The sequence below is a fragment of the Schistocerca cancellata genome, chromosome 2 (assembly GCF_023864275.1).
Source record: "Schistocerca cancellata isolate TAMUIC-IGC-003103 chromosome 2, iqSchCanc2.1, whole genome shotgun sequence".
NCBI lineage: Eukaryota > Metazoa > Arthropoda > Insecta > Orthoptera > Acrididae > Schistocerca > Schistocerca cancellata.
The window spans coordinates 994,145,603-994,217,691 of record NC_064627.1 but is presented as its reverse complement, the minus strand read 5'-3'; the positions used below and the strand labels follow the sequence as shown (position 1 = coordinate 994,217,691).

The 72,089-nt window shown below is 43.8% G+C and overlaps 1 protein-coding gene across 1 annotated transcript; it reads left to right on the top strand.

Annotated features, from left to right (window-relative positions):
- Positions 1 to 12,521: 12,521 nt before the first annotated feature.
- Positions 12,522 to 66,541, top strand: LOC126160425 (neuropeptide CCHamide-1 receptor-like). The gene is made up of 4 exons (XM_049916906.1): positions 12,522 to 13,100; positions 28,008 to 28,282; positions 66,160 to 66,352; positions 66,476 to 66,541. The coding sequence occupies exons 1-4, from the start codon at positions 12,522 to 12,524 to the stop codon at positions 66,539 to 66,541; spliced, it is 1,113 nt and encodes a 370-aa protein (XP_049772863.1).
- The last annotated feature ends 5,548 nt before the right edge of the window (positions 66,542 to 72,089 follow it).

The window sequence follows — 72,089 nt, the reverse complement described above, 5'->3', positions numbered from 1 at the left end:
AGATATGCCCCAACTCCCCCCCCCCCTCCAGTACACCTCTTGCAGTATGCCGATGACACCGCATTCCTTGCCCTCACAACTACCTTCCAATGGTCCCAATGCCTTCTTCAAAATCACCTTGACCATTTGGCTGCATGGTGTAACCAGTGGCTCCTGAAAATCAATCGTTCTAAGACCCAGGCAATCATCATAGGTCGTATCACTTGCTCCTTCTGGCTCCTGGATTTCTCCCTTACCATCGGCGCCCATCCTGTCCGCCTGTCCCCCATCCTCACCTACCTTGGCCTCACCATTGACCATCACCTCACCTGGATCCTCGTCTCCACTCCATCCAATCCGAAGCCCACAACCATCTCTGACTCCTCAAACTCCTCTCTGGCCGGATATGGGGCTTCCACCCCTCTGCCATCCTCCACACATACAAATACTTAATCCGTCCCATCCTCTGCTATGCCAGTCCTGCCTGGATATCCGCCCCCCCTCCTCCACCAAATTCTATAATTCCCCCCAGATCCTTGAGCGCCATGCACTCTACCTCACCTTCCGTACACGCCTCCCGTCCCCCATGCAGATCCTCTGCTATCTCATACCTTTCCCCTATCTGCTCCTATTCCTTGAACATATCTGCATACTCTACACCTCCTGCTGCCTTGATCCCCCTCACCCCCTAGTTGATCCTCTCCTCTCCCATCCCCACCCTCTGCCACGCCTTCACTGTTGTGTCCCCCCTACCGTCCATCTGTACACCCTTCATCTCCTTTCCCAAGGTGGCTTCCATCAACTCCTCCTTCCGGATCATGCCCTCTCTCCCTCCATTTATCCCTCCTAACAACCCTGATCTTCACTCCCCCTCCTTTCCTCTGTCCTTTTCCTGGGCTCCCTCTCCCCCCTTCCATCCTGTTTTCTTCCCACCTAACCTCTCTCTGCCTCCCTTCTCCTCCCCCCCCCCAAGTCCTGTTGTATTCCCCTCCTCTGCGTCTGCCTCTGCCTCTGCCTCTACCTCTACCTCTACCTCTGCCTCTACCTCTACCTCTACCTCTACCCACTCCCTGTCATGTCTGCCCGGCACCCCCCTCCTCTTATGGGTCCTCGTCCTCCATTGGCTACTTTAACCTCCCCTTCGTTTTTCCTCACCTTCCCTCTTTTCTTTCCCATCATTTGTCCAGATTCCTCCCCCCCCCTCTGCCTTCAGCTGTGGTATGTCATATTTGTGCCAACTTTTTAGTGCAGGGTTCAAGTGAATGTTGAGTGTTGTCCGTCTTTCCAAAGTGTTGCGAACAGAAATCATGCTGTCACTGAGTGTGAATTTTATATCTCTTGCAAACAGAAACCAGACTGTCGCCGTGTTTCTTAATTGTCTGTCTATTATTTTATCTGTCTGCTTCATACGTATTTTATCAGCATCATCAACCCTTTGTTCTACGTTTTAAGTTACACGATTTTCCGCCATGTTACCATTTAAGTCTCCGATTTTATCTCCTGTTTTTATTAGTTATTATCTCCATCTTTTTAAAACGAATTCTGTAGGCTGAAGAGCGGCATACTAAGCTGCTGCCAGCCCGCCCCCTTGGGGGGGAATCAAAACTCAATATAGGGAAAAGAAACCAACCATACGTAGATACCAACCGTGCATAGGCAGGGTGACGATTCCAGCGAGCGACCAAATGGATACAAAAATCTGTTTATTTATGTAACTTTGACTAATTGCTTGTAGATTACATACATGATTACTTACTAATATTATAAATTTACAGTGTAAATTGCCCGGAAGATGACCCCATCGCGGGTTGAAACCGGTTGACGACAAAATAAATAATGTGATTGTACTGTAATTTTGAATAATTGATTATAAGTAAATTAATTGCTGTTGTATCCACACAACTATGTTGTCTAAAAGTCTGAAGTAGTGCTGAAGAGAACTGACACCATGAATCCTGCAGAGCTGTCCCTAAGTCCATAAGAGTGAGAGGGGATGGAGATCTCTTCTGAATAGCACGTTGCAAGGCATCCTAGATATGCTCAGTAATGTTCAGGTCTGAGGAGTTTTGGAGACCAGCGGAAGTGCTTGGACTCAGAAGGGCGTTACTGGAGCCACTCTGTTGTAATTCTGCACATGTGGGTTGTCGAACTGTCCTGCTGGAATTTCCCAAGTTTGTCGGAATGCACAATGGACATGAATGGATGCAATTAGAATTATGTATTAATGCCTTCAGCTGCTGTTGATATATATCAACAGGGAGAGGTGAAAATGTGTGACCCGACCGGGACTCGAACCCGGGGTCTCCTGCTTACATGGCAGACGCTTTATCTATCTGAGCCACCGAGGGCACAGGAGGTAGTGCGACTGCAGGGAATATCTCGCGCACGCCTCCCGTGAGACCCACATTCACACCTTATGTGTCCTCACGCTACATTCGTAATGTCCCTACGCAACCTACTCATTACTCGTGTCTAGTAAGAGTTCGGGTAATATGTGTGCATCCGGACAGAAAAAGAAGGTCATGGCCGGTATTGACAGAATTACATACTTATATGGATATGGTGTCTGTTCTTTCGGACGTCCGAAGATACCATATCCATATAAGTATATGAATGGATGCAGGTGATCAGACAGGATGTTTACGTATGTCACCTGTCAGAGTCGTATCTCAAGGAGCCTCACATCACTCCAACTACACAAGCGCCACATCGTTATAGAGCGTCCAGCAGCTTGGTTCAAACGATTCAAATGGCTCTGAGCACTATGCGACTTAACTGCTGTGGTCATCAGTCCCCTAGAACTTAGAACTACTTAAACCTAACTAACCTAAGGACATCACACTTCGTATAAGTCGTCTGCTGTAATATCATCTTTACTTGGCGTTAGTTGTTATGGTAACGGCGCACCATAACGATTCTTCCGTCATGTTGTTTTCAGTTCATATGGTCTTCTCCTGCGGCGTTATCTTTGCGTTGTCGTGGTGTGTTCTGGCTGCTATCCATAAAAATTGTTACTAGTAATTAGTAAAAGACTTTAAAAATCAGTGTACCCTCCGTTATAAAATTAACATATTAGAAAAAAGAATTATATCAAGTGCCCCTTAGCCTATTTGGCTAGAATTCTGTCGTCATAGTAGACTCTTCGTACGTGTCGTGTGCTGTAGCATGGCATTCAATATCGTAGCATCGGTGTACCACAATCCTCCCTTCATCATACTGCCGTCGATTCACATAAGTCGTTATATTATGGATACTCATCTACAAAGTTGTTTCTGAATTATATATTAATATTTTAGGTCTTATGTAAGGTAATCTTTAAATTTTGTACGACTTCATTATAAAATTAAAACACTATAATAGAATTAGTGCCAATATACATCGTCATACAATATTAATATAGCTGAGAAGGAGAAGCAGTATCGTCATGAACTAATAATATTTGTGAAGATTTCAAAATAATTATTATCACAGTTTACTATTTGCTCATTAAGAATTGCCGTTGGATCCTGTTTATTGTGCAAGAAGATCTGTAAATTTTACAAAATGTCCATCATGGGTCTCCTCTGGGCTACACGCAATACTATGACATTTTCTTCTATATTACGGTGTATGGAGATACTGCTGTCGATCGCAGTACAGTTAGTCGGTGGGGAAGAAGGTTACGTGATGAAAGCGGGCACAACAATATTGAGGATTGTACTCACAGCGGCAGGCCTCGTACTGCACACACTCCAGACAATGTGCAGAGAGTTAACGAATTGGTGACTGATGACAGACGCATCACAGTAAACGAATTGCCACGCTACGTTGGGAGAGGGGAAGGAAGTGTTTGCGGAATACTGACAGTGTTGCTGTTAAAAAAGGTTTGTGCCAGGTGGGTTCCCAGGATGTTGACAGTGCCTCACAAAGAAACAAGAAAAATGGTATGCAGCGAACTTTTGGAACAGCACGAGAATGGTGGAGATGCATTTCTTGGAAGAATTGTGACATGATGAAACATGGCTCCATCATTTTTCACCAGAGACGACGAGGCAATCAATGGAGTGGCACCATGCAAATTCACCCAAGAAAAAAAAAAATTCGAAACCACACCTTCTGCTGGAAAAGTTATGGCTACAGTATTTTTCGGTTCCGAAGACATCTTGCTTGTGGACATCATGCCAAGTGGAACCACCATAAATTCTGATGCATATGTTACGACGCTGAGGAAACTTCAAGCTCGACTGAGTCGTGTTCGACCACATCGGCAAAAGCAGGATGTTTTGCTGTTGCACGACAATGCTCAGCCACATGTAAATCAAAAAACCATGATAGCGATCACAAAACTCGGATGGACAACACTGAAACACGCGCCTTACAGTCCTGACCTGGCTCCATGTGACTATCATCTCTTTGGGAAACTGAAAGACTCTCTTCGTGGAACAAGGTTTGAAGATGACGACTCCCTTGCACACGCTGCCAAACAGTGGCTCCAACGGGTTGGTCCAGAATTTTACCGTGTGGGTATACAGGCGCTGGTTCCAAGATGGCGTAAGGCAGTTGAGGGGGATGGAAATTATGTGGAGAAATGAAAATATTGTTCCTAAAGGATGTACCTACACACTGTAAAACTTTCAAACATGTCGAATAAAAGACGGTTTTATTAAAAAAAATAGTGTGCATTTGTAAGATGGCAAGAATTGTGTCCCTTACATGAAGTCATTAAAGATCACCAAACTCACATTGAGCGAACAGTAGGGATGAACAAAAATAACTGACAAGGCACAATGCATCTGGTAGAGGGTATAGTATGGACGTTTTGTAATAATTAATGTTGGATGATGGTTTTAAAGTAATTCACGCGACATGAAAACTTTGTGGAAACACGTCGATTTACTGGAGGCTAGTTTAACCCACGGAATTATTCAGAGTTGACCGCAGCTGGGTGGTAACGCGCAGCTGGGGAACAGTGAAGGGAAGTGGCAATAGGCAGCTTAGGGAGGCTCAAACTCTGAGAGGTAAAGGGCCATGGCCTCCAGCTGCCTTAAGATGAGTGACAGTGAGGGGGTGGTTGACCCCGTGCTGGTGTACCGGGAAGCACACGGAGAACTTGTATGGCTGTTGATAAATGTCCATCGTCACATTTTCAGTGAAAGCCGCGCAAAGCTATGGTGGAGCGGTCAACAGAGGCAGAAATATGCGTGTTCGTGTCTATAGCAACTTCACACTGAATTCACAGTCCACAGAGTATGAAGTAAATCAGGTGAAGAGCGACAGAATGAAATATGCCAGCCACCGATGGGTACTTAGGACCAAGGAATTTGAAGTACTCTCCTGGGAGACAGAATTTCGGAAAAATTGATGTTTGATGCAGACGCTAACCTTGATGGGTGGCCTGGGAGGAACTAAATAGCAGTAGTTGAGAGGAAGGGAAATTTTGTGGGAATTTTTCACTTCGCAGACCAGGCATTGGTTGGCAGTGGGAAGCGATAAATAATTAAATAAATAATTGGCATAAGTGAATTTGCTGGAGGGGAAACAGAGGCGAAGAGCGGACTGGCAGAAGTCTCTGTAGAGGTCTTCCATTCCCAGCTTGCCCAGAGTGTGGACGTGGCGTTCTTTACTCAGCTTGCCTGAGAGAGAGTGAGCATCTGTGCAGTTTATGACTTAGCTAACGGAACGATTGAGCTTGGAGATTTTGGTTCAGCTATGTACTGAGCATGATAGCTAGGAGTGAATCAACGAGCGCAGCCTTGCAGCAGCACGAGGCTGGCTGAGGTTCGCACAACGATGACGCCCCGCCACGCTGAATTTGGTGATATTGCGCCCGCTCCAGCTTGAGTAAGGCCACTGATTAATTTGTTGGTTCACACCGGCAAAGTTTCAACAAGTGTAGTAACCAAAACCAACTGCAGGAACGCCTTGGGCTGCGGATCGGAGCCGCCAGGCGGGGAAGCCGCCGGCGGTGGAGCATGCACCACTGGGTAAACACAGAACGAGTCGGATGACAGACCAACGACAACTGACAACATCCGACCACGACCGACTATGATCCGACACAACAAGGAAGAGATAAACAACGGAGGCTTGTGGAAACCACAACACCAAACACCAACAGTAAATCCACTCGAAACCAGAGCCAGGCAAATGTAAACAATGAGAAACGACCAGAACGCAATACCGCCAAGATAGAAACGAAATCCAGAGCGAGCACGAGACTGACTGGACCAGGGCAGAGCGGGTCACTATATACGAAACCGGAGGGAGCGGCTATTGGCCACTGTCTGCACGTGGCATAGCAGTGGCGCCCTTGCTGCATGAGAGCCGCTGTGCGGAATAGCCGCCGTGGCGGCGGAGCCCTCTATGGGCTGACGACGTCCATTTGTTCTGGCGCGTGTTCCACTTCCGTGGCGGAAGGTACTAGATCCCTCCCCCCCGAAATTGGTGCATAGGGGCGAAAATTCCCCAGACAATGCCGAGGCGGGCGGAACGAGGGCACGGGTTGTGAGACGTCCAGAGGGACCACTGGGGGAGCGGAGGGCAGACTGTCTGTGGCATCCATCAAGGTGCCACCAGAGGGCAGGGGGTCAGAGGGCGTCTCTATATCCGGCGAGGCAGAAGGGTTGTCTGCAGAGCCGGCGAGGAGATGGAGGTTGAAGGGAAGGGCCCCACCTCGAGGGACGTGTACGCACCAGGAAGAAGGGAAGGCGGTGGGGGAGGAATCAAGGCAGGGGCCTGAGGGCGGAGTTGGTAATGGTTGAGATGCTCGGGCCCTCTGTGTGTCTGTACGGTCGTCACTCGCCGCCCATGAGCCACTGTCACCCACACAGACATGCCCGGGGCGTAGCGCCGGGAGGGGCGAGAGCGGGGCCCAGAAGGAGATGGTGTCAGCAGGTGGAGGAGGGTCCGAGGTTGTCGCCCATGAAGGAGTTCAGCAGGACTATGACCGGCCACCGGCGTAGTGCGGTAGGTGCTGAGAAACAAGGTGAGGGCCGAGGTGGTGGCCGACGGCTCCACTGATTTCATCAGCTGCTGTTTGAAAGTGCGGACCAGGCGTTCCACCGCGCCATTGGATGAAGGATGGAAGGGGTGAGAGCGAATGTGTTTGATACCGTTAGCGGAGCGGAAGGTCTGGAACGAGGACGCCGTGAATTGGGGCCCATTATCTGTGACCAACGTCTGAGGAAGGCCTTCAATGGCCAACACCTACCAAGGCGGTGAGGGTGGCGTCAGTGGTGGTTGACACCATGTGGACCACATATGGGTATTTGGAATAGGCATCAATGATGAGGAGCCAGATGGAGCCTAAGAAGGGGCCTGCAAAATCGAGATGGATCCTGTCCCATGGTTGGCTGGGTGTTGGGCAGGGCGCAAAAGATTGTGGAGGACTAGCCTGATGACGCGCACATACTGTGCAGCCATGGACCAGGTGCTCAATGTCTCCATCGATCCCTGGCCAATAGACATGTCAGCGAGTCAACGCCTTCATGCGAGACATACCCAGTGTCTGCGGTGTAATAAGTGCAAGACGCGATGGCACAAGTCCAGAGGGATGACCACCCGGTGGGCGTCCGAGTCTGTGGACAACAGGAGGACGTCCTCCATCACCGAAATTCTGTGTGAGACGTGACGCCACGGGCTAAAGTCAGTTTTCAAACGTCGGGTAAGGTAGGGAGAACAACCATGGGTCACATAGCGGAGGACTTGCGGCAGAATGGGGTCCCTGCGCGTGGAAGCGGCGAGTTGGGTAGCTGTCAGAGGAAATCCATCGAGAGTCTCTCAGCGGGCAGAGTCGATGTGGAAGCACAGGACTTCCTGCTGGTCGAACGCCGGATCGGGACCTGCTGGGAGACGTGACAAGGCATCTGCATTAGTGTGTTGACTGGTGGGCTTATAGCGGATGGTGTAAGTGTAACTACGCAAGAACAACGCCCAGCGCTGAAGGCACTGAGCCGTCCGTTCTGGGAGGCGCGAATGGGGCCCGAAAAGCGACACTAAGGGCTTGTGATCCGTAAGGAGGGTGAACTGCGCCCCAAACAGGTAAATGTGAAATTTCTGAACTGCAAAAATAATGGCAAGAGCCTCCTTTTCGATCTGAGAGTAATTCTTTTGCGCAGGGGTTAACGTCTTGGGTGCATATGCCTCAGGCAGGTGAAAGCCTGATTGCAGGCAGAAGTCCACGAGTAAGGTACTCCTTTGTGATGCAGGCGATTTAGGGAATGCGCGACGTGGGCGGCTTGGGGTAAGAACTTTAAGTAACAATTGAGTTTCCCCAAAAATACCTGGAGTTCGGATAAGTTTTGTGGACTTGGAAGGGCATCGGTGGCCCAACATTGCGGGTCGAAGGGCGAATTCCATCTTTACTGAGCCAATGCACTAAGTACTCCACTTCCGGTTGAAAAAAACCGCACTTCTCCAGCCGACAAAGTAAACCCGCAGCTTGCAGGGCGTGAAATAAGGTACTGAGGTTGCCCAGATGTTCCTGGCGCGTGCGCCCCGTGACTAAGATATCATCGAGGTAATTGACACAAGCCGGTATTGGTTGCGTAAGTTGCTCGAGATACCGCTGGAAAATCGCAGGGGCAGAGGAAATGCCAAATGGAAGACGCTTGTAGTTATAGAGACTGAAAGGCGTGTTGATGACGACGATGGCCTGCGATTCCTCATCCAACGGCAATTGGTGATAGGCTTCTGCCAAATCAATCTTAGAAAAGTACTCGCCACCTGCCAGTTTAGCGAGAAGGTCTTCCTGTCGAGGAATGGGATAAATTTCGACCAAAGACTGAGAGTTGACCGTAGCCCCAAAATCCCCACAAAGACGAAGCAATCCATTGGGTTTCTTGATGACCACTAAGGGCGTTGCCCAGGCACTCGATTGTACTGGTTCGATAACCCCCGCAGCCTGGAGCCGATCGATTTCCTGCTTGACGGCTGCATGCAAAGCTACAGGAATAGGCCGAGCCTGACAAAAGTGTGGCCATTCGTTCAGCAGTAAAGTTATGTGGGCCTGGAAATCGGAAGCGCAGTCCAGGTCTGCCGAAAACAGGGAGGAAAAGGACGCACACAGATCGTCTAGGTCCTAAAATGGAACTGTAGTTGAAATGAACTGCACTTCGTCTTGAATGGAAAAGCCAAACCGTGTAAACGCATCTAGTCCAAAAATGTCTGAAGCCAACGGGTGGTCGACCACAAATAGGGTAAGGGGCCGGGGAACGTTTTTGTAGATGGCCATAACAGAAAACTGCCCACAGAGAGGGATGGAACCGTCGCCGTAGGTGACCAACCTCCGAGAGGGTGGGGACAATTCTGGAGACCCGAGACGTGCATACGTCGTCAGATTGACCAAAGAAACTGTGGCCCCCGTATCGACCTGGAAACGGACGTCATCGTTAAAGATGCGGAATAACTTTTGAGCTGATGTGTCGGTCCGAGGGGCAACTGCGTGTAAAGCATGGACAGCTTCCTGTTGGCAGGACAGACTGATCGAAGGTGGCCTTCTTTCTCACAGAGTGAACAGGTCTTCCAGCGATGGGGACAGTTAGCTCGAGTGTGGGCCGAGAAGCACTGGGGGCACGACGGGAGGGGACCACGCGGCCGACGTCGAGGGGCGACCGGCGGTTCGGATGCCATAGAGACGTCAGCCAGTGAGGAATCTCGACGGCGGTGCCCTCTGGAGACTGCGCCCCGTCGACGGCAATAAGGAGTTGATCGGCCGCTGCCACCTGGGGCCGCGCCACGAGACGTTCGTTCGCCGCCTGAGCAATTTCGAAGGAATGGGCAATACGCAGAATGTCTTCCAACGAGGGGTTGTCCAACTTTAACGCCGCAGTTCGGACCTCTGGATCGGGCGCCAGTTGAACGACAACATCACGAATTAACGAATCTGCATAAGATGCCTTGCATTGCTGATTGGTGCACGTGAAGTTGCATTTACGGCTGGGGCCTTGCAAATCCGTCACCCAGGAACGGTAGGACTGCCCGGCTGCTTGTGGTATTGATGGAATTCCAAGCGAGAGGCAACCACGAGGTATCGCTGGGAATAATAGTTACTTAGCAACACACAGATCTCGTGAAAGGAGAGAGCCACGGGGTCGGCCAACGGTTCCAACTTGTGGAGCAAGAAAAACGTGTCCGGTGAGGCCCAAGACAAGAATAACGACCGCTGCAGAGAGTCATCCGACACCTGAAAGGCCGTGAAATGTTGCTTCAGACGATGCAGGTACGTTTCCCAATCCTCTTTTGCGTCGTTGAACGGTGGGAACGGCGGCGGACGTGGGAACGTGTCTGAAAGTGGGGCACCTGGGAGAAGAGGTGGGAGGGAATCCCGTTTATTGACCCTGTCCGAGAGCAATTGCAGTGACGTCTGTAAGACCTCCAACTGCTGCTGCTGCTGTTGCTCTAAGAGAGTGAGCAATTTCTCTTCCATACTCTTATGTTCCGTTTACCTCGTCGCCAATGTAGTAACCAAAGCCAACCTCGGGAACGCCTTGGGCTGCGGATCTGAGCCGCCAGGCGGGGGAATCCGCCGGCGGTGGAGCACGCACCACCGGGTAAGCACATGATGAGTTGGACGACAGACCAACGACAACTGACAACGTCCGACCATGACCGACTATGATCCGACACAACAAGGAAGAAATAAACAATGCAGGCTTGTGGAAACCACAACATCAAACACCAACAGTAAATCCACTCGAAACCAGAGCCAGGCAAATGTCAACAACGAGCGACGACCAGAACGCAGTACCGCCGAGATAGAAATGAAATCCAGAGCGAGTACCAGACTGACTGGACCAGGTTTTTTTTTTCTTTATTGTAATTTCATTCCCCTGCCCCATATGGGCAGGGGAGGGCTGTCAGCAGCACAATCCGCCGCTCTTCAGCCGAGTGACATGACAACTAAAACAAGAATAAAATGATACATACATTAGGAGATAAAAAGGGGAACATAAAACAGAGTAAGGGGAGAAAATGGAGGTAAAAATACACTGACACGTAGACGTTCATTGGGGACAGTTAAAAAAGTCACCAGAAAGTTAAAAAACGCAGTGGGCGATTCTTAAAACACAGAGAAGACACTGGATGCGCATGCACAGGTTAAAAGTGGGCCACAGTATTAAAAACACTCCGAAACAACACACTTAAAACCCACTTGGAGCACACACGACGATGAATAAAACTACCGGGTGGGACCTGCCGAGGGAAAGGTCAGAGAGGATGGAAAAGGAGGGGAGAGCATGGGGCAGCTGGGGAAGCGGCGGGATACTGGACCAGGGCAGAGCTGGTCCCTATATAAGATACCGGAGGGAGCGGCTATTGGCCGCTGTCTGCACGTGGCGTAGCGGTGGCGCCCTCACTGCACAGAATAGCCGCCGCGGAGGTGGAGCCCTCTATGGACTGACCACGTCCATTTCTTGTGGCGCGTGTTCGACTTCTGCGGCGGAAGGTACTAGAGACAAGGGTTTCATGGGCCGTGTATTGTAGAATTCTCCTCGCACATCACATTACACCTGGGTCAGTCAATAGGAATTAATTTTGATTTATCGCGGTTTACTCCACGTAAACACAATTTATTCCCACTGCCTGTTAGGAGAGTCATGTAATGTGATGATTGAAGGTCATGAGTTAAAATAAATTTGTGCTAATCGACTGTATCTGTTTTCAATCAAGTGGTTGAAATCCCAAATCACTTTCTTAATTAATTTTATGTTCAACATTTGCATCCGGTGTTGAATAGCGGAATATAACGTCAATATGGACCCCTTTTTAATTAAAAAAAGGATTAATTCTGAATCAGTTAATGTCAACACTGCCACCGCAGTTCACTCAGAAGTCACAGGGCCTTATTACTTTCTTTGCGTTATCCGATATTGCGGCAGTTTTGCACTTTCTGTTGATCTGTTAGGCAGTTAGCTGGGGTGAACACACGCCAAAACCAGATAAATCTCTTTTGAATATATTATGGGAAAGGCAGTGATCAATGCCTTACAAATATTTACTGTTGAAAACAGTCTTGATCACGATTTATTTTTCAAGGTGACCGGTTTCGACCAGTACTGTGGTCATCTTCAGACCATTGAGTAGGAACCTCTTTCTGTTGGAGAATCACTACTCCAACAGAAAGAGGTTCCTACTCAATGGTCTGAAGATGACCACAGTAGTGGTCTAAACCGGTCACCTTGATAAATAAATCGTGATCACGACTGTTTTTAATAGTAAAAACCAGATAAGTTCAAAAAATCGTTCAAATGGCTCTGAGCACTATGGGACTTAACATCTGTGGTCATCAGTCCCCTACAACATAGAACTACTTAAACCTAACTAACCTAAGGACGTCACACACATCCATGGCCGAGGCAGGATTCGAACCTGCGACCGTAGCGGTCACGCGGTTCCAGACCGAAGCGCCTAGTGCCGCACGGCCACACCGGCTGGCTCCAGATAAGTGACGGGTGGGGTGTTACACATTTCTTTTGGAGTGATCCTCGTACTACTCAAAAAGATCTTCGAGCCCCGTATCGTGTTGATGTCTCCTGTAAACGGGCCGTTTCGTGCTGTGCAGGATGGACGGCGTGGTGGAGGAGGAGGGCAACTTCTCGCTGCTGGGCGACGACCTGGAGCAGGTGGAGTACACGCCGTACTCGGAGCGGCCCGAGACGTACGTGGTGCCGGTGCTGTTCGCGCTGATCTTCCTGGCGGGCGTGCTGGGCAACGGCACGCTGGTCGTCATCTTCGCGCGCCACCGCACCATGCGCAACGCGCCCAACACCTACATCATCTCGCTCGCGCTCGGCGACCTGCTCGTCATCGTCACGTGCGTGCCCTTCACGTCGATCGTGTACACGCTCGAGTCGTGGCCGTGGGGCACGCTCGTGTGCAAGCTGAGCGAGTGCGCCAAGGACGTGTCGATCGGCGTGTCGGTGTTCACGCTGACGGCGCTGAGCGCGGAGCGCTACTGCGCCATCGTCAACCCGATGCGCCGGCACGCGGCCGGCCGGCTGGGCGCCCGCCTCGGCTCCCGCCTGCTCGCAGTTCTGTCGGCCGCCGCCATCTGGGCGCTGGCGCTGCTGCTGGCGCTGCCCGCCGCCCTCTACTCGCACGTGCCCGAGGTCAACCTCTCCTCCGTCAACAGGACCATACAGGTGAACCGGCCGGCCGCGGGCGATCCTCCGTCACAGTAGCGACGGGCTGCACGACTCCCGAAACAAGATACAGTAACTCCGGGAGAGTTGGACCACTGGCTGACATGAACTAGAGGCCTATACAGGGTGGTCCATTGATCGTGGCCGGGCCAAATATCTCACGAAATGAGCGTCAAACGAAAAAACTACAAAGAACGAAACGTGTCTGCCTTGAACAGGGAAACCAGATGGCGCTATGGTTGGCTTGCTAGATAGCGCTGCCATAGGTCAAACGGATATCAACTGCGTTGTTTAAATAGGAACCACAATTTTTTATTACATATTCATGTAGTACGTAAAGAAATATGAATGTTTTAGTTGGACCACTTTTTTCGCTTTGTGACAGATGGCGCTGTAATAGTCAAAAACATACGGCCTACAATTTTAGACGAACAGTTGGTAACAGGTGGGTTTATTAAATTAAAATACAGAACGTAGGTACGTTTGAACATTTTATTTCCGTTGTTCAAATGTGATACAATGTACCTTTCTGAACTTACCGCCGGTCGGAGTGGCCGTGCGGTTCTAGGCGCTACAGTCTGGAGCCGCGAGACCGCTACGGTCGCCTGCCTCGGGCATGGATGTGTGTGATGTCCTTAGGTTACTTAGGCTTAAGTAGTTCTAAGTTCTAGGGGACTGATGACCTCAGAAGTTGAGTCCCATAGTACTCAGAGCCATTTGAACCATTTTGAACTTACCATTTCTGAGAGCTCAAGCTGTTACAGCGTGATTACCGGTAAATACCACATTAATGCAATAAATGTTCAAAATGATGTCCTTCAACCTCAATGCATTTGGAAATACGTGTAACGACATTCCTCTCAACAGCGACTAGTTCGCCTTCCGTAATGTTCGCACATGCATTGACAATGCGCTGACGCATGTTGTCAGGCGTTCTCGTTGGATCACGATAGCAAATATCCTTCAACTTTCCCCTCAGAAAGAAATCCGGGGATGTCAGATCCGGTGAACGTGCGGGCCATGGTATGGTGCTTCCACGATCAATCCACCTGTCATGAAGAATGCTATTCAGTACCGCTTCAACAGCACGCGAGCTATGTGCCGGACATCCATCATGTTGTAAGTACATCGCCATTCTGTCATGCAGTGAAACATTTAGTAGTAACATCGGTAGAACATTACATAGGAAATCAGCATACATTGCACCATTTACATTGCCATCGATAAAATGGGGGCCAATTATCCTTCCTCCCACAATGCGGCACCATACACTAACCCGCCAAGGTCGCTGATGTTCCACTTGTCGCAGCCATCGTGGATTTTCCGTTGCCCAATAGTGCATATTATGCCGGCTTACGTTACCGCTGTTGGTGAATGATGCTTCCTGTTTCCTTGAATAATGGAACTACCCGGCGAACGCTCCGGACACTTGGATGATGTCGTCCAGGATACCGAGCGCGATACATAGCACACGCCCGTACGCATTTTGATCACAATAGCCATACATCAACGCGATACCGACCATTTCCGCAATTGCTAAACGGTCCATTTTAACACGGGTAATGTGTCACCAAGCAAATACCGTCCGCACTGGCGGAATGTTACGTGATACCACGTACTTATACGTTTGTGACTATTACAGCGCCATCTATCACAAAGCGAAAAAATTGGTCCAACTAAAACATTCATATTTCTTTATGTACTACACAAATATGTAATAAAAATGGGAGTTCCTATTTAAAAAAACGCAGTTTATATCTGTTTGACCTATGGCAGCGCCATCTAGGGGGCCAACCATAGCTCCATCTGATTTCCCCTCGTCAAGCTAGACGACTTTTGTTCTTTGAGGTTTTTTCGTTTGATGCTGATTTCGTGAGGTATCTGGCCCGGTCACTATCAATGGACCACCTTGTATCACAAATGCGCCGCTAGAGAGCAGCCATCGCTAATTGGTAGGAAGCTCTTTAGTGAAAAAAGTGGTGCGAAAGTGTTGCTGTTATTTTCGTGTTAGTTCTGGAGAAAAATGAAATTCCTTTTCCCCTAAGCCTATAATTTTTATCGCACACGTACATAATTTTAGTTTTTAGACATGTTTTGCACTACATTCATGTAGGTTTTTTTTCACTGAGAGCTTGGCAAACATGTAGCCATAAAACTAACCTAAAATGGCTATCGAATTCGCTATTTGCAGATGGAAGTCGTGGTGCTCCATCTTACGGCAAGAAAGGAAGAATGAATTGATTGCTGGTGTTAATAACGATCATCCTCCTTTACCTCCTCTGCATTACTGCAGATGGCGTGTCACTGAGCACATTTGTTCTGTGCATGCAGTACACGTGAGGCGATTAGTTGTTTCCACTGCACTGTGTGGAATACGAAGGTGATGTTATAGTTCACTAACCTGCTGTCTTCAAGTTGATGTCCCCAGCGCAGAAAACAGCACGCAGGTCGTAGGTTCTGTGTCTTGAGGCTGAAACTGACTTTCAGCGAGGTTCTCTTGTGAAATAATGTATCACTCCTTTGGGATGCCACTCGCGTATTTTAATATAGCCACACGAGAAGACTACATGATCTTAATACAACACCTTCTGATACAGCAAAGTACATGATCAAACACAATGTTTACGAAAATGTGTCTTTACACTATTTGTTACACGTGTCTGTGCCTCATGACTACCAGAGTGAACCTTTTAATACTGAATACTGGCAAACACATCCTGCCACAGACAACATGACTGTACATCTAGACTGCCTAATTTAGAGTGACGAACAGGAACTTAAGTAAAGATTGGAAACACATCCTAAGTCAGACAACACCTCTGTTCTTCTCTACTGCCTAATCCAAAGTGACGAACAGCCCGAAACACTCGCGCGCCATACCAGAAAAGGCGTGACCCGAACGATTCCGAAGTGCTTCCTCTGCAATGTCGTCAGTCTTTTGTTTTTGATTTAAATTGTTTTTAATAATTCTAAAATGACTGATTGATAATCAGCTGTTGAGAGATATTTATATTAAAAAGTGAAGTCATTCCAATGAGTAGTTTAACTAATAATAACTATACTTTAACGTTTTGGGCCCTTGCTCCGAACACAGCAGCCAATCACAGTGCAGTAGCATTATGCAGGCGGTCTTTCTCACGGAAATAGTATCGAATCTATTATCTGTCACAGGTACCTCACACCACATTTCGTCATCTATATACTTGCATCTCCACTGCTCCGCGAACAGCTTCTAGGAGCCTAATATGATGGCTGACAAAGCTGGAAATATTACAATCTCTACCAGACAATAGGGATAGATAGACCAGTGTTATTTTCGGAGAAATGGACCACTTGTTTTAATGTGGGAGAGGTGGAGTGTAATTAAATTTTGTTTCGAAGCAAGTGGAATAATCCCGGAGCAAATGGTCTCAGACTCAGACTATGCCAATTTGTAGGAAGATATGCCCGTGCCAAGAAACGGAAGAGTAGAATCTCACACGGACCAGCAAACCAAAGCTCATCAAAAGGTCCTGTGACGCCGAGCACATCATAAGAGCAGAGTTACCTGTACAAGGCAAACTCCTTCACTGACACCACTTCGGACTACACTTATGCTAAACCTGAAACTTCCACGAGAAAGTTACTCCTAAGCCAACACAGAGAAGACTTTTGCAAGAAATAGCACCTGTTTCTTCTACTGACAAAACAATGAATTTCAAGAGAAAGGCAACAACTCTATCCAAATGACTAAATTTTGCTGGAAATATTCAAACTGTAAAGAAAAAGAGAGATACGAAAATAAAGGGGGAATAACGCACAAAAAGATCACCAACAGAAAATGTTAGTGAAGAGAAACACAGTGTGAAGAAGCTAAAAAGAAAAAAATAATCTAACTTTCTCACCATGTTCATCAGATGCAGAAATTGTAGAGCATTACGAAAATAACTTTGATGAATGGGATCAAAATGAATGTGTTGACTGTTCTCAAACGTATTACGAAACTAATAAAACTGACGATTGGAATCAGTGTGTTTCTCGTTCGCGATGGCCAAATGAATTTTGTTCAACGTTTGGTAACAAGTGCAATTCATGTGATGAGAGAAAGATGGTTCAAATGGATCTGAGCACTATGGGACATAACATCTGAGGTCATCACTCCCCTACAACTTAGAACTACTTAAACCTTACTAACCTAAGGACATCACACATACATGCCCGAGGCAGGATTCGAACCTGCGACCGTAGCGGTCGCGTGGTTCCAGACTGAAGCGCCTAGAACCGCTTGGCCACACAGGCCGGCAGAGAAAGATAGGATACTGCTTCAAGAAAACAGCAACTCATCAGGAAAGCCAACGCTCAATCGAGATTTATATAAAGCTGATAAAATTGTTTTGGGCTAATATATTTAACAGTATAGTTGTGTATTCGTTACAATATATTTCAAATAAAAATATGTAATTTTAATTGTCTCCTTTCTCATACATAGCCGTTTTGTATGGTCAGTCTCTCCCAGTACTGTGCTCCTTCTCACTCATACCCCTATCGACCACTCATGTACATTTTCATTTCATCACATCTCTTGTATTTTAAGTGACAATGCCTCAGTAACATATAGTACTTAAGTTTGTATGACACTACACACGAACATGCTGCCAGATGACGAGAAAACTTGGAAAACACTAATTTTATGTTGAATAAGAAAAGTGGTACAATTCTCACAGACTTGCCCCAGTTAGTACGAAACAGCAGTGCCTCCGTTATTAACAAGTACGATGCAATGTTCCTTCGGACATCCGTGCATGTCTGAAGGAACATTCCATCGACTTCTCAACAACAGAGGCACTACTACTTCGTATTTATTCACCAACAGCAGGCCCTCGGCTCCTAATAAATTTGTCCTTCCTGGATGGGAATGTGTGTTTTGTACATGCTCAAGTCATGACACAAGGACGATGACATACGGAAGTTTGGATTTGGTCATGACTCGTGCACGGATAGCCGAAGCGTTTAAGGCGCCTGCTAGTGTGAAGGGGAAATTATGATTCGAGTCCTTGTCCAACACAAATCTTAATTGTCATCTTTCCGATATACAGCTGACGATGGTTGAGCAAGACACTTGGTCTCAGTTTTGATTTCAAAATCTGGTAGTCTGAACAGATGAAACTGCAAATTCATTTGTTGAATGTATTACACATGTACGAGGGGCACTCAAATGGAAATCAAACACATACTATTATAGGACCAAGCAATGGTTCCACTTAGAAGTAATCACCACATGCGTTAAGACATTTATCTCGCTGGCTGATGAGGTAGTCAGTTTCCCTTTTCTACGATGCGGTCGCCACTGACGGATTCGCAACAGCACCCACTATTGCACTTTTTCATCTGATTGAAAGCAACGTCCATGCATGTCTTTCTTCAGGTCGCCAAAGGTGAGAAAATCAAACAGTGAAAGATCCGCGGTGTACGGAGGATATTCTAGTGTTTCCGAACAAAATCACTGAAGTGTAGGCTTTGTACGATTGGCAGTGCAGAAGCAGGCATCATAGTGCAGTAGGATGATTCCGTTTCACAACATTCTCACAGTCCAAGAAATAGCAAAGCAAACAATGAAAACACCCTACATCTCCCCCGCTAAATGAATCCAAAGCTTTTGTAAAAAGTTCCAGTAAGGTCTTGATGGCTTTCTTCGACTGCTGGGGCCACCTGTTCGTCGATCTCATCGAATGTGGACCGCCCAGGAAAGCTGTCGAACGGATTCATCGTGGTGAACGATAATGCCCGCCTCCATACTGCCTATTGGGCAAAGGCTACGCTTCAGCGATTTGGTTGGGATACACAGCAGCATACAGCTGGCGTCTTCAGCGTGTGATTTTTACATCTTGGGCGACCTGGACAAAGACATCTGTGGACGTCAATTTCACTCAGACGAGGAAGTGCAAAAGTAGACGCAGTTGTGGATTCGTCAGCAGCCGACCGCCCCAGACGAAACAGGAATTGATAGTCTTGCCTAGCAGTGGGATAAATGTCTTAACTATGAGCTGTGATTGCTTTCGAATGGAACCGTTCCATGCTCCCGTTGAAGCAGGTGTTTGGTTTTCACTCTATATCCGTTGTATGATAATGTGTTGTGTCGATCTTACCAAAGTATGAAAATGAACGGTTCACTCTAAACTAGTCACGAATATAAACTACATGAATTATGAGAGAAATTTAAGTAAAGAAGTGTCATTCCATTCTTTTGTTGCTCCACGTTGTACCAACATCAGACATCCTGGACATTACACAGTACCCTAGCCTGGCACCATCCCGTTTCACATCATTCCAAGCTCCTTGCAGGTGGCTGAAGTTAATATTTGGTTGAAGACATGAAGGGTTTTCAAAAGGAAGGACATTCATAAAGCAACTTGGGTCTCTCCGGATGAACACACCCGAAACCAGATTGATCATGTTCTTGTAGATCGGAGATGGCACACTAGTATAGAAAATGTTAGGACTTTCAGGGGAGCAGACTGCGATTCTGATCATTTTCTTGTAGGTGCCAAAGTTCACCAACGGCTATCTACACCAACATCAAGGTGTCACAGTGCAGAACTTGTTAGGTTCGACACTGACAAGCTAAATGATGAAAACTTTAGAAGAAGGTACATGATAGAAATTTCAAATAGGTTTGATGCTCTCAGGACACACGAAGATCAAGACGAGGGTGTAAATAAACAGTGGATCACTGTGAGGAACAATATCAAAGAGGTAGCGAAGGTCACAATAGGTACAATTAAGAAGAACAGGAGGAAACCGTGGTTTGATGAGGAATGCAAGAAATTGGTAAAGGAGAAAAGCACGATTAGATTGGGATGGAATGGGAGACAGAAAACGAGAGGAGTTCTTGAACTTGAGAAAGGAAGTTGGTCGTAGGCTGCGGGCAAAGAAGAGGGATTATTTGAACAATCAAATTACAAAAATGGAAACAAACAGTAAAACAAAAAACATTAGAGAACTTTACCTAGACATAAATGGGTATAGGAAGGGCTTCAGGGCTAGGACAAATGCACTTCGAGGGGATGCTGGGGGAATACTGACAGACCCCAGTGCTATATTAAGTAAATGGAGGGCGCATTTTGAGCATCTATTAAATGTACACCAGGAAGTAGGAAATGAGCAGGCGTACGAAATACATACAGCAGAACCCCAGTTACCTGAGCCAACGTTGAAGAAAGTAAGAGATGCAATCAACAAATTGAAAAACCATAAAGCACCAGGATCAGATTGCATAACTGCAGAATTAGTTAAAAATGGGGGACAGAAATTGGTGGAAGTAGTTCACAAAGTGATAACTAATATATGGAACTCAGAGATGATACCTGAAGGGTGGCAAGAGTCGATTCTGATCCCAATTTTTAAGAAGCGCGACAAAATTGATTGTAGTAATTATAGAGGGATATCGCTATTACCAGTATGTTCCAAAATTTTCTCGAATATTCTCCTAAGCAGGCTTACACCATATGCAGATGAAATTGTGGGGGATTACCAAGCCGGCTTTCGGAGGAACAGATCAACTATAGACCAAATATTCACCCTGCGTCAAATTTTGGAAAAGAAATGGGAATACAATAAACCAGTTCATAATCTTTTCATAGATTCTACAAAAGCATATGATTCAGTATTTCAGTCAAAATTGTACAGAATTCTTTTGGAACTTGGAATACCAAAGTAGTATGTTAGACTTATAGAAGCGAGTTTGGAAAACACAAAAGGTAGAGTACGCGTGGGGAAATTGGAGTCAGAAGAATTTGTAATAAAGAACGGACTTAAGCAGGGAGATGCCCTGTCTCCACTACTTTTTAATTTAGTCCTAGAATATATTGTACGAATGGCAGCAGATAATTCAGAGGGTGTGGAGTTAAATGGAAATATTAAGATATTAGGGTACGCAGATGATCTAAACATCATTAGCGATAGGAAAGAATCTGTAACAGCAAATGGGAATGCGTTAATCAAGGCTAGTGAAGATGTAGGTCTAAGGATAAGTGAAGACAAAACTAAATACCTGGTTACTACTAGAATGCCAACAGCAGTAGATCAGGAAATGTTAAGAGTTGGAGACATGCAGTTTGAAAAAGTGAACACACTAAAGTATCAAGGCGTGGACATCACTTCGAGGCTCTGAGCACTATGGGACTTAACAGCTATGGTCATCAGTCCCCTAGAACTTAGAACTACTTAAACCTAACTAACCTAAGGACAGCACACAACACCCAGCCAGCACGAGGCAGAGAAAATCCCTGACCCCGCCGGGAATCGAACCCGGGAACCCGGGCGTGGGAAGCGAGAACGCTACCGCACGACCACGAGATGCGACATCACTTCGAGAAATGAGATTGAATCCGAACTGAAGAAGAGATTACGGGCAGGAAATACGTGCTACTTCTCACTGAATAGATTACTTTCATCACGGATATTGTCCAGGAATTTAAAGATTAGAATATACAAAACTATTATTCTATTATTCTCTCACTGTGCAAAATGAAAAGCCGTTTCGAGTATTTGAAAACAAAATTTTCAGGAAAATTTTCGGAGCAAAAAGGGATGACATTAGAGAGTGGCGAAAACTGCATAACGAAGAGCTTCACGAACTCTATTCAAGCCCTGACATAATCAGTATTATTAAATCACGTAGGCTGCGATGGGCGGGTCACGTAGCTCGAATGGATGAGGTCAGGGCAGTGCGCAGAGTACTGGTAGGGCACCTAGAGGGAAAACGTCCTGTGGGGAGACCGAGGCCTAGATGGGTGGACAATATGAAGCCTGATTTGAGGAGCCTAGGTATTGAAGGTGAATGGAAGGAAATAGCCAAGACGGGGACAGGTGGCGGAAATACATTGCTGCGGTAATGGACTCTCGAGTCCGGTATGACCAGTGAGTTAGTTAGTTAGTTAATTAGTTAGACATGAAGGGGTTAAATTACGCCTAGTGGACTTCAATAATTGGTGGTTCACAAAGCACCTGTACAAGCATTCTATACCTGTGAACAGCTATTATTTCAAAGCTTGCATTAAATAGCAGATTCAGATACCAATAAAATACAATACTGGCCATTAAAATTGCTACACCACGAAGATGAGGTGCTACAGACGCGAAATTTAACCGCCAGGAAGAAGATGCTGTGATACGCAGATGATTAGCTTTTCAGAGCATTCAAACAAGGTTGGCGCCAGTGGCGACACCTACAACGTGTTGCCATGAGGAAAGTTTCCAAACGATAGCTCATACACAAACAGCAGTTGACCGCCGTTGCCTGGTGAAAAGTTGTTGTGATGCCTCGTGTAAGGAGGAGAAATGCTTAGCGTCACGTTTCCGACTTTGATAAAGGCCGGATTGTAGCCTATCGTGATTGCGGTTTCTCGTATCGCGACATTGCTGCTCGAGTTGGTTGAGATCCAATTACTGTTAGCAGAATATGGAATCGGTGGGTTCAGGAGGGTAATACGGAACGTCGTGCTCGATCCCAACGGCCTCGTACCACTAGCAGTCGGGATGACAGGCATCTTATCTTCATAGCTGTAACGGATCGTGCAGCCACGTTTCCATCCCTGAGTGAACAGATGGGGACGTTTGCAAGACAACAACCATCTGCACGAACAGTTCGACGACGTTTGCAGCAGCATGTACTACCAGCTCGGAGACCGTGGCTTCGGTTAGCGTAGACGCTGCATCACAGACAGGAGCGATGGTGTACTCAACGACGAACCTGGGTGCACGTATGGCAAAACGTCATTTTTTCGGATGAATCCAGGTTCTGTTTACAGCATCATGATGGTCGCATCCGTGTTTGGCGACATCACGGTGAACGCACATTGGAAGTGTGTATTCGTCATCGCCATACTGGCGTATCACCCGGCGTGATGGTATGGGTTGCCACTGGTTACATGTCTCGGTCACATCTTGTTCCAATTGACGGCACTTGGAACAGTGGAAATTACATTTCAGATGTGTTACGACCCGTGGCTCTACCCTTCATTCGATCCCTGCGAAACCCTACATTTCAGCAGGATAATGGACGACCGCATGTTGCAGGTCCCGTACGGGCCTTTCTGGATACAGAAAATGTTCGACTGCTGCCCTGGCCAGCACATTCTACCGATCTCTCACCAACTGAAAACGTTTGGTCAATGGTGGCCGAGCAACTGGGTCGTCACAATAGGCCAGTCACTACTCTTGATGAACTGTGGTATCGTGTTGAAGGTGCACGGGCAGCTGTGCCTGAACACGCCATCCAAGCTCTGTTTGACTCAATGCCCAGGCGTATCAAGGCCGTTATTACGGCCAGAGGTGGTTGTTCTGGGTATTAATTTCTCAGGATCTATGCACCCAAATTGCGTGAAAATGTAATCACATGTCAAATCTAGTATAATATATTTGTCCGATGAATATCCGTTTATCATCTGCATTTCTTCTTGGTGTAGCAATTTTAATGGCCAGTAGTGTATGAACTGATTATCTATTTTACATATTACTTCGTGTAGTTGTTAGAGTAAAGGAGAAGGACAGTGTTCTGCTCACGGGTGATTTTAATGACAGGATTGGAAATCGAACAGAAGGGTATGAAAAGGTTACGGGTAAATTTGGAGAGGATATGGAGGCCAACAGGAACGAGAAACAACTCTTGGATTTCTGCGCCACTATGAGCTTAGTAATCACAAACTCCTTTTTTAAACATAAGAACATTCACCGGTATACTTGGGAAGGCAGGGGAATTGTTATTGACTATATAATAAGAGATCAGAAATTCAGGAAGGCTGTGAGGGACACACGTGTGTTCAGGGGTTTCTTTGATGACACTGCTCACTATGTAATCTGCAGTGAAATTGGTATTGTGAGGCCGAAACTGCAGGAGGTCAGGACCATATGTAGGAGGATAAGAGTGGAGAAACTTCAGGATCAGGAAATTAGGCACAAGTACATAACAGTGATCTCAGAAATGTACCAGTTAGTTGAATGTAGTCAATTACAGTCATTGGAAAAGGAATGGGCAAGGCACAGGGACACAGTACTAGAAGTGGCTAAAGAATGTCTTGGAACTGTAGTGTGTAAAAGTAGGATGAAGCAAACAGCTTGGTGGAATGACACAGTCAAGGCAGCCTGTAAAAGAAAAAAGAAGGCGTATCAAAAATGGCTACATACTAGAACACAGGTAGACAGAGAAAGTTATGTTGAAGAAAGAAATAAAGCCAAACAGATAATTGCAGCATCCAAGAAGAAATCTTGGGAAGACTTTTGAAACAGGTTGAAGACTTTGGCTCAAGCTGCTGGAAAACCATTCTGGAGTGTAATTAGCAGTCTTCGAAATGGAGGTAAGAAGGAAATGACAAGTATTTTGGACAGGTCAGGAAAACTGCTGGTGAATCCTGTTGATGCCTTGGCCAGATGGAGGGAATATTTTGAAGAGTTGCTCAATGTAGGTGAAAATACGATCAGTAATGTTTCAGATTTCGATGTACAATGGGATAGGAATGATGATGAAAATAGGATCACATTGGAGAAAATGGTCAATAGATTGCAGTGCAATAAAGCGGCTGGGCTGGATGAAATTAAGTCGGAACTCATTAAATACAGTGGCATGTCAGATCTTAAATGGCTACACAGGATAATTGAAATGGCGTGGGAGTCGGGACAGGTTCCATCAGACTGGACGAAAGCAGTAATCACACCAATCTTTAAACATGGAAACAGAAAAGATTGTAACAACTACAGAGGTATCTCTTTAATCAGCGTTGTGGGTAAAATCTTCTCAGGTATTGTTGAAAGGAAAGTGCGAGTATTAGTTGAGGACAAATTCGATGAAAGTCAGTGTGGGTATAGGCCTCTTAGCCCGCATCTCGTGGTCGTGCGGTGGCGTTCTCGCTTCCCACGCCCGGGTTCCCGGGTTCGATTCCCGGCGGGGTCAGGGATTTTCTCTGCCTCGTGCTGGCTGGGTGTTGTGTGCTGTCCTTAGGTTAGTTAGGTTTAAGTAGTTCTAAGTTATAGGGGACTGATGACCATCGATGTTAAGTCCCATGGTGCTCAGAGCCATTTGAACCATATAGGCCTCTTAGAGGTTGTCAGGACCAGATCTTTAGCTTACGGCAAATAATGGAGAAGTGTTATGAGTGGAACAGGGAATTGTATCTATGCTTTATAGATCTAGAAAAGGCATATGACCGGGTTCCTAGGAGGAAGTTATTGTCTGTTCTTCTGAGATTATGGAATAGGAGGCAAACTTTTGCAAGCAATTAAACGTCTTTACATAGATAGTCAGACAGCAGTTAGAGTTGATGGTAAACTGAGTTCATGGTTCAGAGCAGTTTCAGAGGTAAGACAAGGCTGCAAACCTGTCTCCACTGTTGTTCATATTATTTATGGATTGTATGTTGAAAACAATAGACTGGCTGGGAGAGATTAAGATACGTGAACACAAAGTAAGTAGTCTCGCATATGCGGATGACTTAGTTGTGATGGCAGATTCGATTGAAAGTTTGCAAAGTAATATTTCAGAGCTAGATCAGAAATGTAAGGACTATGGTATGAAGATTAGCATCTCCAAAACGAAATTAATGTCAATGGGAAAGAGATACAAACGGATTGAGTGCCAAATAGGAGGAACAAAGTTAGAACAGGTGGACGGTTTCAAGTACTTAGGATGCATATTCTCACAGGATGGCAACATAGTGAAAGAACTGGAAGCGAGGTGTAGCAAATCTAATGCAGTGAGCGCTCTGCTACGATCAACTCTCTTCTGCAAGAAGGAAGTCAGTACCAAGACTAAGTTATCTGTGCACCATTCAATCTTTCGACCCACTTTGTTGTATGATAGCGAAAGCTGGTTGGATTCAGGTTACCTTATCAATAAGTTTGAGGTTACGGATATTGTGGGGCGGCGAGTGAGTAAGCAAATTGCTTGTGAAATAAAGTTTGTTATTTAAATGTGGGAAAAACACTGCACTTCCCGGCTTTTGGAATGTTGTATAATGCTGTCTTTCGCCGTTCTCAACACTGGCTCTCTCTTTGCTTTTTTGGCACCCAGAAAGTGATTTAACGAAACGTGGAGCCTGTAATGAGAGTTCCTAGTACCCACTTAACCTGAGAATATTATTATAGCTGCAGCTTATAGCTCTGAAGAAGTAGGAGATTGTTCGGGATTTCTAATCAAAAACAATTTTCCAAAATAGTTGAGTATATTCTGAAATTCACTGATAACATCACAATTATTCCAACAGCCTAACAAACAGAGCAGTTCAGAGTCTAATTCGCTGATGCAACTATAAATGTCCGAATTGAATGTCAAAAGAATGCTCGCCAAAATTTGATGAGAAAATCTCATCAAACGCCACGCTAAAATGATTGGTAGAATGTCTGTCCCGCGACGGCACGTGAAAATACAACAACACGCAAACTGAAGCTAGATAATGAAAATCATTCCAAAAATAATCCTTCATTTGAAATGTTTTCACAGTTACGCGTATACATCGTAACTCAATACGGCACCCGAGGCAGTTTGTAGCAGCGCTACCGTAGCGAAGCGACTCCCGACACAGCTGACGTGCTATTCAGCGTCTGGAGAGAACTGGGGCCTTCCTTACTCGCGCAGTGCTCTTATATATATCGCCTCGGTGCGGACGGCTAAGAGAACGCCGGCTCTAACTTGGCTCTCACGACTGGCCGCTGGGCTAGTAACGCACCACTTCAAGTTACATAATAATTTATAGCTTCTTTTGCTGATGGCTTATGAAGCTGTTAATTTAATCGTGCATTTAGCACGCAGGTAAGTATTTATAATAAAATTATGACGTGGCTAAGTTAAATATCTTGGGCGAGAGAAATAATTAAGTTACGCTGCACGCAGCAGATGAGCTCTGAACTGGTCCTTTTGAGATCCGCTATCGCTATAATTTTATAGGTATTCAAAAGAAACTTTTCACATCTTCATAGTCATAGCGGACCTCCAACCTATTTAAATCTAAACATCCTAGTCTTATTCATTAGCCTACTTAATCTATCTTGCTTCCTTCAGTTTTGAGATGAAAACCAGAAAATCATGAATTTCCACTAAAGTCTTAACCTGTGAAATCCAAAGTACTGTTTTTATTAAATCATTATGAAAGATGAGTCTAAATATAAATTTTGAAGTCCCTAGCTCCTTTCTGTTGCGCCAATTATTTTTTTAGAAAAACGTCCAAATTACAAAAAAATGGCTAAAGTTATCGAACTGATATTTAATACACATTAATTTAGTATTATTCCTTACATGCTGGAAAAGTTTCAGATCATTTGCTTGAATTTTAAGGTATTGCGCAACATTTATGACGTCAGAGCTAGTTACAGCAGACTGGCTGGCACACATTGGAAACTGATGTGAATTTACTACAGCGTGAGTAGGCTGCTTCCCTACAATATGAAAGTAGCTAAGATGATTGCAGGTACTAATAGATGGGAACAATGGCAGGAGGGTGTGCACAATGAGGAAATCAAAGAAAAACAGGGAATGAACTCTATAGATGTAGCAGTCAGGGCAAACAGGCTTAGATGGTGGGTCATGTTACACACATGGGAGAAGCAAGGTTACCCAAGAGACTCATGGGTTTAGCAGTAGAGGGTAGAAGGAGTTGGGTTAGACCAAGGACAAGGTACCTGGATTCGGTTAAGAATGATTTTGAAGTAATCGGCTTAACATCAGAAGAGGCACCAATGTTAGCACTGAATAGGGGATCATGGAGGAATTTTATAAGGGGGTCTATGCTCCAGACTGAACGCTGAAAGGCATAATCAGTCTTAAATGATGATGATGATGATGACAATGATGATTACTTCGTATGGCTCGTTCATTAGATGACAGACTGAATGATTTCAACATTGAGTAATTGACAGACAACATGTGTTTCATGTTTCCAGGTGTGCAACCCATTTCCCGAGTACCTAGGCGAGGGCTACGCGGCCTTCATGGTGCTGTTCAAGTTCCTGACGTACTACGCGGTGCCCCTGGTGATCATCACCGTGTTCTACACCATGATGGCGGCCCAGCTGCAGTCGGCGGCGCGGTGCATGCCGGGAGAGCCACAGGGCCAGAGCGCGCAGGTGCGCGCGCGCAAGAAGGTCGCCAAGATGGTGCTCGCCTTCGTCGCCATCTTCTTCCTCTGCTTCCTGCCCTACCACGTCTTCATGCTCTGGTCTCTCGCCTTCTTCTCCGTCGTATTCGTTCCATTATCTCTCCTGATCTACCGTCTGAAGTTGCTTCTTATGCGCGAGTTTGGTTTCGTTTCCTTACTTCTGTGAGAACTTCAACTGTACTTTAAATAACAGAGCATCATTCTCACAGAAGATTACGGTACTAATGCAATATTTGTATAAATGTACACCATTAAGTGGCAGAATATCGCTACGAAATTATTTATGAGGATATTTAAATACAGGATTGAATGTCCTTAAGTACCTATTTTTAATGTGAGCATCGAGATAGTTCGTCAATTTTGAATGTATATAACACCTGGCTTATTACAAGATGGCCTCAAATGCACGTCTGTTTACTTAATGTGTGAAAATGGAGCTGTAACAATGAAACATCAAGCGACTTCAGTAGGTAGGTCATGTTCTCAGATTTTAAAACGTTAATTTACTATGAAAATATTTCTTACCATATATTAGATTTCTTAATTAGCGTAGGTAGGATTGCAGTTCTGCTTTGGAGATTCACATACGTGATTCATCTAACTTAAAACCTTCTAATGAATCTGTAAGAATGTACATAAATGAGTAATGTGAGACTGTGACAAGTTCAGTTACATGGAGTTCAGAAATGTACAAATTTTTGTTGCAGGCAGACTGCTTTCGAAGAAACTGGTCATGTTATAAACCAGTACTTTTGCTAACTTATCAGCATGATAAACTAGGAGTACTCACACAGACTTTATTTCAGTGCTGTATAGAATGAAGTATACTATAACTGAAATTTAACGATATCCAGCTGACCAATATCTAAAGTAAGAGTATGGTAATCATGGAAACACAGTTCTTGGCATTGGTAATGAGCATGCTAGCTGCACATTTTCAACCATTCACTCCATTTCAGCATCTAATGATGTCTCTATATGGCCTCTGACTGGGATTGCTAGCACAAAATTTTCATGAAGTTACAGAGAAAAGCCAATTCTGTTACTGTTCTTTCATATCGTAATATATCTTTGATCATCAGTCTTCCTCTGCACAAGTAATATACCGCCTCTAAAATCTGTTCTCCATTTTATGATTTTTATTCATCCCTATACAAGAAAATGAACTACAAAATCGTGGCTTCTTTTAGTAAGGATTTTGTATAGACATGTATCCTCGCCAATTACTTTAAGCACATCCTCACCAGTTATTTTAAGCAAATCGTTATTACACGTTTCGACAAACCTTGTCTTTAACATTTTACTTATCTTAGGTTTTAAATGCTTACAGCTTTTCTTTCTTCACGTTTCCCATGATCCATGCTTCAATTTGCATACAGTTTCATGCTTCAGATGTAAACAAACCTCACTCGGGACTGTGTATCGTCGCCATAGGTAGCTAGATATATACACTTCCACCTACTCCCCTCCTCCCTCCATGCCTGCACCAGCCTCGCGAATTGCAATCGTGTCACTCGTTGAATGTGGTGCCTTGCATGCCTTGAGTAGATCCTTGAACATTAGGGTAGTATCAAGGGTCAGTCACAGCTTAGCCCTCTGAAGGAGTCTTCCTATCAGCTGGTGTGCCCTGAGTCATATTATGAATCCCGTGTAAAGATGTCGATTAAGTGACACTGTGCTTAAAGTAACGTTCCGAGTAGTTATGTTGCTGCCTATGTTTTCTAACTGGGTGGGCTGCTGTCTACAAGGAATATTGTGACAGTGTTTGCGCTTCTTTCATGAGGCATATGGACTTGGGTTTCATCTAATGGACGATAATGTCAGACCATACAGGCCTGGTGATAGTGGATAAGTGCGAGGAACTTCGTGACGTCACGTAACTACTATATTCCTGGACTTTACTTCCTACTGAAGTTACTTGCGACGGAAGTAACGATCAGAGAGCGCTCTGACAACTGTAGTCGCGTGATGTTATGAAGTTCCTGGAACTCATACACTACGGTAGGCCTATGTGGTAGCATATTGTCATCCACTATATAAAACCCAAATCTACACGCCCAAGGATCGTTGCTGACTTTTAGGAGGCACTTCTTAAGTCACGTGTACGACTTGATGCACACCAAGGGGATCCTGGACAATTTATTATCGGCTTTATAGCCACGTAATTGCAATAAAAATACTTTTTTGTAGTTTGTGCTCTTTTATAAAGTTATCAGAAATTTACTCCTTTCTCCTGGAGACATACCGTCGCCTTTACGATAGAACGACGGCACCACTGCATATCAGCACACGACTGAGCCCTAGTGTACGCAGTGCCATATACTCGCAAAATATGTGCTGCTAAAATTTTTAGAAAAATATGCCCTATTGCATTATTATTATTATCAGCCTATCAGAGTTAACTCACTGTCACTTGTGATTACTACACTACTGGCCATTAAAATTGCTAAACAAAGAAGAAATGCAGATGATGAACGGGTATTCGTTGGACAAATATATTATACTAGAACTGACATGTGATTACATTTTCACTCAATTTGGGTACATAGATCCTGAGAAATCAGTACCCAGAACAACCATCTCTGGCCGTAATAACGGCCTTGATACGCCTGGGCAATGAGTCAGAGCTTGGATGGCCTGTACAGGTATAGCTGCCCATGCACCTTCAACACGATACCACAGTTTATCAAGCGTAGTGACTGGTGTATTGTGACGAGCCAGTTGCTCGGCCACCATCGACCAGACGTTTTGGTGACAGATCTGGAGAATGTGCTGGCGTGGGCAGCAGTCGAACATTTTCTGTATCCAGAAAGGCCCATACAGGACCTGCAATATGCGGTCGTGCGTTAGCCTGCTGAATTGTAGGGTTTCGCAGGGATCGAATGAAGAGTAGAGACACGGGTCGAACACATCTGAAATGTAACGTCCACTTTTCAAAGTGCTGTCAATGTGAACAAGAGGTGACCGAGACGTGTAACCAATGGCACCCCAAACCATCACGCCAAGTGATACGCCAGTATGGCGATGACGAATACACGATGCCAATTAGCGTTCACCGCGATGTCGCCAAACGGATGCGACCATCATGATGCTGTAAACAGAACCTGGATTCATCCGAAAAAATGGCGTTTTGCCATTCGTGCACCCAGGTTCGTCGTTGAGTTCACCATCTCAGGCGCTCCTGTCTGTAATGCAGCGTTAAGGGTAACCGCAGCCACGGTCTCCGAGCTGACAGCCCATGCTGCTGCAAACGTCGTCGAGCTGTTCGTACAGATGGATGTTGTCTCGCAAACGTCCCCGTTTGCTGACTAAGGGACCGAGACGTGACTGCACCATCCGTCACAGCCATGCGGATAAGATGACTGTCATCTCGACTGCTAATGATATAAGGCCGTTGGGATCCAGCACCGCGTTCCGTATTACCCTTCTGAACCCGCCGATTCCGTATTCTGCTAACAGTCATTGGATTTCGACCAGCCGGCCGTGGTGGCCAAGCGGTTAAAGGCGCTAGTCTGAAACCGCGCGGCCGCTACGGTCGCAGGTTCGAATCCTGCCTCGGGCATGGATGTATGTGATGTCATTAGGTTAGTTAGGTTTAAGTAGTTCTAAGTTCTAGGGGACTGATGAACTTAGCAGTTAAGTCCCATAGTGCTCAGAGCCATTTGAACCATTTTTGATCTCGACCAACGCGAGCAGCAATGTCGCGATACGATAAATCGCAATCGCGATAGGCTACAATCCGACCTTTATCAAAGTCGGAAACGTGATGGTACGCATTTCTCCTCCTTACACGAGGCATCACAACAACGTTTCATCAGGCAACGCCGGTCAACTGCTGTTTGTGTATGAGAAATCGGTTGGAAACTTTCCTCGTGTCAGGAAGTTGTAGGTGTCGCCACCAGCGCCAACCTTGTGTGAATGCTCTGAAAAGCTAATCATTTGCATATCGCAGCATCTTCTTCCTCTCAGTTAAATTTCGCGTCTGTGGCACGTATTCTTCGTGGTGTAGCAATTTTAATAGCCAGTAGTGTAATTTATACCTGGACCAGAGTCCCATATCTGAAACTGATACATCTGTCCACCTCCAAGCTTTCACCATCCCATTTACATCAGCTCCGTAGAAACAGCCTGTTTAAGAAACTGTCATCATTCCTGAGAAGTTTAAATTCAGAAAGGACTGCATTTATCTTCAGTGTCCTATCCCAGTGCATGTCATGAGCGATCTCCGCTGCTTCTTTTGCAAACACTCTCACAGTAACTGGCACAGAGAGGAAAGTGATAGAAACCGAAGATGTACTTCCTGTCCAGAGAACTTCTGGAGCAGTACTGAAACTGGGAAATGTCCCTCACCATCCATTGAACATTAAAGATTTCTTCCGTGTGTGACTTGGGTTTACCATCCTCCTGACATTCACGCTGCTCATTAAACTTGTATGGAATATTTTAACTCTCGGCCATTTCCTCGAGCAAATTGATACATTTGCTCGTCTCCTTCATTCAACGTCCCATTATATCTGCATCTTGGTAACAGTCTATTTAACAAACTGTCTTCGTTTCCTGGGAGGCTGGGTTCGTGAAGGAGCGCGTTTATCTCAAATGTCCTATCCCACTGGATGTCATTAGTGATCTTCGATTGCAGACGCTCTCACTAGTGACTGGTGCAGAAGGGAATATGTAGAGGCCGAAGACGTACCCTTCACCCAGAGAATATCTGGAGAAATGCTGAAACTAGGAAATACTCCCAAGCATCCAGCTAATATTAAACATTTCTTATGTGTGCGACTTGGCCATGCACCTAACACGCCACTGCACTCGTTAAACGTGTCTGGAATTTCATCGCTCGGCCATTTTCATCAAGTAAATGGCTGAGGTGCAGGTAATGGAGCTGAACTTTGTCCTGGTACAAAAAGTATAAGGATTTCTTTAAAAGTTTGAAGGCCTTTATTAAACGTTGTGATGTCTCCACTTATTTCTGATTATTGACTTCTTGTGGAACAGTTTCTAGCTACAAATTGAATTTTAACTTTTTCATGAGCTATGACGCAAGGAGCGTTTCAGATTTATTTATTATATTGTAGCCTACAATGAGTTGACAACAGTTGTGCGGCTGGTCCCGGTGGAGGTTTGAGTCCTCCCTCGGGCATGGGTGTGTGTGTGTTTGTCCGTGGGATAATTTAGGTTAAGTAGTGTGTAAGCTTAGGGACTGATGACCTTAGCAGTTAAGTCCCATAAGATTTCACACACATTTGAACATTTTTGACAACAGTCATGGGACTGCGAAGCTCACATGTATAGGCAGCGGTAGTATCGCGTACACAAGGTATAAAAGAGCATTGCATTGGCAGAGACGTCATTTATACTCAGGTCTCACGTGAAAACGTTTCCGACGTGATTATCGTTGCGCGGCGGGAATTAACAGGCTTTGCACGCGGAATGGTAGTTGAAGCTAGACATTCCATTTCGGAAATCGTTAGAGAATTCAATATCCCGAGATCCATAGTGTGCCGAATGTACAAATTTTCAGGTATTACCTTCACCTCAGTCAACGCAGTGGCCAGCAACCAAGAGCAGCGACGTTTACGTAGAGTTCTCCCTGCCAACAGACAAACAACACTGCTTGAAATAACCGCTGAAATCAGTGCGGGACGTACGACGAAAGTATCAGAACACTGCAGCGAAATTTGGCGTTAATGGTGTAAGTAGGCTGTTTATGTTTCCTTATCGGCAACGTTACGTAGCGCTCTGTATGAAAATCACTGGCTGTGCTGTGTACAGTACGCTTGTCATAATCAGGTGTGCAGATGTAAGAATGTTTCCAAGTAATGAGTGTGTCATATTTGCGGTGCTTGATTCCAGGTTCGTATCCTGGCAGGGTCGCCATATGAAATGTCCCCTTAGAACAATTATACAAGACTGTGCTTAAACTGACACACAATATTTTTAGCGCCACGCAATCTGACTTTCAAAAGCCCCTACAAAATAATGGCCCTGACTAACATTAATCTATACCTTTCACAAATCACTTACCTCACAAAAATCTTCATTACTCTAACTACTGCAATACAGCGAGCGCCACTACTGCCAGCTAAATAAAAGATTCAAACTACGGAAGGCACTAACTACTGATAGGAATAGTTAGCAAATGAAAGATTTTGATAGAGAACAAACAATGTATTTACCTTAATAATCATAATATATATAGCAGTTCATGCCATCCAGTATTACAAATTTCAAAACTCTGCCATCTCTCTCCCCACATCCACCACTGCTGGCGGCTCACCTCCAACTGCGCAACGCTACGCGCAGTTCACATCCAGCTGCCGCTGCCCAACACTACAATGGCAGACAACAATGCAAACTAGCCACAGACTGCACACAGCACAGCCAGTGATTTTCATACAGAGCGCTACGTAACGTTGCCGATAAGAAGCGCAGTTGGAGGTGAGCCGCCAGCAGTGGTGGATGTGGGGAGAGAGATGGCGGAGTTTTGAAGTTTGTAATACTGGATATCATATATTATGACTATTAAGGTAAATACATTGTTCGTTCTCTATTAAAATCTTTCATTTGCTAACTATCCCTATCAGTAGTTAGTGCCTTCCGTAGTTTGAATCTTTTATTTAGCTGGCAGTAGTGGCGCTCGCTGTATTGCAGTAGTTCGAGTAATGAAGATTTTTGTGAGGTAAGTGATTTGTGAAAGGTATAGATTAATGTTAGTCAGGGCCATTCTTTTGTAGGGATTTTTGAAAGTCAGATTGCGTTGCGCTAAAAATATTGTGTGGCAGTTTAAACACAGTCTTGTTTAATTGTTCTAAGGGGACGTTTCAATGGTCTTTGCCAACAGACAACCGACGCAAGTGCCTTTGCTAACAACACGACATCGCCTGCAGCGCCTCTCCTTGGCTCGTGACCATGTTGGTTGGACCCTAGACGACTGTTAAAGGGCGCCTTGATCCGATGAGTACCGATTCCAGTTGGTAAGAGCTGACGGTAGGTCCGAGTGTGCTACTAGGGGACCATTTGCAGCCATTCATGGACTTCACGTTCCCAAACAACGATGGAATTTGTATGGATGTCAGTGGGTCGTGTCACCGGGCCACAGTTGTTCGCAATTGGCTTGAAGAACATTCTAAACAGTTCTAGGGAACGGTTTGACAGCCCAGATCGCCCGACATGAGTCCCATCAGCCATTTACGCGACGTAATCGAGACGTCAGTTCGTGCACAAACAGTCTCACGAGGCGGCATGGCTCAGAATTTCTTCAGGGGCCTTTCAGCGACCTATTCAGTCCATGCCACGTCGAGTTGCTGCACTGTGGTGGGAAAAAGGTCACACATGATCTTACGGGGTATCCCATGACTTTTGTCACCTCAGTGTCTTATCTGTAGTATAGTTTAAACGCAGGATGTATACGTTCTTACACAAACTGTTACTATCACTAACAATTTTTCATACACACCGGTAACTAATTATACAATATACATTGATACATTGAAGATATACTGCTTTCCAACAGCATTGCTATTTCTACTATTACTACTATTTTTACTAAGATTACACCTTCTATCGAAGCGATGTCTAGTACTAGTATTGACATATGATGGTTTTCCTCCTGTCGTGCGCTAGTATACACTGTAACAAGTGAAACAGTTATAAGCAGTAAATACATCATTTCCACAATGCACTTCATCGCTCCCGATCAGGAAGTACGCTGATGACACCTGGTACTCAAGGAAGGCAGGATTCGGTTACGATTGTGGACGGGGCCGAATCAGTTACTATTGCTTTGCTTTCGCAATTTCTCACATTTATTATAAAAAAATAATTCCAGACTCAGAAATAATAAAAATATCACACGTTAATAATAGGGAAAAAACAACTGTCCAATTAATAGTACTTTCAGCAGATTACAATTTACCAAATGAACATAAAATACAGACACAGCAAATAATATTTTGAAAACAAGGCAATGTGGTCGCAATAAGAATTTTAAGGCAAGTAACCACAGCCACGGCTGAAAGCCTTTAACGCCAAGAATGGCAATTATTTAAAAAAATTTAACAGACATACTATCAAACAGCAATGCAATAGTAAAAGTTAATTTAAAAGACAGGCAACTGATCACCAAACGGGTGAGACAAATAATGGTAACTTGGCAATAATAAAACAATAACGCAATAATAAAACACAAGGACTAGTCACAGATGGTGTTCCAGGAATCGACCTCTGAATAGGTCAGGCCAAAACACTTTCGCGAGCGGTGAGAAAGGCAGCCTAGAGTTGCATTCACATCACAAGATAATAACTCAGGCTAGTGACAGTCTAACGAGCGACTAATGATAATCTTGGTGAGGCTACCTGATGTCCACTAAACCAAATGCAAAGATGTAAAAATACGCGAAAGCCGGAACCGGTGGTCTGGACTCCGCCCGCAAAATACTGTGCTTAGAGTGCCCGGAACAGGAAAGGAATCACTACCACCGAAGTAGAAGAATAACCAACCAATCTACAATCAAGGAAGTTGTCAAACTTACACGCCTCACCGGACAGCGGCGGCAAGGCGAGGAAATGTACATTGGCGTTACATACATTAACCTCCAGGGCAGTTAACTGGGGCGATAGCGGCCACCAGGCAGGAAAATACCGCTGGTTGAACTTAACAATAGTAATAAGCTGAAGGTAGTAAATACAGGGTGTTTCAAAAATGACCGGTATATTTGAAACGGCAATAAACACTAAACGAGCAGCGATAGAAATACACCGTTTGTTGCAATATGCTTGGGACAACAGTACGTTTCCAGGCGGACAAACTTTCGAAATTACAGTAGTTACAATTTTCAACAACAGATGGCGCTGCAAGTGATGTGAAAGATATAGAAGACAACGCAGTCTGTGGGTGCGTCATTCTGTACGTAGTCTTTCTGCTGTAAGCGTGTGCTATTCACAACATGCAAGTGTGCTGTAGACAACATGGTTTATTCCTTAGAACAGAGGATTTTTCTGGTGTTGGAATTCCACCGCCTAGAACACAGTGTTGTTGCAACAAGACGAAGTTTTCAACGGAGGTTTAATGTAACCAAAGGACCGAAAAGCGATACAATAAAGGATCTGTTTGAAAAATTTCAACGGACTGGGAACGTGACGGATGAACGTGCTGGAAAGGTAGGGCGACCGCGTACGGCAACCACAGAGGGCAACGCGCAGCTAGTGCAGCAGGTGATCCAATAGCGGCCTCGGGTTTCCTTTCGCCGTGTTGCAGCTGCGGTCCAAATGACGCCAACGTCCACGTATCGTCTCATGCGCCAGAGTTTACACCTCTATCCATACAAAATTCAAACGCGGCAACCCCTCAGCGCCGCTACCATTGCTGCACGAGAGACATTCGCTAACGATATAGTGCACAGGATTGATGACGGCGATATGCATGTGGGCAGCATTTGGTTTACTGACAAAGTTTATTTTTACCTGGACGGCTTCGTCAATAAACAGAACTGGCGCATATGGGGAACCGAAAAGCCCCATGTTGCAGTCCCATCGTCCCTGAATCCTCAAAAAGTACTGGTCTGGGCTGCCATTTCTTCCAAAGGAATCATTGGCCCATTTTTCAGATCCGAAACGGTTACTGCATCACGCTATCTGGACATTCTTCGTGAATTTGTGGCGGTACAAACTACCTTAGACGACACTGCGAACACCTCGTGGTTTATGCAAGATGGTGCCCGGCCACATCGCACAGCCGACGTCTTTAATTTCCTGAATGAATATTTCGATGATCGTGTGATTGCTTTGGGCTATCCAAAACATACAGGAGGCGGCGTGGATTGGCCTCCCTATTCGCCAGACATGAACCCCTGTGACTTCTTTCTGTGGGGACACTTGAAAGACCAGGTGTACCGCCAGAATCCAGAAACAATTGAACAGCTGAAGCAGTACATCTCATCTGCATGTGAAGCCATTCCGCCAGACACGTTGTCAAAGGTTTCGGGAAATTTCATTCAGAGACTAAGCCATATTATTGCTACGCATGGTGGATATGTGGAAAATATCGTACTATAGAGTTTCCCAGACCGCAGCGCCATCTGTTGTTGAAAATTGTAAGTACTGTAATTTCGAAAGTTTGTCTGCCTGAAAATGTACTGTTGTCCCAAGCATATTGCAACAAACGGTGTATTTCTATCGCTGCTCGTTTAGTTTTTATTGCTGTTTCAAATATACCGATCATTTTTGAAATACCCTGTAATAATTAGAAGCCCAGGAAAGCAAATCAGATCCGCCTTTCCCAAGCACTCCACTCACTGCTCTTTGCCTCGGCGACACTACAAGCAACAACACAAACCCAAATCACTGGAGAATTGCGAGAGATCACAATAGTGGAGGTTTCTCTACTCAAATTGAAATGCACTCTACATAAGACTTGCAGGATCCTGTTTCGATGAGGTCGTGCACCCTCGTGACCACAGCCCTTCGATCCAGCAGTCCATGCACGCCACCAGTGGTTCCGGCATGTTCTCGCTCTGTGCGGACCTGGCTCCTCCTGCGTTCCGAGCCAAACTGCTCACTCACACGACCCGGAAGAACAACGACGTCACGCCAAAGATAGGGCCACAGTTACTACATATCGATGATGCCGCTGCTGCCAGTAGCGGACAGGCCACGCTTGCGAAACCGAGTGGCGCCAGTCAACTGCAACCATGTCAACTAAACGATACACTCTGGCCTCCAACAGAGGATGGAAACCTACAACAGCACCAACGTGAGCCGCAGCATTGTTCAGCTGTACTTGTTGCTTTGGGGCTGCCGAGGGCATTGTTGTTGCATCTGCCTTTCCCGTTGTCTGTCGGCTTCCTAACCGCAGGAAAAGACTCGTCAGTTCCGAGGAAGACTCGTTGCTGAATGTGAGAAGTGTAGACGCATGGGCGTCATCCACATCGAGCTGGTTCTAGTTCCTTGGATGGCGATAGACACGGCACGCGGCCGAACTTCACACTACTGGAATTGTTACGACTGCCACTCATGCGGTGTTGGTTGTTCGTCTGCCACAACTGGTTGACCTTAGGTGTCTTCTCTGTGTTGCTTCTGGATCTTCTGTCGCAACCTCCAAATAGTGAAGTAGACGGCGGTTGATTGATAAGGTAAGGCACTACCTAAGCCTTTCTGGAAACAGGGCAGACAGTATTGTTCAGGATCTGTAACTCTGCTACGTAACACACTATCTGCTTGACATTGAGTATTCCGTGCCGAGTCAGTTGTTGTCGATCGTCATCACCAACTTAGGTATACAGCAGATATCACTAGGCTTGCTTTCTTGACCACAGACAAATTTGGAGATTTTTCTTCGACCAGGTTTTGATACCCATAGCTGGCATAATGTCCATGGCCAGTCAAGCAGCCTGATAGGCTTTTGAGGAATTCAGGTGCCTCTTTCGAACCTGTTTCACATCTGGGAGAAAACTATAGGCGCCGGTCGCAGTTTGGGAATCATCCAGTCGTTTGTCATCCAGTCGTTTCTGCCATAGGTGGAGGATCTAATTGTGAATTTGCTGCTTTTTTTGTCCCTTATTCCTATTAAATTCAGAACCTCATAATATTGTTGTTTCTTTAGCCAATACATCGATTTTGTCCGTATCTAGGATCGAGTGGGCATATTCTGAGTTTTACCTGCAAAGCCGCCGCCAACCAAAGAAGTATTTCGCGTTGCACCCTGTGAACTACCCGTAGTGTACGCCTCAGACGTGATCACTGTGAATATTGCGAAGACTGAAAAAAAATTGTGGGAAACGTAAACGTGTTCTGCTGAAGCAGCGCTCGCCACGCAGACGCGTCCCAATATAGTGGCATTGCAGGGCCCGTGCATTCCTGCCATACCGCACACATACCAGACGTTCGGTTTCCCAAATAATGGGCGACCACGCGAGATAACAGGCCATTATCACAGCTGTGACCTACTGTCTATAAAAACAGGATTAGCAGCGCATCTATCGTGCTCTTCTTCCTGTCAACAGGAACATTCATTATTAGAACAAAAGACAGGAAGGCATTTGGTCTGAGAGTTCCACAACCTCTTGTAAGGCAAGTTCCCAAACAGTTCGGAATAAATTTCAACTCATAATGCTGTGGGGAGACCGACTTACGCTTAAGAATTTTCGGTAATTAATTCATTTCATTTTATTGAAACAATCTTCTCACCTTAAGTCAGTGAGTGGTTAACGGACAATAAAAAAAGGAGAAAAAGCTTAATTTAATGAATCTGTTTTATTAAGTTGCGACCTGAATTTACACCAAAACATCGTGAAATACTTAAAACTTGCGCCGTCTTCATTTCGTGAACCTTTCAGAATATTGAAATTAGGTTTTCGGCATACGACAGTACCAACATTATCTCTCGAAAAGAGGAATTTGACGGTATATTGCTTGTTAATATTGATGTTGAAACTTCCCAAAAAATATCCGTGAGCTGAGCTAATATTGGAAGCCAATGTGGTCAGAACTGACTGTTGTGATATATCACGACTTTCGGATGTCTACTCGTTTTCGCAAAAGCTGTTCGTTTAGAGATGAGTACGTACACATATCTGAAATTGTTTTCGCTCCCCGTCTGGTATGCTACAGGGTGCCCAGCAAAGGAGACCTCCATTTCGAAATGAAATAGTTCTAAAACTAAGATCGATAGACGAGTGCAACAAAAAATGTGTTTGTCGTGAAATCTGTGAGAACAAAAGACATACAGAAGTTTCGAAATAATTCGAAAAGCTGCAAATAGATGGTGCTGTACGCTGTGCAGCTCTTACAGTATCAGCGCTGCATAATTAAACTCGTCTTCTGCAAGCAATCTTGGCAATCACATCCCAATATTTTAGAAATGCCTGCCGCTACGGAGTACGGAGGTCTCGAGAACGAACCGTGAATTTTCCCATCACGTACTGCAGCGTCTCAACGGAAACGGATTCAGCTGCCACACAGACCACGGATTCACAAAATTTAGAGTTTTAAGTGATTCGCCCTGTACAATCGCACAGTCTTACTGCAACTGACAAACTTGCCTTTCATTTTTGGTTCATTTCTCGGACACTTCTGCGAAATGTTTCAGCGTCAGCGTTAACTGCACTCCTCTCTTAAAAAACTTTAGTAAGTTAGAAAAGGATTCCATTTATAAAACTTACTTTTTTGAGTACCTCTCTTGATTAAACATGCAACTAAGTTACGTGTCCCTCTGCGTACCATCATTCGTTTCAAACCTAGGGCCGACGTCTTGAACGTTTCACAAAATTTAGACTTTTAAGTGATTCCCTCTGTACAATCGCACAGCACTACCATAACTGAGAAAAGAAATTTATTCCATCACCGGCTAGTTACGCCATTCATACTGTTCAGACAACGAAGAACTTTAAGATACAAGATTAATAGACATAATCCATGCGTTAATTGGACTTAACGGAAGCCTAGAATGTTTTATTAGTGGCTAAGTGCTTAATACAATTCATGGAAAATTTAGGTCAGAAAATGAACAAAATACTGCTTGCAGTTGATTGTAACAGGAAAGTATATGCCGAAGAAAAGTGGAAAGATTTGGGCAAAATTTCCATTCTGTGTAATGAATGGCAACGCTCTTTAAATGTGGATAAATGCAAGCTAATGCCCATAATAAAGAGAAAGAACCGACAACATCTGATTACAAAATACTGAGCCCGTCCCGTTGCATAAGTATATGTGTAAATATTAAGAAGCAGTATGGTATGGGAAGATCACATCGGAATAGTATTAAGAGTGGCCAGTAAAATACTTGCATTTTGTGGAAGTGTTCTGGGATATTCCTCTACATCTGTAAAGAATACCGCTTACAAGACGCTATCCTGACCAATTTTACAGTTTTGTTCCATAATTTGGAGTTCTCAGCAGATAGGCAGAACAACAGACAGCGAAAGAATTGAAAGAAATTCTGCTAGGATCTAACACGTCTTTATAGCCTGCACAAAAGTGTAACAGAAATGCTTGCGTCAGAGATACGACGTAGGTCCTACGAAAACTTGTTGAATATATTTAGAGAGCGTGTACTCGAGGAAGATTAGTGGGAGCATTATGCTGCCACCGTCAATTGTCTTGCTTAGGGATCATGAGGATAACAGAGATTAGGAAGCGTACGGAGATTTATAGGCAGTGCGAGAATGGAACACAACAGAGAGTCGATAATGTTGGAACAAAGTACCCTCCGTCATCTAACGTAGTGTGGGTTGCAGAATTTGTATACATATTAAGATTTACCCTATGCGTGCGTTGAGCAGACGCAACTGTAGGGCGCTGTTTCTGGATGGTATGGGTTACGATTGTTTGTTGTCCAGAATGGAAACGACTAAAGATAAGCTGCACTAATGTCTGTCTATCAACTGTTTCAATTGATGATAGTCGGCGACGGTCCCTGTGATAAACATATTTCATAAGACTGAATCCAGCTGCTAACAGGAACACCAGTTTCTTCTAGTAAAGTACGTTTCAACGCTTGGCAATTCTAGTACAATATTGCTGTGCCACCAAATTTCTATGTCATGTTTAGCACATTCCACGAATATTACTTAATTACAGACATTAAGAAGCGTTCCATAATTTTCCTCCTAGTTCCCATTGTAAGAAAATCTTTTTGCATCAATAGATCGATAAATAAAATATTAAGAAATATTAACAATATTTGCGGTCCATCATAAATCGAAAATCTTCCTTCAGTTATCTCAGAGACATATGCGAGCCGTTGATCTCACTATTAGAGGTAATGCTTCTCCATAGCCAGGTGTACTGAGATAGCTAATTCGTCTTTGATGGGGATCGATGCGTTCACGCAGTGCTGGCAATCGTAGTAGATAACGATATTGGACAGCCTAGGCTGTAATCTCTCCCTCCAATGAGCGGGCAGGAATGCCTTCACCGAGATTGGACAACTCGCTCCATCAAGTACAAAAGGATATTTCTTTTCATTCGCCACGCAAAAGTTAAAGCTCCTACTATTTCGCCAGATTCGAGCAGAAGCCTTGCAGGGGCTTCTTCAGTATGACTTGTGTGTCCAACCTTTTGGTTCGCTCTTCTGTTTTGTTGAAATGGTAATTTATGTAATACGTACGGTTGTCTTTAATTTCGCCGCGCGCGATTAGCCGAGCGGTCTAAGGTGTTGCAGTCCTGGACTGTGCGGCTGGTCCCGGCGGAGGTTCGAGTCCTCCCTTGGGCATGGGTGTGTGTGTTTCTCCTTAGGATAATTTAAGTAGCGTGTAAGCTTAGTGACTGATGACCTTAGTAGTAAAGTCCCATAAGATTTCACATACATTTGAACACTTTTTTGTCTTTAATTTCAGTTTCTTTAACTCTTCCAATAATCAATTGCCGATAATCTGGGAAGTAGGTCTCGCAATCTCGTACTGCCATTGAGCTGGTGTTCGTGTCCTGATTCCGAGTCTCCTCCTGAAACAAACTTGCAGTCTCCAGGAAAACTTCCCTTAGAAGAGTGAGGGGCAAGGATTGGGGCGAGCTTGTCATTTTATGGATCTGTGGTGTTTGAAGTCCGTCAGCAGTTGGTGTACCAACCGCAGTGCACGATTCTGAGCTGTATACGTAAATCCTCCTGGTTTCGTCACATTTCGGTTGCTTAGTTTAGTATCGACCATCGCAGTGACTTATACAAGGCGACCCTGTGGTGTGGTTTTGAGGCTGATGTTGCGGCTTTAAGCCTAATCCAGCGCTATACCCGACAGATACTGGACGTGGTGGCGCTACTTTTCTGAGTGTCCAACTAGAATCAGCACTCCATTAGCCGACGGCCTGCGGCTACCTGAGACACGCTGACAACGATGTACACTGCTGCCAGTTAGAACTGTAGCATTCTGTGGGATCAAAATGGCTTAAAGCGTTCTACAAGTTAGGATATGGTAACGTTACCGATTGATCGTAACCTCAAAAAGTAGGTAGTAGACAGTACATCTACACTCCCTAAATACGGAATGATTACCTATAGGATTTCTCTTTCAGAAATTGTATGACATTAATCATCTTGAGATTGAAGCTCTTCAGCCGCGCAGGATTAGCCGAGCGGTCTAAGGCGCTGCAGTCATGGACTGTGCGGCTGGTCCCGGCGGAAGTTCGAGTCCTCACTCGGGCATGGGTGTGTGTGATTGTCATTAGGATAAATTAGGTTGGGTAGTGTGTAAGCTTAGGGACTGAAGACCTTAGTAGTTAAGTCCCATAAGATTTCACACACATTCGAAGCTCTTCGGTTGGTGTTTGCTTACAAATAAATTTGTTTTTGGAAGGGGTTCGCCTTGAGAAAAAGACATTTTTTTTCTTTTCTTCTCTTACCCAGTCGCGGTTTTTTTATCTTTTGTATAGCACTTGTTTTCCAGTTTCCTTTCACAGTTTGTCATGTGCAGCCTTGTAGAACTTAATGCAGAAATGTTCAAAATGGTTCAAATGGCTCTGAACACTGTGGGACTTAACATCTGAGGTCATCAGTGCCCTAGACTTAGAACTACTTAAACCTAACTAACCTAAGGACACCACACGCATCCATGCCCGATACTGGATTCGAACCTGCGACCGTAGCAGCAGTGCAGAAAAGTTTTTTACTTCGAAATACTACGACCAAGAATTTTGTGTTCAGGTCTGACATTAATTAATTCTATGTAGAAGACACCTAACAGCACGAGTCGGGATTCGATAGAGGCAGGATCATGATCTGTCGAGACTGAATTTTTATAGTTGCACGTGTTGACCGGAATACAGCAACTGTCACATAAATATAGAATCTATCAGTTCCAGAGTGCCATACTCAACCCCATGCTGGATCTCAGCGGCTCCAAGTGACTAGCGCTTGATAGGACAGACATTTTGTTTGTCCCATTGTGTAGGATCTTACTGCCACGTCATATTCTTTGAGTTGGGAAACGGTCTCCATGCAGACAAGCATCCACTCGGACGGTTCGATGACATCTGAAGAACTACCGACTGTCAGCACAGAGACCACCGCTGCGGCTTCCCCCTTGACGTGATGGTCTCGCGGTAGCGTTCTCGCTTCCCGAGCACGGGATCCCGGGTTCGATTCCCGGCGGGGTCAGGGATTTTCACCTGTCTCGAGATGACTGGGTGTTTGTGTTGTCCTCATCATTTCATCATCATCCAGGAAAGTGGCGAAATTGGACTGAGCAAAGATTGGGTAATTGTACGGGCGCTGATAACCACGCAGTTGAGCGCCCCACAAACCAAACATCATCATCATCATCATCACCTTGACGTGACAGTAGAGAGGAACACCGGCAGTCGTGCGCCCAGCAGCAACACTCGACACAGGGCGGCTACCGGCTCGTCTTTTCACACGAGCCCTTGTTCTGCATATAGCATCACAATGGAAGCATCCGCATCAGTGAAACCTCCGAGGAGAATGAACGCTGCCACATCGCATTCGTCGCGTGGGCCCAGCAAGTGGCGCGATGAGGAATACCACTGACTTCAGAGGAGAATTACCCCTAGTTTGCTTTGCCAGCGATTTGATCAGTAATTGTTACATTGGTACCGTGTTAAGGAGGCAGGGTACTTTTACGGCTCCATATTTTGCTAAAAATCAGCACCTGTTTCTTTCATGCACTATTTCTTTTGTAAATGTTTTAAAGTTCTGTAGTTTATAACACTAAATACAGAATACTTTCTTAACTATTTCCGAGTATCTTGAACAATTAAGGACGTATCGATGGTTATGAAAAATAATAATTAAGAAAGGTGATGCACAAGATTTTCTAAAATGCTTTTTCAGATTGAAGTACCATTTAAACCAATAATACACATGTGAAAGTATCAAATTTTTATCAGGTATGAATCAAATATTGGCTGAGATACTATACAAGCTTAATTCCGCGCATTAACTATATTAACCGAAATTAAAGTATTATATCTCCTAATTTAATTTTTACAATATTTTACCTAATTAAACGTTTTGTTTCTCTATAACTTAGTTGAACCTACAATAAAGCTTATGTCTACTAGACAGGTGTAGACAATTGTAAGTTACAGAAAAAAAGGTGTAATTTTTTATAAAGAGCTATGTGTAACTTAATTCTGAAATGTACAACTTCTAGGAAATTACAGATTAACATTCCACTCATATTAAAATGGGTGTCATGATATCCTGTTGCATTTCTTCATCTTCTAGCTTCCTCTTGCTTTCTTTGTAGTACTTATTGCTGCATTGTTCAATGTACATGAGTTATAGTTTTGCCTACATACCTGAGCAGAAATAACTATTAAATTTTTTGTTGCTTGAGGTTACCAGGGAGATAAATGTATTTTACATAAATGAATCTGTAGCTACGTAAAAGAAATTATCTGCCTATCAATACAATTCCACATTTAATTCGTCATTATGTGTAAAATTATGGGGAGAGTGAGTTGTGATATAATTTCACAATCAATTATTAATGCTTATAAGTGCGTCTTCTTTGATAGAGGAAGTGGCAAAATGTAAACGGTGTAATATACGGATTGCCTGAAAGTAACTTAACAAGAAACTAGCAAGAAGAGTTTAGTATCCATGACAAACAGCATCATTCCTAAATAACTGACACGTGGGTTCCTCTCAGTGGTATGGACTGCTTTGTTTCTAAAATAGCTAACCCTGAATTTTCTGTTAAGGAGTTTGTTGATGTGTATCCCGTCAGTATTTATTGCACACTAATTTACATCTAGACTCGCAAAATATGTAGCATTTCGGCGGCAAACTTTCGGCAGGATGTAAACAAATGACTTCTCCAACATGAAAACAAACAAGAGCAAAGACAATCATTTACAGATGCTGAAAATCAAGAGTGTTACCAACATACGCAATATATCCCAAACAGAATCGCTGGAATCAAATACTTTCCAACTATAGCCCTGGTCAACACGTTCTCCAGCCCCCTCACGTATTGAAAACACTTGGTCATGCTTGCCGAGAAACAAGCATTCAACTAAACATCGGCTAATCTTTTTCTTGACATCTGGCATTGGGTTGAAGCAACATTGTACGACATACCCGTATCTGTCATTCCAGCTCAGTTAATTCGCTGCCATCCGTGCTATGGCCGTTGTTGTCACCAGAGTTCGCAGCTCCCTACACAAAACTTCACACCCTCTGTGCCCTACATGTTCCACGATACAATCTTACTCCAGTGTTGTAGACGCGCACAATAAACGAAATTTGGCCAAAAATATGAAAATGCCGCCAGAACTGCATGCTTGAACATAAATGTAGATGCTAGCCACCGTCGTTTTTAATGATGATACTCCACACTGATGTTAATATTTGTTATTTATGACGAAGTCTTCTCGGTTTATGAGTCAAGTTAAAACGTCGTTCTGCGGCAACATTTCGACAAATTTCCGACTCATGATCTTCAGGCAAAGTGTCCTTTGTCACAGAGCCGAGTGGAGGGTCTGTATGAGAGGCTCAAACGGTTCTGTGATCGTGTAGGCTGCTGATTCCTCGACATGCGCCATAGGTTGGTGGGTTTCCAGGGTCCGCTTCATATGTCAGGTGTCAACTACAGCCGGCCGCTGGGGCCGAGCGGTTCTAGGCGCTTCAGCTCGGAAACATGCGGCTGCTACGGTCGCAGGTTCGAATCCTGCATCGGGCATGGATGTGTGTTCTTAGGTTAGTTAGGTTTAAGCAGTTCTAAGTCTAGGGGACTGATGACCTTACATGTTAATTCCCATAGTGCTCAGAGTCATTTATTTTTGTCAACTACACACAGGAAGCGACTACACGTGTAACGGGGGCTCTGTGGTGGGGTCTAGGCGGTATTTTTAGGTTAGATAGAGGGTCTGAAGAAACTACAGAATCCGCGTTGTAAACTGTCGTAGCTGTGTTGGAAGAGAATCAGGGCTCCAAGCGCTATTAGATAGCACTGAAGCTCAAATCTTTATAGGTATGGAAAGACGGCTAAAGCAGGAAAAGTTCAGCCGAAATTATTAAAAGGACCTCAATGCGTTAGGTTGGTGATGGAATGTTTACTCATCTTATAGTGAAACTGAAGTAATAATACCTGTGATTTACTATGGGTAGAAATTATATTTGACAACCGGCATAAATTAATAATTAGTTCGATTTACCGTCTCCTTCCTCGCCCCCCTTCCCCCCCCCCCCTCCTTTTAGTCCCCAACTCAGATGATACAGTTGCTCAACAGTTCAAAGAAAACTTGAGTCTCCTTTCAAATAGGTACCTCTCTCATACAGTTACAGTTGGTGCTGACTTCTGTCTACCCTCGAAGTGTTGGCGGAAATACATGTTTTAGGCATAAAGAGTCGTCTGAAATTGCACTGAAGGTGTTCTCAGAAAATTATTTTGAACAGTTAGCTCAGGATACTACCCTAAGTGTAGTTGGTTGCTAAAACATAAGTGATCTCCTGAGAAAATAGGGCGGATCATGAAGAATATAGGGATCAGCGATCACAAGGTTGTTGTATCGAGACTGAATAACGTAACATCCAAATCCAATGAAAATAAAAGCAAAATACCTCTATTATAAAAGCAGATAAAAATTCGCTTGAGACCTAAGACATAGTATTCACTCCTTCTAATCTATGTAAGCGTAGACCAGACGTGGTTTAAATTCAAAGGAATAATATCTATGATAGTTGAGAGATTTTATTTAATTTAATCGTATGGCTAGGGCCCCCCGTCGGGGAGGCCGTTCGCCGGGTGCCGGTCTTTCAATGTGACGCCACTTCGGCGACCTGCAGTCGATGACGGTGATAGGATGAGGATGAGGACAGCCCAACACCCAGTCCCTGGACGGAGAAAATTTCCCGACCAGGCTGGGAATCGAACCCGGACCCAGAGGATTGACAATCCGTCACGCTCACCATTCAGCTATCTGGGATGGACAGTTGAGAGACATATACCAGAGACATTAGTAAGAGACGGTACTGACCCCTCCATGGTACACAAAATACGAGGGAACACTGTCCCACAAGCAACGTAAAAATCATGCCAAATTTAAAAGCACTCAAAATATGCCAAACTGGTGAAGTTTTACAAATGTTACTAATGACAGTGCCACTAAAAAAGAGTTTTTCCGAAATTCCTTCACCAAAGAGGCCGAAGTGAATGTTCTAGAATTCGAATCAAGGACAAGCGCAAATATGACTAACTTAAAAGTATGTATAGTCAGTGTAGCGAAACAGCTTAAATCACTTAATAAAGCCAAGGCTTCTGGTCCAGATAGTATATCAGCCAGATTCCTCTCAGAGTATGTTGATACAATAGCTCCATACTTAGCGATCATATGCAACCGCTCCCTCGTCGAAAGATCCGCACCTAAGGATTGGAAATTTGCACAAGTTATACCAATACCCAAGAAAAGAAATAGGAGTAATCAACCGAATTACTGATCTACATCGCTAACGTCGATCTGCAGGATTCAGGAATATGTATTGTGTTCGAGCATTATGAATTACCTAAAAGAAAAAGGTATATTGACAAACAGTCAACACGGATTCAGAAAATATCGTCCCTATGAAACTCAATTAGCTCTTTATTCACACGAAGTAATGACTACTATCGATGGGGGATGTCAGATTGATTCCATATTTTTATATTTCCAGAAAGCTCTTGACACCGTTTCTCACAAGCTACTTCTAATCAAATAGCCTGCCTATGAAGTATCGTCTCAGTTGTGCGACTGGATTCATGATTTTTCTGTCGCAAATGTCACAGATTGTAGTAGTTGATGGGGAATCATCGAGTAAAACTGATGTAATATCTGGCGTACCCCAAGAAAGTGTTACAGATCCTCTGCTAATCCTGATACATATAAACGATTTCGGATATTATCTGAGCAGCCCACTTAGATTGTTTCCAGATGATGCTCTCATTTACTATCTTACAAAGTCATCAGATGATCATAACCAATTGCAAAAATTATTTAGACAAGATAACTGTATGAAGCGAAAAGTGGCAATTGACTCTAAATAATGGAAAGTGTGACATCATCCACACGAGTATAAAAGGAATTTGCTACATTTCGGTTATTTGATAAACGACACAAATTACATTTCATTATAATAATACTTGTTCCATAGCTCATGGATACGATATTTAATAATGATGTGGAATGTGTCAGTTTAACATAAGTTTTCTTTACACAACATAATTAATACTTTAGTACTTCATACCTAAAATTTCATCTATTGAGTAGAAGCAGTTGTCATTCAGAAATTCTTTTTAATATGTTTTTCAATGCCGTATGGCTACTGCCAGACTTTTAATGCCATTTGGCAAATAACCCTTGCTGTGTCAAAGTCAGATTTCACCCAGAATAGTAGAGATGATCCTTTGCTCTAGTATTGTAGCTATGCCTTTCTCTATTATTTTTGAATTGAGAGGTGCTATTAATAACAAACTTCATAAGTGAATGTATGTATTGGGATGGTGCTGTGAATATCCCGAGTTCTTTAAATAAATGTCTGCAAAACGATCTGTGGTGGGCTCCAGCTATTATTCTGGTTATACGCTTTTGTTCAATGAATACTTTTTCTCTTAATGTTGAATTACCCCAAAATATGATGCTGTATCAAATCAGTGAATCAAAATAGGCATAGTAGGCTAATTTACTCGGATGTTTATCACCAAAATTTGCAATAACCGTAATAGCATAAGTAGCTGAACCTAACCATTTGAGCAGATGATGAATGTCTTTCTTCCAATTCAATTTCTCTTCAATGCACACAACCAGAAATTTTGAATATTCTTCCTCAGCAACGGACTTCGGTTCAAAGTCTGTATTTATCAATGGTGTTATGCCAGAACTGTATGTACTGTGTTTTCCCAAAATTTAACTAGAGTTCATTTGCAGAGAACTACTTAATAATTTTCTGAAAGACATTATTTACAATTTCCACAAATGATTCCTGTTCATTGCATGTGGCTACTATACTTGTATCATCAGCAAAAGGAACTAGCTTCACATCTTCATGAATACAGAGTGGCAAGTCATTAATATGTATTAACAAAAATAAGGGACCAAGACTAAACTCTGTGGGACACCATTCTTGATACCTCCCCCGTTAGAGAACTCTGCTGATTTTTGCAGACTATCATATTGTTAATTTCAACCTTCTGCATACCCCCTGTTAAATATAAATTAAACCATTTTTGCGCTGTCCTACTCATACCACAATACTTAAGCTTGTCTAGAAGAATTTCATGATTCACACAGTCAAAAGCATTTGAGATATCGTAAAGTATTCCAGTGGGTGCATTCGGTTATTCAGAGTATTTAATAGTTATAAGTGAAAACATATATAACATTTTGTGTTGAAAAACCTTTCTGAAAACCAAACTCGCATTTTGTCAGCACTTCATTTTCACAAATATGTGATGCTACTCTTGAATACATTACTTTTTCAAGAACTCTGGAATTCTTTAAATACCCTGTTTCAGTGAGCTACTGCATATGTGACTGAGAATCCTATTTATCTGTTGGGAACAAACTATCAGTACACTGTGGGAAATGCCATCAATTCCATGTGAGCTTTTACTTTTGAGTGAATTTATTGTTTTCCTAATTTCAGTATGAGAGGTGGGTTGAATTTCAGTTTTATAAAATTGAATAGATATTGCCTCTTCCATATACTGATTTGCATTTTTTGAACATAGCTGCTAAGGTTCAGTGAACATGTCAGAATTATATTAGAACAAATAAGCCCTCGGTCACAAATATTAAGTCAATTGACTTAATATTTGTGACTGAGGGCTTATTTGTTCTAATATGATTTGCATTTTCTCGTTAGTAGCTGGATCCTGTTTTCTCTGTAACACTTACAAAATGGTTATTAAAAATGTGTTATATTTCTGACTTTTTGTTAACAAACTTCTCATTGAGTTTTATAGACATTCAATCTTCCTGTGCTCTCGGTTGCCCTATTTCACTTTTGACAATATTCCAAATTATCTTAATTTTGTTATCGGAGGTGTTAATCTCAGACATAATGCAAGTACTTCTGCACTTTTTAAGAACATTTATTAATACAGTGCAGTAGTTTTTATACTGTTTCACTGTTTCTGGACCATTACTTGTTCTACGTATAAGATACATATCTGTTTTCTGTTTAGAAGATATTTCCATCCCTTAGAAAGTTGTGGTTTTTTCTATGTTTTCTTACAATTATATTTCAGTGTTTTCTCAGGGAAAATGTTTTCAAATATACTCACAAAGGTATCATGAAGTAGGTTAAATTTTAAATTAACGTCAGGTTCCCTATACACCTCATCCCAGTGTAACTGTTGCAAGCCTTCCCTAAATATGCAATTGTTAAATTGTTAATTGAATGCACTATTTTGGAGGTCTGTTTTGCATTATTGTATTGAGCAGTGTTATATACTGTACCTACCTGTGTATCATGATCAGACAGACCATTATTAACAGGAAAAGTTTTCATTTGACTAAATTTATCTTGGTCTATAAACACATTCTGTATCAGTGTGCTTTCCTGTACTACCCAAGTAGGAAAATCAGCAATTAGCGGCAAATTCAAAGAACCAAGTAATACTTCAAGGTCAAATTTTCTGTCGGACATTTTCATAACTTCTGCAATGAAATTCCCACAAATTGCTTCCCTCTGTCTGACAGATAGCACAAGAAAGAATCCAAGTTTCCCAAAAATAGCTAAAAATTTCCCAGTGGAGACCTATACACAGCTTCAGTTATTAAAGTACCATTATTTAGTTTAAGCTCACACGCACTTGCTTGTATATGTTGCTCTAAACAAACTTTTTAGCTTCTAAATTGTTCACACTATGATAAATTTTAACATTTATGGGAACTCCTCCTCTCTCCATAGTGTTTCTGCTTACATTTGGTGAAAGATTATATACACTTACATTAACCTGTCACTATATGATGTTCAGACAGGCATATTACACCTATCTTACCATCAGTTCCTAAATCTTCCAAACAAACTAGAAGGTTATCTACTCTGTTTTTTAATCCTCTGATATTCTGATGCTATATACTAACATTTTTTCACTGTGCTACTGTGCTTTTCTGAGAAACTTGTGGCATACTAACATTATTTTTCACTGTACTTTCATGAGAATCTTATGATATTTTAACGTCTCTACTGCCTGACTGAGCTTCTCGTTAGGCGGAGGGTCATTCAGTGTTGAATCATTGGACACTGGCCTTAGCCTAAAATACGGTACTCCCACGATTTTCAGTGCCTTCTCCTTAAAGATTTTGCTATCATCCCAGCCATTTACCCTTCCCATCCCTTTCCTACTGAGGAACAGGCTATGTCTTGTGAAGTCCCACCTACCAATATCATCAACAGAAACCAAACCTATGCCTGACGAAGTAGCCACCTGAAGCAGCTGATCTAGCTCCATATTGACCCTTCTGACAGAGCTGTTCAATTCGGACCAGTCATTTTGCCAACATTTGTATGGTTCGTTGTAGTTGCTATTTTTACCAGGTCACACTCAATATTGTAGCCCTGATGCCTATCAATACTGTTTCCCGCTCCATCCACCATCACAGAATGATCCTGTTTTGTAAAACCCTTGCACAATGGTCCTACATCATCTATGACTTGGCTAAGACATCCACTTGGCTTGATAAAACTTGTGACTTGGTATCTGTCACCTAATTTTTCCTGCAAGATCTGGCCCACACCTCTTCTATGGGTGCTATCTAACGACAGAACTTTCCTCCTAATTTCTACTTATTTGAAACAGTTTGTTTCTTGTTGAGTACTGACTGCACTGAAATCTCCTACAACTCTTCTGTAGTTAACTGAGGTAGGAAGGTAAATCTGTTTTTTGTGCCAATGATGAAACTGCCAGATACTGTTCTTTCTCCGTGGCCCCTGTTCCTTGCTACCATTTCTCACTCGTCTTCACCCTTCTCTCCCCTTAATCATATCAATTCCTCCCTAGCACTACCCAGTTCAGCCTTAAGGGCTTTACTCTTCATTACCTGTTCAGCTATTTCCCTATCCCTTGAGCATATTCTACAGTACTATGGAAGACACACATTTACTTCCCCAATTCCCATGCCACCACATTCTTCCCAATGTAACCATCTGTCACAAAATTGCATAGAAACCAAGAACTAACTTTCCTACGGTAGCTCAAACACTTCCCTCTCATGGTTGCTTAAAATATTTTTACAAAATTTATCTAACGGATAACAGAATTATTCTATTAAGTAAAGATCACAAGAGTCATTAAAGTTATGTGGAACATTAATATACATATATACTATTAATATAGTAACGTAACGCACTTAAACTAACGTTAAGACTCAAAACCTGCGTACCCGAAAAATTGGGCCTAAGATCGCGTATGCGCGATATGGATCTTACGCGTTTTGAAAAGAAATACAAGATAGAACTTAAAACACAAGTAGATAGGGCACTAATAAATGTATGTGTAATGAAGACAACCTAAATTCTTCACTTAATGTTTAGGCAGACGTCTTAACTTTCCATATAACCCTTCGTCTAAAGCGCGCGGAAACTGGCCCTTAGGTTATGTTTCTAACTAAGTTCCTTGTGGTGGTATACTAACTTAATTGGCAGTTATTATAATATTAACTACTTATCTTCAAGATCTCAATATTCAAGCGTATACCGTCTGCTCCAGGGCTGCCAACTGACCTGGCTGTGAATTCAACTAAACACTTAAGGATTAAAACTGGAATGATCACATAGATAATGTTATGGGGGAAAGCAAACCAAACACTGCGATTAATTGGCAGATCGCTTAGAATATGCAACAGATCTACTAAAGAGACTGCACATACTGCGCTTGTCTGCCCTTCTCTGGAGTACTGCTGTGCGGTGTGGCCCCTGCATGAGTTATGACTGATGGAGAACATCGAAGAAGTCCGAAGATGGACAGCTCGTTGCGCATTATAGCGAAACAGGGGAGAGAGTGACACACACATGATACGCGAGTTCGGGTGACAGTCATTAAAACAAAGGCGTTTTTCGTTGCGACAGCATCTTCTCATGAATTTTAAATCACCATCTTTCTCCTCAGAATGTGAAAATATTTTGTTGAAAGACACTTACATAGGGAAAAATGATCATCATTAGAAAATAAGAGAGATCAGAGCTCGCACGGAAACATTTAAGTGTTTGTTTTTCCCGCGCGCTCTTCAAGAGTGAAACGGTACAGAAACAGCTTGAAGGTGGTTCAAAGAACCCTCTGACAGGCACTTAATTGTGAATTGCAGAGTAATCATGCGGATGTAAATGTAGGTGTACATTTACATCTGACCATGACTTCTGACGCTTAACTTTTTTTATCAGCCACTGTAATTGACTTCACTATTCCGTTTGCACGGAAATCTTTCAAAGATACGTAACTTCTGATTTAACAAGTATATAAAACCATTTCTTCCATAATAACTTACTCCTCCTCTAGCATATTGTGGGGCTTTTCTCCGTTATAGTCTAGTCACTCACTGTATTCCACCAGTCGTCGCAACACAAATGTTTTTTATGCAATCTCCTGCATCCTGCGGATTCCTACAGCCGTATCAGGATAAACTTCTTTTTTACCCTGTCGGACTTATCCACACTTTATTAGTTCCAAATCCCTCTCTGCTGCTTTCGTTTTTGTTGGTTACTGTTCTAATGGATCGTATTGCTTTTCTGGTCTCTTTAATTGCTGTCTTCTCTTTTCTGGTTGATTTAACTATGAATTGTCTATCTCTTGTTCTCCTGTTCTAACTTAGGAGCTCAGTATAGTCTAAATAATTTTTTTCCTCGTTGCAGTATGCTTCTGTTCTATTGCAGCATACACTGCTTAGTGACATTAATTTGACAACCAGCCAAAAGCCCGAATTAACCACCTTTTCCATCGCACACCGCCGCGGCACGTGCAGGAAGGGGGTCAATGAAGTTCTATAAGATACTGACAGATGTGTGGCGCCATGCCGATTACAGTGTCGTGTTGAGGATCCACGACATGAACAGCCCGATCAAAGCGGTCCGACAGATTCTCGAGTGGGTTTTAATCGGGGGAGTTCGGTAGCCAGATAAGTACAGTAATAAGTGTGATTGGACCGTATACTTGCTGTTTCAGGAACGTACGCGTGCAGCTCCCTGAACACACCACCAAGACATCAAGTAATCATCGCCAGCCTAAGCATCACCCTCCACATACTGGGGATTAAAGGTCTAAAGTACAGCCAGTGCACTCGGTACGTCGTACCATTTCAAAGAAAAGCAACGAAGCGACTCGCAGGATGGCACTAAAAGCCTCGGGTCACTACGTTCAGTTTCTGTGTCACTTGGCCCATGTACAGCTGTGAACAATAATTGCCCTTTGCGAGGTACCTGACTCCAGATGTCCATTTCATGCAGTTCTCTTCGCAATGTTCGCTTGGGAACCCGCTGAGATTCGCGCACAGAGATTACTGTGTACCAGCGCGTAGTAATACACTGCGTGATCGGAAGTATCCGGACACCTGGCTGAAAATGACTTACAAGTTCGTGGCGCCCTCCATCGGTAATGCTGGAATTCAATATGTTGCTGGACCACCCTTAGTCATGATGACAGCTTCCACTCTCTAAGGCATACGTTCAATCGAGTGCTGGAAGGTTTCGTGGGGAATGGCAGCCCATTATTCACGGAGTGCTGCACTGAGGAGAGGTATCGATGTCGGTCGTTGTGGCCTGGCACAAAGTCGGCGTTCCAAAACACCCCAAAGGTGTTCTGTAGGATTCAGGTCAGGACTCTGTGCAGGCCAGTCCATCACAGGGATGTTATTGTCGTGTAACCACTCCGCCACAGGCTGTGCATTATGCACAGGTCCTCGATCGTGTTGAAAGATGCAATCGCGGTCCCCTAATAAGTGAGAAGCAAGAAGGTGCTTAAAACATTATTCTAGGCCTGTACTGTGATAGTTCCACACAAAACAACAAGGGGTGCAAGCCCCCTCCATGATAAACACGGCCACGCCGTAACACCACCGCCTCCGAATTTTACTGTCGGCACTACACACTCTGGCAGATGACGTTCACCGGGCATTCGCCGTAACCACACCCTGCCATCGGATCGCCACATCGTGTACCGTGATTCGTCACTCCACACAGAATTTTTCCACTGTTCAGTCGTCCAATCTTTACGCTCCTTACAACAAGCGAAGCGTCGTTTGGCATTTACTGACGTGATGTGTGGCTTACGAGCAGCCGCTCGACCATGCAATCCAAGTTTTCTCACCTCCCGCCTAACTGTCATAGTACTTGCAGTGGTTCCTTATGCAGTTTGGAATTCCTGTGTGATGGTCTGGATAGATGTCTGCCTATTAGACATTACGATCCTCTTCCACTGTCGGCGGTCTCTCTCAATCAACAGACGAGGTCGACCTGTACGCTTTTGTGCTGTACGTGCCCCTTCACGTTTCCACTTCACTGTCAAATCGGAAACAATCGACCTAGGGATGTTTATGAGTGTGGAAATCTCGCATACAGACGTATGACACAAATGCTACCCGTCACCTGACCACGTTCGAAGTCCGTGAGTTTTGCGGAGCGCCCCGATTCTGCTCTCTCACGATGTTTAATGACTACTGAGGTCGCTGATACGGAGTACTTGGCAGTAGGTGGCAGCACAATGCTCCTAACATGGAAAACGTATGTTTTTGGGGGTGTCCGGATACTTTTGATCTGTGCTGGAATGGTGGTACAGTTTCACCGCAGATAGTCATTGAGATTAAGCTTCATTCACTGACAAAAGCAATTTCTGTCAGGTTTGTACCGACTGTTAATGAAAAGACGTGACACGCGTCTCCGGTCCCTGTCTATTTGGATATTTTTAAGACCACTGTTCTTACACCGCTTTACATGGCTGCAAGTGATACACCATTGCTTGTAGACACATAGTATACTCACATTGGTACATCAACTAATCGGGCAAATTTTTCTTACGGTAGCGCACAGACACTACTTCAATGCTACGACTGGAGGGTCACATGTCGTCCTCGTACGAGTTGTACACAGTGAAACGTCCCCTTAGAACAATTATACATGACTGTGCTTAAACTGACACACAATATTTTTTTGGCGCAACGCAATCTGACTTTCAATAATCCCTACAAAAGAATGGCCCTGACTAACATTAACCTATACCTTTCACAAATCACTTACCTCACAAAAATCTTCGTTACTCAAACTACTGCAATACAGCGAGCGCCACTACTGCCAGCTAAATAAAAGATTCAAACTACAGAAGGCACTAACTACTGATAGGCATAGTTAGCAAATGAAAGATTTTAATAGAGAACAAACAATGTATTTACCTTAATAGTCATAATATATATAGCAGTTCATGACATCCAGCCTTACAAAATTCAAAACTCCGCCATCTCTCTCCCCACATCCACCACTGCTGGCGGCTCACCTCCAACTGCCTAACGCTACGCGCTGTTAACATCCAGCTGCCCAACACTACAATGGCAGACCACAATGCAAACTAGCCACAGACTGCACACAGCACAGCCAGTGATTTTCATACAGAGCGCTACGTAACGTTGCCAATAAGAAAACATAAACAGCCTACTTACAACAGTCTTCATATCCAATGTGAGCAATGACAGTACCTTTCTTACCTTCGTTATTTTTCAGGTGTTGGGTTGGTGCATGAGTTTGCAGCGTTCTCCCGTAACTTTAACAAATACAACTTCAGTCAGCAATAATGCATTCCCCTTCACTATTTACAACAGACTTCGATCTCTGGGGTAACATTTAGGCTCCACGACTGTAGAAACCACCTGGGTGCGAAGTCCTCATCGAGACACGTTCGGAGCGCATTTTTATCCGAAAAGGAAGCTTCTTGATTGAAGATTTTTCGATATAGAGTGGAAAAGGTGAGAATCTGAAGGCGCAAGATCAGGTGAATAAGGTGGTTTGCGAAATGATATCCCAACCGAATACTGTACAGCCTTTTCCGTCAGTCTAGCAGAATGCGGGCGGGATTACGTTGGTGTAGCATCACTTCACGCAGTTTTCCTTTTCGTTGTTCCTGAATTGCGTCTACAAGACGTCCAAGTTGCTGACAGTAAATGTCAGCAGTCGTGGTTACACCTCGGGGAAGTAATAAGTAGTGCACCACACACCATCGCTGTTCCACCAGATGCATAACATTATCTTTTGTTATGCACGCACGTCTTTATACGGGGACCTGGCTGACTTGCTTGTTCTCATCCATTTCTTTCTTTCCCTTCCCATTTCTCGTCACCATTAACGATACACGACAGGGATGATCGGCGTTGTTCACGAGCCAACTGATGACGAGCGAGCAAAAAATGTTTCAAATGGCTCTGAGCACTATGGGACTTAATATCTATGGTCATCAGTCCCCTAGAACTTAGAACTACTTAAACCTAACTAACCTGAGGACATCACACAACACCCAGTCATCACGAGGCAGAGGAAATCCCTGACCCCGCCGGGAATCGAACCCGAGCGAGCAGAGATGCACAACTGGCCACCCTCGGATTTTTGTGTTTTCTGCTTAGAGCATTTTGACAAATACACCATGGCATGCAAATGTCGCACGATGGTGGAATGATCACAGTTCATCACATTTTTCCAGTTCTCTAGTACTCTCATATCAATCCTCCTTAGAAAGAGAAAATCATTTTCTTGCAGCGTTCCGTCCAATAGCGTTATCCCAATACAAGGCGCAAATGTTCCTGGCTGATCCGCTGCTGTCGCCCTCTGATGAACTCAAACGGAAGAGTATGTCGGAAATGTTCAGATTTCTCCAGCCGGCACTCTATTTCCTATCGTCCACAGCTCCACTCCTTGCCTCCAAATGACAAAATGATAATATGTAAATTCATAAATTCATTTAGCAACAGTGAACTATAGATAAAAACTTACAATCGATAAATAAGCCCAAAGCACGAAGAATACCAAGATACAAAGTAGAAATGCTACGAACTTATGCACCAGTCTTATACATCTCATGAAATTACAAACGATTATCAGTTTCATCTGACTGAAACTTGCCAACAAATGTCTTTTCTTTCCCTTTCTCATGCACATCCTTTAAAACATCTGCTATATTTTCTTTTCTATAACGTTCCTAATGCAAAGTCGTCTTCTCTTCGAGCTGATGCGACAAGCTGTTTTGTTAATTCTGCTTTGTAATGTTCCTACAGAGGCAAACAGTACTCAAAAGATCGTCCACGTAGGTGACTTCCATTTCTTAGGAATCGCCACTTTTAGATTTAGTGGTCGTTCCACCTTAAATGACTCCATAAAGATACTCCTAGATTCTGTTGGAGTGTGAACGACCTTTGATTGCTCATGTCTTAATGCACTATGCCGTTGTTCTCACTCCAGGGTCATTATGCCAGGTATTTTCTTCCTGAACGCTATGCAGTTTTGTCGATATATATTTCAGTACCCCATTAAAATGCGTCCAAATGCTTACAATCAGAATATACTACTACGGCGGTCCGTCGATAAAACTCTTGCTATAAGCATATGGACGCATTTGAAACGGATAGCGTAATATATCTCGACAAATCCGCGTGGAACGTAAGAAGAAATACCCGTCGTAATGGCCTCGAGTGAGAACAACGGCACAGTGATTATTACACAAGTTGACGACCGCCTTTCACTCAGTGCAGCAGGTATTAGTATCAAGCTACAAGGAGATATGTGGGCGTGTTTAAAAACAATATCTCCGAATTTTTTTATGTGAAAACTCTTAAAGCTTTTTAAATATAACAAACGTTATTAACAATCTGCAACTTTATCTTCATGTCTAGACATTTATTTCTCTACACAGTCATCGTGGCAACGGTCGCATTTCTCTTAACGAGAGCCAAATCTGTTGCTAACGTCAGTGTAGAACGTTTGACTTTTGGGATGGAGCAAAACTTCAGCTCTGCTAGCATCGCTTCATCACTATCACACTGAAGTCCTCTAAGGTGTCCTTTAAGTTTTGGAAACAGATGAAAATCCGATGGGGTCAAGTCGGGACAGTATGCAGAATGATCGACGACGGTGAACCCAAGGCGTCGAATGTTGCAGATGTTGCGGCGCTAGTGTGTGGTCTGACATGCCATGCTGAAGGAGAGATTGCTCCGTGCGTGGACAAACTCTTAGAATTTGAAACTCAATTACAGCACGCTGTTTCTCACACATAGAACTCGGCTCTCTAGCGGCAGAGGGTTGAAAATATGTAGACACGAAGAATAAGGATGTAGAATCTTAATAACATTTGTTTCGTTTAAAAATCTTGTGGTCACATAAGAAATTCGGAAGCATTACTTTTCAGCATACCCTCGTAATTGTGTGACACACTACAATTTTTCCTGTTCCAAAGTCCCCACCAACCCAATGAAGATAGAATTAGCGGAATCAGTGTCCCAGATATCCATTCACATTCTATTGAATGTCGATAACTGTAATCATGGAATAAACAGAATTCCTGGAACCTTGGCTACCAGTTCGTTGTTTTACAAACTGTAATTCTATCCCAATTCACCGGCACTTGTGATCTGTGGGCGCTTGAGCGTGAGTATTGGACACATAAATCATATGCATTGTATTTCACTCTCCCCAGTACACAATGATAGCTATACTGGAATCCGATACCATCACATATAACGTGACAGTCCAGTCTACATTGAGTAATGATACACTGGTCTTGTATCAGGAGCTGTCTGCCTCTATCAGTGTAGTGCATGTGAAAAACTCATTTGAAACCAAAACAACTCACCCACAGGACTCTTCTCCCACATTTCAGTGTGTTTCCTCAATATATACTGATTTTTATAGCATGACAATACCACGAAGGATCGACATAGTTTCAGAGTAACTGATTCATTACACAACTTTTCATTAATGAAACACTTTCAGGAATAACAGGAAAACTGTATCTTATATCAGCTGCAGTACACAAAATATTTTGTAGATTTTCATTAAGTCCACGAAGAGTAAAGAAAAAGTTCCTCAGGAACGAGGAGCAGCTTCAGTATCACAAAATACTTCAACCTTGTGTGACCAATGGAGGGATGGATCAACCACTTTAGTACAATGTGTTTTATTGTCACTTTCCTTATACCACAGAAATGTCAAATTTCAAAACCGCCAAGAGTAACTGAAAAAATAATTTTATTTTATTACCAGTGGCGATCATCCAATCATTTTCAAGTATCAAAAAATTATGTACAACAGCGTGCATGGCAACATTCTTACTGGCATTGACAGGTAGACTGTGGTAAACAGAATTATGATACCTGAAGAAGATCAGATGATGAAAATCAGTATAATTTTAAAAAAAATTATCAGCAGCTCATTTTTTTTCCAAATACAAGCTGTGGGGCACCAACTGGACAAAATATACAGGGTGTTTCAAACTTGTGGGTCAAATTCAAACAGATGATTGTGGGTCCACAATCATTTATATTGAGATAGGGAACCAACGGTCTGAAATGTGTATTTATAATGTTATATACCTACACAGCTTACATTACATAACAACAACGTATCTCATAGTAATTGTTCAAAGCGACGACCGCCAGTCTCAATGCATGTATTGCAGTGATGCATGCTGTTTCGCCACACATTCGAGAAGATCCTCGATGCCTCTTGTACACTGGACTGGGCAGCGGGTGATAAACAGAGCAGACCCCTGACCACCAATTAGACATGCTGTACACAACTCACAGCCCTTGTGTCATGTGACGATCCCATCGCAACTGCGCATTAACCTGTGCCACATGCGCTATCCTTAGTGTTAGTTGTCCATTGCATCAGACATCTTATTATGTGTCTATGATGATGTGTTCTACTGCATACAGGCATGGCGTGTAGTCAAAGATGAAATATTACTCATTATGAGATTTGTCTCCTGTCTCGGAAACTGTCATACGGCTTGGAGAGCGGTGTGCTGACCACTGCCCCTCCGTATCCACATCCAGTGACGCCTATGAGCTGAGGATGACACGGCGGCCGGTCGGTACCGTTGGGCCCTCATGGCCTGTTCGGGAGGAGTTTAGTTTAGTTTTTCTGGGATTTGTCAGACATGCGTTTAATGTATGGGGCGGCAGGATGTAGTTTCCATAAAGCAGCACGAACTTGCACAGAACATTTTCTCAACAGGCATCATGCTAACTGGAAGATGTTTATCTCTGGGGAGACCAACTTGCAACAGATGAGGTCGCTGACGTCACAGAGTGCCAGCTAAGGTTCCCACCAAGTCCGATCACCAGACTGTGGAGATGGATCATGTGGCTGACCACCCAAGGACAAGCAACCATCAAATTGATCGTGAAACGCAAACTTCAAAGGCTACAGTGTGGAGAATACTGGTGGAGAAGGTGCTACACCCCTATCATAAAGTACACGTCGAAACATTGTGTACTGAACTGGGGAACTAGAAACGATGGAGCGGCTTCGTCCCGCCTAGCCCTCAGTGGTTCACAACCCCACAACAGGCCACAGCAGCCCACCCACCCCACGGCCGCCCCACACCGAACCCAGGGTTATTGTGCTGTTCGACCACCAGTGGACTCCCCCGAGGAACATCTCATACCAGACGAGTGTAACCCAAAATGCTTGCATGGTAGAGTAACTACGGTGTACATGTACACGGAGACAGTGTTTGCACAGCAGTTGCCAAAATAGTGTAACTGAGGCCAAATAAGGGGAGCCTGCCCACCTTAAAAAGCATCTACAGGCTGGCCGGCAACCGGATCTCGACACTGATCTGCAGGACGGATTCATTCTGGGGACCGGCATGCCTTCCGCTCGGGAAGCAGCGCGTTAGACTGCGCGGCTAGCCGAGCGGGCTGAAACGTTGGGACCAACGGATTTTGAACCCACGTTCACTCTGTCAATTGTGCCGAACTTTGCACAGTTTGTATTGTTCACAGATGTCGCCTCATTCACCTGTGATGATGTTTTCAACAGCCACAGCAGCCATGTCTGGCGTGAGGACAATCCCCATGCCACCAACAGTGGTAGCCGCCAGCAACGATCCTCTATCAACGTATGGCTGGGCACTGTCCATGATCACCTAATAAGACCTTATACACTGCATTCCTGTATGACTGGGCCATGTTAGCTACTGTTTCTGAGAGATGTTCTGCCACAGTTCTTGGAGACTATATCACTTGTTGTCCACTAAAGTATATGGTTTCGGCACAACGGTGTACCAACCCACTTTGGTGTTAATATCATCGAGCAACTGAGCAATTGGAAGGGGAGGTCCTATCCCATGGCCAGTGGGACTGCTGGATCTCACGCCCCTGGATTTTTCCCTCTGTGGTTACGTCAAGATGTTGGTGTACAAAACTCCTGTAGAAGAGCGTGCGGCAGAGCTTCGTGTGCCATTGCCGTATACGCACCGAGACAAGCAGTCGTGACTTTAAACAGTTACTATGAGATACGTTTTTGTTATGTGGTGTACCCGACACGTTAGCCGAGAGCGCTAATGCGCTGATTCGTGGACTCGGGTAGGCGCGCCGGCCCCAGATCGAATCCGCCAGGCGGATTAACGACGACGGTCGGTGTGCCGGCCAGCCTGGATGTGGTTTTTAGGCGGTTTTCCACTTCCCTCTAGGTGAATACCGGGCTGGTCCCCACGTCCCGCCTCACTTACATGCTCGCAGACATCTGAACACTTTCGCATTATTCCATGGATTACACTAGTCGCAGGCAGTTGGGGTACACCAATTCCGTCCTGGGGGGTGCAGGGTGGCGGCAGGAAGGGCATCCGGCCACCCCTTAATCTAACATGCTGACACTGCGTACCTGCGGGACAAAGGCACAAGAGAAAGAAAAAAGAATGTTTTTGTTACGTGGTGTGTGCTGTGCATTTCCATAACACAATAAATATGTATTTCTGAGAGATGGTTCCAGATTTTAGTGTAATCGCTTGTGGACACACTATCGCCTGTTTCAACCTGACGCAAATGGTTTGAGACACCCTGTTTATTTTACTCTTTTCGATGATTTGAAGTCATCATTTATAAAGAATAAGTTATTTCTAGAGGATTTTTACTCTTGCTGTCTTCTAATGTAACGGGTGATCAAAAAATCAGTATAAATTTGAAAACTGAATAAATCAGGGAATAATGTAGATAGAGAGACACAAATTGACACACATGCTTGGAATGACATGGCGTTTTATTAGAACCAAAAAAATACAAAAGTTCAAAAAATGTCCGACAGATGGCGCTTCATCTGATCAGAAAAAGCAATAATTAGCATAACAAAGTAAGACAAAGCAAAGATGATGTTCTTTATTGGAAATGCTCAATATGTCCACCATAATTCCTCAACAATAGCTGTAGTCGAGGAATAATGTTGTGAGCAGCACTGTAAAGCATGTCAGGAGCTATGGTGAGTCATTGGCGTCGGACGTTGTCTTTCAGCATCGCTAGAGATGTCGGTCGATCACAATACACTTGCGACTTCAGGTAACCCCAAAGCAAATAATCGTACGGCCTGAGGTCTGGGGACCTGGGAGGCCAAGCATGACGAAAGTGTCGGCTGAGCAGACGATTATCACCAAACGACGCGCGCAAGAGATCGTTCACGCGTCTAGCAATATGGGGTGGAGCGCCATCCTGCATACACATCGTACGTTCCAGGAGGTGTTTATCAGTCAGGCTGGGTATGATGCGATTCTGTAACATATCGGCGTACCTCTCACCCGTCACAGTAGGATTTTTGCTGTCCAGCGTCATCTGTCGGCCTTTTTGCGAACTTTTCTTTTTCTAATAGAATCCCATGTCATTCCAAGCATGTGTGTCAATTTTTACCTATCTACATTATTCCGTGGTTTATTAAGTTTTCAAATTTATACTGGCTCACCCAGTACATTCTCAGATTGATTTTTTCAGCATGTTTTGTTCCGTCTGTAGAGTCACTCATAAGGTCATCAAACTCTGAATGTCTGCAGGTTCCACCTGTATCCAAACTCCCGACTGGACTACAACCTGGCGTGGCACGGGCTGCGCATCGTGGGCTTCTGCCTGAGCTACATCAACTCGTGCGTGAACCCCATCACGCTGTACTGCGTGAGCGGCGCCTTCCGCAAGCACTTCAACAACTACCTGTTCTGCTGCTGCGCGCGCCCGGGGCAGGCGCGTGCGCGCAGCGGCAGCACGTGCACGGCGGCGCGCGCAGACGGCGCCGACCACACGTCGCTGGCGCACCTGCGCAGCACGGTGCGCGGCCGCAGCCACGCCGGCTCGCGACACAACTCCACCGTGCAGACGGCGCTCTTCCACACCGACAAGACGTGCGACGGCTCGCCGCCGCTCGACAAGTCGCGCCTCTAGCGGCGGCCTGCCCAAGTGCGGCGCGACACGCGCGGACAGAGCAAGCAGAACACCTTCTGAAGGACGCGCCCCTAGCGGTCGTCCTCCCGAACTAAGCACAGTGACTTGGCGCTTGTGGAATTAGAAGCGATGCCGATGGTGGTGCCCTCTTCTGCGACTGTGTCAGCATGTACCTCTAAATCGTTGGAGTTCGCTCCTATTTCACGGCCTGTCGTTCAAAAGGACAGCTCGCATGTCACTGTAACATATGCAGGTGTTTCACAGCAGCATATGGGTATGCGGTAACAGGTGTTGCTACGGCATATTCTGAAGACAAAACAGAGTAGACCTTTAGTCTCAGTGGTTTCCTAGGTTTAAGAGTATGAAACTACCAGGAACAGGAATGAGTTAGTTACATGTTCCATTTATCATTTTGCACTATACAAGGTAATGATGAGGAACCAGTCATTTCATATTCACATCTCAAGTTAAATTCCACATATGGATAACATTCTGAACATTTCTAAGTTTGTTTGGCTTTTTTTTATTTTTTATTTTTTACAAAAAGTAAACACTGATTTAGTAATTCCTACCCATCTCCGTCTAGGGGACAGATGGCGTTGTGAAGGAGAAAATTTCTCAATCTGTCAGACACTTTACATCTCTGAGTAAGTGACCAAAATATTTTTACAGGATTCTGCATCCCTCTTTGTACTCAAGATACCTTTAAAATAGATGTAATTTTTCCTTCCGATATTGTAATAACGCACGTCGTTGTTCCTTATGAACTGCAGTGGATTATTTACAACAAACTTCATGGGGGAATAAATATACTGTGAAGCCACAGTCACGTTGCCAAATTTCTTAAAGAGATATCCACAAGGTGATTTGTCGGTAAGCAACACATATTACTCTTAAAACACGTTTTTGCTCAATGAAGACTTTGTTCTTAAATCTTCGTACATCCATAGTTGAAATGGAAGAGAGTGGGACGTCAGCTGGTACAAATTTATATTAAAATTGAAGAAATTCCTCCAGCTGTATTTAAGGTGTCGATTTTATTTTGGCAACAGATGAGTATCTTCAGAACATTATTCCATTTGACATTATTGATTAAAAATATGCAAAATATGAAATCTTTAAGATCGTCTCTTACCAAATTCGATATATTTTGCAGATACATTTTTGTTGTTAAAAACAAATCTCTAATCATGCTTTCATGTCCACCCGAAACCTTACACGTTACTTGTGAGAATCTGCTTACACCTCCAGCCAGTCCATTCACAGTCTTACCAACTGACTGGACGTATTAGACGAGTCTTGCATTCAAAATACCAACGAACAAATGAAGATAAGTAAGAAATTCAATATCTGTCCTTACTCCAACTGTTGATTGCGGTCAGGACTGTTCAATAAACTCTCCCAACGTTTCTTGCAGCATTTGTAGCAAGATACATGTGTTGATATTGGTTCCTCGTGTCTAAATCTTATATCAACTCTTACACAAGTATTAAAAATCCTAGCAATTAACGTCTAGTTTTTCTTTTTTCATATAGTTTTCTTTCTTCACGTAATCTTATAGACAGTAATGAAATAGAGAAATGTGAGGTAATCTTGATGGGCACACGACCATGCCTTTTCAACCTCTAGTATTGGCTTCATGTGTGTGCTGTACAACTTACAGTGGAGAATGTCCAGTGGCATTTGTTAATAAGAGTTTAAAAGGCAACGCTACAATAAAGCAGCAATAACGTGTTAATTTCCTTTGACCTACGACATTCCCGTTGCTGACAGTTTCAAACCTCGGAAACCAATGTATAAATGTTTCCCTTCAGAACAGTACATTCGTAGTACACTTTATGTATATCCATTCCAGCTTGAAACAGCCTGAACACTGTAATATATCTTAGAGTCGGACGTTTTCTTTTTTGAACTGTCGCCTATACACACGTCTTATTTCAGCAACAACATTTTGTACAAAATTAAGAAACACCTACAAATACTTAAAAAATATCGGAACCTAGGGACCTTTGGCAGGTGCACGCAACCTGAGGAACCTTTGGACAGGTGCACGCAACCTTCTTCGCAGATCTTCGTCAAATTATTTGACTATTGAAACTTTAATTCTTGGCATATGCTCCAAATTTTCCGACATTTGAAGTGACAATGTGAAGAGAAACTGGGAAACTACTGACTGAATTAGTTAATTTATGTTTCGGATATAACACAGTCACTTCATTGAGTTGTATTCAGCGAGCTATTAAGGAAATGTAAGTCTCAATTCAGGTTATCTGACACACCTTCACATGATATGTGGATTTTCTGCTTACGAGAACCTGCAGTTCCAGACGTACATAGCTCATTTAAACGCGAAACCAAATCAGAAACGCGAACCAATCTTATACATCTGTCGTAATAAACGGTACTGCCCACACTGAAGGTCGAAAACGAACCTAAATGTGCAAGACGGCTCTCTGTCTCGTGATCGGCACGATCTACGTCTGTTTATCAAATTTCATTGCCGGTGGACAAGCGTGTATTCCATATGTCCAGATACAACGAGGTGGGGACACCAGTGTAGCAGGCGCTGAAAATATCCCACGAACTAAAACTTTGAGACTGAAACAAATAAACTTCCCGAAACGTTTCTTCCAACTGAGGTAATGTCGGAAATATCACCGGGAAACCAAATATTTATTCGTTAATCAAAATTTTCTTCACCGAACCTCGCCATCTTATGATTATCTTAATTTCTATCACGCATTGTTTTGTTTTTCTTGCAATACAATCACTTGCAGACTGAGGGTCGTTTCGAATGGTTTTAAGGCCTGTGGTATTTGTTCTCTTTTTTTGTCAACCAACACAGACAACTACTACCAAATTTACTACCAGTCCCTTATAAACAAATATTTCAACATTTGATCATCTTTATTTTTTCATTCGATCATGTTCATTATAAAACAGTTAATGTAAAAAGCTGAAAAGCGATACACATTATACTATGTAGCCTCGTGAGAATAACACTCCTTTAGTTAAAAGTGGAACTGGTGGTGGGAAGGGGTGCTTTTGCTTTCATGAAATAATATTATCCTTCTCGATACAATGTAATACAACATTTTTGTCTCACACTCCTTGCTGCTCATATATTTTGTAAAGTTGTTCATTGTAAAATATGGTGATAATGAAATCATATACTGTATTCTGTAAGATGACAAGGACAAAATTCGGAAACGAGGACCATTTCGTATAACATGCCAAGTGTTTGTTCGTTGCTGAGTAGCATGCTGCACGGATCTCGGTTCTATAGCCTCTGGACATCCTGTAGCGATGTGGAAAAGCGACTGTACGCCGAAAAGTGCTACATTATTCTCTGAAAGCTCTTCCCAGATATACTGCAGGCGTGGTGATGCAGTATTCATTTGAGCCGTCCATATTCTTTGAGCACTCATAAAGATATTGAACTGTTTCCTGAGACGTAGCAGAATTCATTACTGCAGCAACACATTGATGAAGTCAAATTTGAGAGACATATCAGAGCGGTTTTAGGGTAAAGTGTTAATTCCATTCCTGCGGTAGCTGACTTTGACAACATTATTCATAAGTGAAAACTCCTTACTGAGCAAAACAAAGCTTGCTGTCAAAATCTAGTGATCTCTATGCTCCGAGCGGAGCAAATAGTTCTGGCAGCTGTACCCAAAAAGACTTTGCTTGTAAAATGTGGTGCTCATTAAGTGATTTTGTATTAAATACAGTATTATAGATTGTCACCTGACATTAGTTCACACAACTGTTATTGCATGGCATAATATGTCCAGTAACGTACCTCAAACTCTTGAATCGAACTTATGCGTTTGTAAATAGTAAGAAATACATGTAAATTGCTATTTGCTTTCGGAATGCTATGTAATTTGTGCGTCTGAATTTTCCTTCTTGTGACTGTGGTTTGGAGGTATATCTCGTACTGTAGATAGATACCGTTCTGATTAGAAGTTTAAATGATACAGTATCTGTTTTACTTGATTTTACACATTTGTGAACAGAATACGTATCAAATTTGCGATTCGTACCCATATTTTAGCTTTTCTGTTTGCTGGTTTGCAAGTTGCTCTTTTGCGTACATTGCACTGGTATAGAATCTGGTCTGATGTTCCAGTGATAAAGGCGCCTGGACACCCTAAAACCGTGGTATCGAATCCCAGAACATTTCAGTCTGCTTAACCTAGCCATCACCTCTAAATAATGTGAAGATTCGTGAAGATTCGCTACTAACGACTCACGGCTCGGCTTCCGCGTTAAACTTTAAGTCCCTCTTTCCCGGTAGGACTACTAGGTATATTTGTGATACGCATGTTGCCGAAGTGGTGTCCAATTTAATGACCTGCAACAACTCTTGAACCACATGGTTTTAATGTTTGGAGAAATTGTTAAAAAATGACTTTCAAAAGAGTTTTGACTCACTTCTGCACGTAGGAATTACAAGAAGAATAAAAGAACGAGTGAATCAGTTAAAATTCATTTTTTCTTTGTAATATTTTGTGTATAATTTTATGACAACGCGTTCTGGTTCTGCTCTGTGTGCTACTGACGGACGGTTTCTACATCGCAGCTTACATGTTCTTCTTTTCTTCTACTTGTTGTGGTCTTCAGTCCAAAGACTGGTTTTATGCAGCTCCCAACGCTGACCTATCTTCCTTCTATCGCTCACCTCTGCGTAACTACTGCATCCTATCTCCATTTGGACGTGCTTGCTATAGATGCGTCATAGTCTCCCTCTACGATTTTTAACCTCCCAGTTCCCCTTTCTGCAGATTTTCTTCACCAAATAACCTATAGTTCTGTGCCTCAGAATGAGTCTTACCAAGCTACCCCTTCCCCAGATCGGCTTCTCCCAATAGTTCCCTCCGTCTATGGATGATTTAGTGTAGCATGACTTTCTAAGCTGATACTTCTGTAACACCTACCCAGAAGTCTGAGGGAACTTCTCAAGTCTCGTCTATCCTATATAGTAGGTGGAACAGTTTCGTTGTTGTTGCTTCTTCTTGGGATATCAATATTTCTGAGGGAATGTTGTCTACTCCAGATGGTTACTTTCTACATAGGTCTTTCAGTGTTGTCGAATTCTTCTCGTAGTATCGTAGTCACCATCTCCTCTGCGTAAACTTGTTTACATTATATAGTCCCCAACTTCCGTCATTTTATATATTCATTCTGCATGTTCCTTCCACATTTCAGCCTTCCGTTCTTTTCTTCGTATTGGCATGCCATACTGTCTGATGTCTTGTTGATCATACAGCATCTTCTCTTTTCTCGAAGTTTTCCTGTTCGTGGCATCTACCCGCCATGTATGCTTTTACTGAATTGAATTTCTCCTGCAGCCATTCCTTCCGTGCCACATTCATCTTCTGGCGACATAGCTTCTTAGAAGTATGCTTTCGTTTTTGCCAGATTCGTTTGTTGCATTTTTCAATCTCTCATTTCATCAATTAAATTTAATATGTCATTTGTTATCCAACGACTCCTGCTAATCCTCATCTTTGTGCTTACTAGTTCCTTTCATCTCAAAAAGACA

Coding starts and splice junctions, on each gene's coding strand:
- LOC126160425 (XM_049916906.1), top strand. CDS start 12,522: ATGGACGGCGTGGTGGAGGAGGAGGGCAACTTCTCGCTGCTGGGCGAC. Junction 28,283..66,159: donor TACCACGTCTTCATGCTCTG/GTCTCTCGCCTT, acceptor GAATGTCTGCAG/GTTCCACCTGTATCCAAACT. Junction 66,353..66,475: donor GCCCGGGGCAGGCGCGTGCG/CGCAGCGGCAGC, acceptor TCCACCGTGCAG/ACGGCGCTCTTCCACACCGA.